Source organism: Oncorhynchus nerka, linkage group LG24 (genome assembly GCF_034236695.1).
Source record: "Oncorhynchus nerka isolate Pitt River linkage group LG24, Oner_Uvic_2.0, whole genome shotgun sequence".
Classification (NCBI taxonomy): Eukaryota; Metazoa; Chordata; class Actinopteri; order Salmoniformes; family Salmonidae; genus Oncorhynchus; species Oncorhynchus nerka.
The window spans coordinates 94,270,962-94,343,050 of NC_088419.1; the positions used below are offsets into that span (position 1 = coordinate 94,270,962).

Below are 72,089 nucleotides of genomic sequence, written 5' to 3' on the forward strand. Positions count from 1 at the left end.
GAAACACTTATCTCCCTCACTAGCTTTAAGCACCAACTGTCAGAGCATCTTACAGATTACTGCACCTGTACATAGCCCACCTATAATTTAGCCCAAACAACTACCTCTTTCCCAACTGTATTTAATTTATTTATTTATTTTGCTCCTTTGCACCCCATTATTTTTATTTCTACTTTGCACATTCTTCCATTGCAAAACTACCATTCCAGTGTTTTACTTGCTATATTGTATTTACTTTGCCACCATGGCCTTTTTGCCTTTACCTCCCTTCTCACCTAATTTGCTCACATTGTATATAGACTTGTTTTTTTTTTACTATATTATTGACTGTATGTTTGTTTTACTCCATGTGTAACTCTGTGTCGTTGTATGTGTCGAACTGCTTTGCTTTATCTTGGCCAGGTCGCAATTGTAAATGAGAACTTGTTCTCAACTTGCTTACCTGGTTAAATAAAGGTGAAATAAATAAATAAATAAATACTGTAAATATACCTCTGTATATACTGTAAATACAATCTACCTCTGTATATACTGTAAATACAATCTACCTCTGTATATACTATAAATACAATCTACCTCTATATACTATAAATACAATCTACCTCTATATAGTGTAAATACAATCTACCTCTGTGTATACTGTAAATACAATCTACCTCTATATACTGTAAATATACCTCTATATAGTGTAAATACAATCTACCTCTGTATATACTGTAAATACAATCTACCTCTGTTACATAGAAGGTCCTTTGGACGTTATGGAGTAACATCAGGCTCCTTTAAGAGCACATCTTGGACTAGGGTAAGCCTAACCCCATAGGGCCCTGGTCAAAAGCAGTGCACTACATATGGAACAAGGGTGCCATTTGGGGCTCGATCCCCTGTCTTCAGTGAAGCATGGGAGCGTGTGGCAGCATGTGTTCAGCTCAGCACAAAGGGAAGTGCTAGGCTGTGAAAGGTGGACCTTTGTTCCTTCTACCTGTCTTTCATGATCTTTTTAGGTCTCTGGGCCGTTATGACCCTCTCCCCTCCCTCCCTGGGCCACTATGACCATCTGTCCCTCCCTCCCTCCCTGGGCCACGATGACATTCTCCCCTCTTTACCTCCTTCCCTCCTATGACCCTCTGTCCCTCTCTCTCTCTCCCTCCCTCCCTCCCTGGGCCACGATGACCCTCCCTCCCTCCCTCCCTGGGCCACTATGTCCCTCCCTCCCTCCCTCCCTCCCTGGGCCACTATGACCCTCTGTCCCTACCTCCCTCCCTGGGCCACTATGTCCCTCCTCCCTCCCTCCCTCCCTGGGCCACTATGATCCTCTGTCCCTCTCTCTCTCCCTGCCTCCCTCCCTGGGCCACGATGACCCTCCTCCTCCCTTCCTCCCTCCCTCCCTCCCTACCTACCTACCTACCTACCTACCTACCTACCTACCTACCTACCTACCTACCTACCTACCTACCTACCTACCTACCTACCTACCTACCTCCTCCCTCCCTCCCTGGGCCACTATGTCCCTCCCTCCCTCCCTCCCTCCCTGGGCCACTATGACCCTCTGTCCCTACCTCCCTTCCTGGGCCACTATGACCCTCTGTCCCTCCCTCCGTCCCTTCCTGGGTCACTATGACCCTCTGTGCCTCCCTTCCTGGGCCACTATGACCCTCTGTCCCTCCCTTCCTGGGCCACTATGACCCTCTGTCCCTCCCTTCCTGGGCCACTATGACCCTCTGTCCCTCCCTCCCTGGGCCACTATGACCCTCTGTCCCTCCCTCACTGGGCCGCTATGACACCCTCCCCCTCCCTCCCTCTCTCAGCCCTGCCTGCTGGCCAGCTGGCTGCTCCCATGGTGTCACTTTCCCGTGGGCTCCTGGCTGGGAGGAAGCTTGGTGTGTGTGTGTGTGTGATCGAGTGTGCCTATGTGTGTATTCATGTGTGGCTGTATGTGTGTTTGTATGCGGCTGTGTGTGTGTGTGTTTCAGTGTGGCCTTTGTGTGTGTGTGTTTCAGTGTGGCCTTTGTGTGTGTGTGTGTGTGTGTGTGTGTGTGTGTGTGTGTGTGTGTGTGTGTGTGTGTGTGTGTGAGCAGGCTAAGTTGACATGATCAGGAGAGAACTCCAGCTCCAGCCTACCTTTGCACCACAGCCACCCAGCAGAGCCAGAAAGACACCCGACGACGGCGACAGAGAGAGACTACCGTAGGCCAGGCCACAGGGTCCAGCTCCAGCCTACCTTTGCACCACAGCCACCCAGCAGAGCCAGAAAGACACCCAACGACGGAGACAGAGAGAGACTACCGTAGGCCAGGCCACAGGGTCCAGCTCCAGCCTACCTTTGCACCACAGCCACCCAGCAGAGCCAGAAAGACACCCGACGACGGAGACAGAGAGAGACTACCGTAGGCCAGGCCACAGGGTCCAGGTCCAGGTCCATCTTATTTGTGTAACAGCCACCTGTCAGAGCCAGAAAGACACCCGACGACGGAGACAGAGAGAGACTACCGTAGGCCAGGCCACAGGGTCCAGCTCCAGCCTACCTTTGCACCACAGCCACCCAGCAGAGCCAGAAAGACACCCGACGACGGAGACAGAGAGAGACTACCGTAGGCCAGGCCACAGGGTCCAGGTCCATCTTATTTGTGTAACAGCCACCTGTCAGAGCCAGAAAGACACCCGACGACGGAGACAGACAGAGAGACTACCGTAGGCCAGGCAACAGGGTCCAGGTCCATCTTATTTGTGTAACAGCCACCTGTCAGAGCCAGAATAGGACTACCGTGGGCCAGCCATCAGCCAGGTGTGTATGTATGATGGTGCTGCACCGGGTGATCCAGGCAGCCCGTGCCGGCGATCTCTCAGCCCTGAGGAAGCTGTCCTCCTCTGGGTGCCTCACGGTCTCAGCCTCCATCACAGACGCCCAGGGGGCAGGCCCGGTGCACCACGCCGCTCGCTGCGGCCGCCTGGAATGCGTGCGCTACCTGGTGGTGGAGGTGGGGCTGGCGGCCGACGCCCGGGCCCTGAACAGAGCCACGCCCGCCCACGACGCTGCTGCTACAGGCCACGCCCGGGAACTGCAGTGGCTAGTGGACCAAGGGGGCTGCAATGTAGAGGTGAGGCTAAAATAACAAATCATTCCTCCTGTGTTACTGAGGGTAGACCAGAGAGTTACAACACAGTGGTGAGGCTGGTGTTACTGAGTGACCAAGGGTGGTGAGGCTGCAAATCATTCCTCCTGTGTTACTGAGGGTAGACCAGAGAGTTACAACACAGTGGTGAGGCTGAAATAACAAATCATTCCTCCTGTGTTACTGAGGGTAGACCAGAGAGTTACAACACAGTGGTGAGGCTGAAATAACAAATCATTCCTCCTGTGTTACTGAGGGTAGACTAGAGAGTTACAACACAGTGGTGAGGCTGAAATAACAAATCATTCCTCCTGTGTTACTGAGGGTAGACCAGAGAGTTACAACACAGTGGTGAGGCTGGTTGAGCCACTGATGGGGCTGGAGAGAGATGGAGATAAGTTGGTGTAGTTGTTGCCCTCATACGTGGTTGTTGACTCCTATGGCATTTAGCCAGCAGCCATGTATCAGGGCAAGAGCACTTGGTTTATACGGAGCAGCGTGAAGAGCACTTTAGAATGAGTTCATGGTATCTGGACTTCCCAGGGGTCTTGTCTCATTCACTGTACATGATGTGGTGTTTAACCATCAGACTGTATGTAAACACTATAACCCAAAGTCACCTGGCTTCTGACTCAATTCAGGGGGCTTTATTGGCATGGGAAACGTGTTAACATTGCCAAAGCAAGTGAGGTAGATAATAAACAAAAGTGAAATAAACAATACAAATTAACAGTAAACATTACACATACAGAAGTTTCAAAACAATAAAGACATTACAAATGTCATATTATATATATATACAGACTATTACGTGTATATATACAGACTATACGATATACAGACTATTATATACAGTCTCTCTCTCTCTCTTTCTCTCTCTCTCTCTCGATGTGTGCTTTATGAAAGGTGAAGTTGACAGATGAAGAGTCCCTAGCTGGTGTGTTGCCATTACTCGTGCCCATGTCTTTGTTGTCCTGTCGAATTCTATAATGACTAGGATAATGGGTTATCTTTCTCTCTCGCTCTCTCTCTTTCTCTCGCTCTCTCCCCCGTCTCTTTCTCTCGCTCTCTCCCCCGTCTCTCTCGCTCTCTCCCCGCTCGTCTCCCCCGTCTTCTTCTCTTCTCTCCCCGTCTCTTTCTCTCGCTCTCTCCCCGTCTCTTTCTCTCGCTCTCTCCCCGTCTCTTTCTCTCGCTCTCTCCCCGTCTCTTTCTCTCGCTCTCTCCCCTTGTCTCTTTCTTTCTCTCCCCCCGTTCTTTCTCGCTCTCCCAGTCTCTTTCTCTCGCTTCTCCTCCCCCGCTCTCTCCCCGTCTCCCGTCTCTCTCTCGCTCTCTCCTCTGTCTCTCCCCGTCTCTCTCGCTTCTCCCCCCGTCCCCTCGCGTCTCTTTCTCGCTCTCTCCCCGTCTCTTTCTCTCGCTCTCTCCCCCGTCTCTCGCTCTCTCCCCGTCTCTTTCTCTCGCTCTCTCCCCGTCTCTTTCTCTCGCTCTCTCCCCGTTTCCCGTTTCTTTCCTCTCTTTCTCCTCGCTCTCTCCCTCTCGTCTCTCTCTCTCGCTCTCTCCCCCGTCTCTCGCTCTCTCCCCGTCTCTTTCTCTCGCTCTCTCCCCCGTCTCTCGCTCTCTCCCTGTCTCTTTCTCTCGCTCTCTCCCCGTCTCTTTCTCTCGCTCTCTCCCCGTTTCTTTCTCTCGCTCTCTCCCCGTCTCTCGCTCCCTCCTAAAAAAAACTTGTTTGTTCACGTAGGTTGTAATTCAATTCTTTCTCACTCTAACTCAAACCGGCCCGTCTCTCAACTTCAACGACCCGTTGATCTCATTTAAATACAGCTGCTCCAAGTTAAAGACCAGGTTCAGAGTTTCTTGTTATCGTTCAGACCAGCGATAACATTTTTCTAAATTGGTGGTCTTTCCGACAGAGGGAACCTGTACGTGCTCCAGCTTATTGTGCTTCATAACGCAAGGGTGAAAAGGGCAATAAGAATATTTAAATCGTTAATTAACATTCCCTCACATGATTGTAAGATGTATTCATCCCATTGTCCTGTACTCAACTCCCAGGGGTGTGAGTAAGTGATCTGTCAGCTTCTTTTTTAGGTTTGATAGATGTTCATATGCCAATAGGGGTGTTCAGACAGTTGACCCATTAGGATTATGTTCTTGTAATAGGATGGGGTAATACGATTGCTTTCTCAGGTTGGATTTTCACAACATGTCTTGTGCTCTGTGTTGATACAGTAGTACCATTATGAATAGATCTCTGGGTCTGTTTTTTAATATAATATAATAATATATTATAATAATATAATTAATATATTATAATATATTATAGTATGTAAGCACATCTATGGTTGTATGCGTAGATGTACAAGTTAAAAGAACTTGGTAACACTGTATTTAAAGGTTTATCCTGCATTATAATGCCTTTTATAACACATTACACGACTGCCATGATAACGTATGTCTTTTAGTGGTCTAATACTGATCCTGATTTAATTCAAGCTATGGCTGTTTTGTAGGACCAGGATGCAGCCGGGGCGACAGCACTCCATCTCGCAGCTCGGTTCGGACGGGTGGAGGTCGTCCATTGGCTGCTGTTGGTTGGTAGCGTCGCCGAGGAGACGACGGACTGTGGGGCCGTCCCCGCCCATTACGCTGCTGCCAAGGGAGACCTCACCTGTCTGAAACTACTGGTCCACCATGCACCTGGGTAGGACCAAAGATGAACAACGTGTATGGACTGTTACCTTTACACCTCCATCCAGTCAGTATGTTGATGGTTGTCACTGCTTGTCTTACAGTGGAGAATAATGTCCTCATTGACTCAGGGGTCATAGTGGAGAATATAGTCCTCATTGACTCAGGGGTCATAGTGGAGAATATAGTCCTCATTGACTCAGGGGTCATAGTGGAGAATATAGTCCTCATTGACTCAGGGGTCATAGTGGAGAATATCGTCCTCATTGACTCAGTGGTCATAGTGGAGAATAATGTCCTCATTGACTCAGTGGTCATAGTGGAGAATATAGTCCTCATTGACTCAGGGGTCATAGTGGAGAATATAGTCCTCATTGACTCAGGGGTCATAGTGGAGAATATAGTCCTCATTGACTCAGGGGTCATAGTGGAGAATAATGTCCTCATTGACTCAGTGGTCATAGTGGAGAATATAGTCCTCATTGACTCAGGGGTCATAGTGGAGAATATAGTCCTCATTGACTCAGTGGTCATAGTGGAGAATATAGTCCTCATTGACTCAGGGGTCATAGTGGAGAATATAGTCCTCATTGACTCAGGGGTCATAGTGGAGAATAATGTCCTCATTCCTTACTAATATCTGTTCAGAGGTGATGGATGTTCATGCGTAGTTTATCCTTTTATTTTTATTTTTTTATTTCACCTTTATTAAACCAGGTAGGCTAGTTGAGAACAAGTTCTCATTTGCAACTGCGATCTGGCCAAGATAAAGCAAAGCAATTCGACACATATAACAACACAGAGTTACACATGGAATAAACAAACATTCAAACATTCAATCAATAATACAGTAGAAAAATCTATATACAGCATGTGCAAACGAGGTAAGATAAGGAAATAAATAGGCCATGGTGGCGAAGTAATTACAATATAGCAATTAAATATACTGGAATGGTAGGATGTGCAGAGGATGAATGTGCAGGTAGAGATACTGGGGTGCAAAGGAGCAAGATAAATAAATAAATACAGTATGGGGATGAGGTAGATAGATGGGCTGTTTACAGATGGGCTATGTACAGGTGCAGTGATCTGTAAGCTGCTCTGATAGCTGGTGCTTAAAGCTATTGAGGGAGATATGAGTCTCCAGCTTCAGTGATTTTTGCAGTTCGTTCCAGTCATTGGCAGCAGAGAACTGGAAGGAAAGGCGACCAAAGGAGGAATTGGCTTTGGGGGTGACCAGTGAGCTGAGATAAGGCGGGGCTTTACCTAACAGAGACTTGTAGATAAACTGTAGCCAGTGGGTTTGGCGACGAGTATGAAGCGAGGGCCAACCAACGACAGCGTACAGGTTGCAATGGTGGGTAGTGTATGGGGCTTTGGTGACAAAAAGGATGGCACTCTGATAGACTGCATCCAATTGGTTGAGTAGAGTGTTGGAGGCTATTTTATAGATGACATCGCCGAAGTCGAGGATCGGTAGGATGGTCAGTTTTACGAGGGTATGTTTGGCAGCATGAGTTACGGGTGCTTTGTTTGCGAAGTAGAAAGCTGATTCTAGATTTAATTTTGGATTGGAGATGCTTAATGTGAGTCTGGAAGGAGAGTTTACAGTCTAACCAGACACCTAAGTATTTGTGGTTGTCCACGTATTCTAAGTCAGAGCCGTCCAGAGTAGTGATGCTGGACGTGCAGGCAGTGAGCGATTGAATAGCATGCATTTAGTTTTACTTGCATTTAAGAGCAGTTGGAGGCCACGGAAGGAGAGTTGTATGGCATTGAAGCTCGTCTGGAGCTTGTTAACACAGTGTCCAAAGAAGGGCCAGAAGTATACAGAATGGTGTCGTCTGCGTAGAGGTGGATCAGAGACTCACCAGCAGCAAGAGCGACATCATTGATGTATACAGGGGAAAGAGTCGGCCCGAGGGGGAACCCTGTGGCACCCCCATAGAGACTGCCAGAGATCTGGACAACAGACCCTACGATTTGACACACTGAACTCTATCAGAGAAGTAGTTGGTAAACCAGGTGAGGCAATCATTTGAGAAACCAAGGCTGTCCAGTCTGCCAATAAGAATGTTGTGATTGAGTCGAAAGACTTGGCCAGGTCGATGAATACAGCTGCACAGTAATGTCTCTTATCGATGGAGGTTATGATGTCGTTTAGGACCTTGAGTGTGGCTGAAGTCAAATCAAATCTAATCAAATTTATTTGTCACATACACATGGTTAGCAGATGTTAATGCGAGTGTAGCGAAATGCTTGTGCTTCTAGTTCCGACAATGCAGTAATAACCAACAAGTAATCTAACTAACAATTCCAAAACTACTGTCTTATACACAGTGTAAGGGGATAAAGAATATGTACATAAAGATATATGAATGAGTGATGGTACAGCGCAGCATAGGCAAGATACAGTAGATGGTATCGAGTACAGTATATACTATAGAGATGAGTATGTAAACAAAGTGGCATAGTTAAAGTGGCTAGTGATACATGTATTACATAAGGATGCAGTAGATGATATAGAGTACAGTATATACATATTCATATGAGATGAATAATGTAGGGTATGTAAACATTATATTAGGTAGCATTGTTTAAAGTGGCTAGTGATATATTTTACATCATTTCCCATCAATTCACATTATTAAAGTGGCTGGAGTTGAGTCAGTGTGTTGGCAGCAGCCACTCAATGTTAGTGGTGGCTGTTTAACAGTCTGATGGCCTTGAGATAGAAGCTGTTTTTCAGTCTCTCGGTCCCAGCGTTGATGCACCTGTACTGACCTCGCCTTCTGGATGATAGCGGGTTGAACAGGCAGTGGCTCGGGTGGTTGTTGTCCTTGATGATCTTTATGGCCTTCCTGTAACATCGGGTGGTGTAGGTGTCCTGGAGGACAGGTAGTTTGCCCCCGGTGATGCGTTGTGCAGACCTCACTACCCTCTGGAGAGCCTTACGGTTGTGGGCGGAGCAGTTGCCGTACCAGGCGGTGATACAGCCCGCAAGGATGCTCTCGATTGTGCATCTGTAGAAGTTTGTGAATGCTTTTGGTGACAAGCCGAATTTCTTCAGCCTCCTGAGGTTGAAGAGGCGCTGCTGCGCCTTCTTCACGATGCTGTCTGTGTGAGTGGACCAATTCAGTTTGTCTGTGATGTGTATGCCGAGGAACTTAAAACTTACTACCCTCTCCACTACTGTTCCATCGATGTGGATAGGGGGGTGTTCCCTCTGCTGTTTCCTGAAGTCCACAATCATCTCCTTAGTTTTGTTGACGTTGAGTGTGAGGTTATTTTCCTGACACCACACTCTGAGGGCCCTCACCTCCTCCCTGTAGGCAGTCTCGTCGTTGTTGGTAATCAAGCCTACCACTGTTGTGTCGTCCGCAGACTTGATGATTGATTTGGAGGCGTGCATGGCCACGCAGTCGTGGGTGAACAGGGAGTACAGTAGAGGGATCAGAACGCACCCTTGTCGGGCCCCAGTGTTGAGGATCAGCGGGGTGGAGATGTTGTTGCCTACCCTCACCACCTGGGGGCGGCCCGTCAGGAAGTCCAGTACCCAGTTGCACAGGGCGGGGTCGAGACCCAGGGTCTCGAGCTTGATGACGAGCTTGGAGGGTACTATGGTGCACCCATGACCAGCTCTGAAACCAGATTGCATAGCGGAGAAGGTACGGTGGGATTCGAAATGGTCTGTAATCTGTTTGTTAACTTAGCTTTCGAAAACCTTAGAAAGACAGGGTAGGATAGATGTAGGTCTGTAGCAGTTTGGGTCTAGAGTGTCTACCCCCCTGATGGGTGTTCATGCTTAGGTTATCCTTTTCGAGCACACAGGTGATTGTTGACCCTTGGAGCTTCATGTACATTTCCAGCGTGTATTTGTTGATTGAACAGGAAGCAGTGGTGGTAAGACGTGATGAACCTGACCCAGAGAGATAACCCCTAACCTTAACCTGACCCAGAGAGGTAACCCTGACTCTAAAACCTTAACCTGACCCAGAGAGATAACCCTAACCTTAACCTGACCCAGAGAGATAACCCTAACCTTAACCTGACCCAGAGAGATAACCCTAACCTGACCCAGAGAGGTAACCTTAACCTGACACAGAGAGGTAACCTTAACCTAACCCAGAAAGGTAACCTTAACCTGACCCAGAGAGGTAACCCTAACCTTAACCTGACCCAGAGAGATAACCCTAACATTAACCTGACCCAGAGAGGTAAACCTAACCTTAACCTGACCCAGAGAGAGAACCCTGACCCTAACCTTAACCTGACCCAGAGATATAACCCTAACCTTAACCTGACCCAGAGAGAGAACCCTAACCTTAACCTGACCCAGAGAGAGAACCCTGACCCTAACCTTAACCTGACCCAGAGAGGTAACTCTAACCCTGATCTTAACCTGATCCAGAGAGGTAACCCTAACCCTGATCCTAACCTTAACCTGACCCTAAACTTAACCTGACCCAGAGAGGTAACCCTAACCTTAACCTGACTCAGAGAGGTAACCCTAACCTTAACCTGACCCAGAGAGGTAACCCTAACCCCCTGACCCTAATCTTAACCTGACCCAGAGAGGTAACCCCGACCCTAACCTTAACCTGACCCAGAGAGGTAACCCTGACCATAACCTGACCCAGAGAGGTAACCCTGACCCTAACCTTAACCTGACCCAGAGAGGTAACCGTATCCCTGACCCGACCCAGAGAGGTAACCCTGACCTTAACCTGACCCAGAGAGGTAACCCTAACCATGACTCTAACCTGCCTCTCCTGACCCAGAGAGGTAACCTTAACCCTGACCTTAACCTGACCCAGAGAGGTAACCCTAACCCTGACCCTACCCTTAACCTGACCCAGAGAGGAAAAACCCTAACCTTAACCTGACCCAAAGAGGTAACCCTGACCCTAACCGTAACCTGACCCAGAGAGGTAACCCTAACCTTAACCTGACCCAGAGAGGTAACCGTAACCCTGACCCGACCCAGAGAGGTAACCCTAACCGTGACTCTAACCTGCCTCTCCTGACCCAGAGAGGTAACCTTAACCCTGACCTTAACCTGACCCAGAGAGGTAACCCTAACCCTGACCCTACCCTTAACCTGACCCAGAGAGGAAAAACGCTAACCATAACCTGACCCAGAGAGGTAACCTTGACCCTAACCGTAACCTGACCCAGAGAGGTAACCCTGACCCTAACCCTGGCCCGACCCAGAGAGGTAACCCTAACCCTGACCCTACCCTTAACCTGACCCAGAGAGGAAAAACCTTAACCTGACCCAGAGAGGTAACACTGACCCTAACCGTAACCTGACCCAGAGAGGCCACCCTGACCTTAACCTTAACCTGACCCAGAGAGGTAACCCTGACCCTAATCTTAACCTGACCAAGAGAGGTAACCCCGACCCTAACCTTAACCAGAGAGATAACCCTGACCCTAACCTTAACCTGACCCAGAGAGGTAACCCTAACCCTGACTCTAACCTTCCTCTCCTGACCCAGAGAGGTAACCTTAACCCTGACCCTAACCTTAACCTGATCCAGAGAGGTAACCCTGACCCTACCCTTAACCTGACCCAGAGAGGTAACCTTAACCCTGACCCTAACCTTAACCTGACCCAGAGAGGTAACCCTGACCCTACCCTTAACCTGACCCAGAGAGGAAAAACCCTAACCATAACCTGACCCAGAGAGGTAACCTTGACCCTAACCGTAACCTGACCCAGAGAGGTAACCCTGACCCTAACCCTGACCCGACCCAGAGAGGTAACCCTAACCCTGACCCTACCCTTAACCTGACCCAGAGAGGAAAAACCTTAACCTGACCCAGAGAGGTAACACTGACCCTAACCGTAACCTGACCCAGAGAGGTCACCCTGACCTTAACCTTAACCTGACCCAGAGAGGTAACCCTGACCCTAATCTTAACCTGACCAAGAGAGGTAACCCCGACCCTAACCTTAACCAGAGAGATAACCCTGACCCTAACCTTAACCTGACCCAGAGAGGTAACCCTGACCCGACCCAGAGAGGTAACCCTAACCATGACTCTAACCTTCCTCTCCTGACCCAGAGAGGTAACCTTAACCCTGACCCTAACCTTAACCTGATCCAGAGAGGTAACCCTGACCCTAACCTGACCCAGATAGTTAACCCTGACCTTAACCTTAACCTGACCCAGAGAGGTAACCCTAAACCTGACCCTAACCTTAATCTGACCCAGAGAGGTAACCCTAACCCTGACCCTGCCTCTCCTGACCCAGAGAGGTAACCACAGGGTATCCCATGACTCCTCTCACTCTGCCCCGCTGACATGTGATCGCCAGGGCAACGGGACCTATCCAGGTCAGCCACCTGGAAACCCCACAGAGATTCACACACGATGGGTGATGGCACCATGACAATCATACCACTCTACTTTGTTTCATTCAGGGGGTGAGGTTAGGGCCAGGTTAGGTGGGTTTAGGGCCAGGTTAGGTGAGGTTAAGGCCAGGTTAGGTGAGGTTAGGGCCAGGTTGGGCGAGGTTAGGTCCAGGTTGGGTGAGGTTAGGGCCAGGTTGGGTGAAGTTAGGGCCAGGTGAGGTAAGTTTAGGGCCAGGTGAGGTTTGGGCGAGGTTAGGGCCAGGTTAGTTGAGTTTAGGGCCAGGTTAGGTAAGTTTAGGGCCAGGTGAGGTTAGGGCCAGGTAAGGTTAGGGCCTTACCTGAGGTTAGGGCCAGGTAAGGTTAGGGCCTGGTTAGGCGGGGTTAGTGCCAGTTTAGTTGAGGTTAGTGCCAGGTTAGGTGAGTTTAGGGCCAGGTTGGGTGAGGTTAGGGCCAGGTTGGGTGAGGTTAGGGCCAGGTTGGGTGAGGTTAGGGCCAGGTTAGGTGAGTTTAGGGCCAGGTTGGGTGAGGTTAGGGCCATGTTGGGTGAGGTTAAGGCCAGGTTGGGTGAGGTTAGGGACAGGTTGGGTGAGGTTAGTGCCAGTTTAGTTGAGGTTAGTGCCAGGTTAGGTGAGTTTAGGGCCAGGTTAGGTGAGGTTAAGGCCAGGTTGGGTGAGGTTAGGGCCAGGTTCGGTGAGATTAGGGCCAGGTTGGGTGAGGTTAGGGCCAGGTTAGGTAAGGTTAGCGACAGGTTGGGTTAAGGCCAGGTTTGGGCAGTTTATGGTAAACCTGTCCCTACCCTAACCTGGCCTTAACCTAACATTATCATTACTGTAGGACTGTAGCATACTGTATCATCTACCACTAACATTACTGTAGAACTGTAGCATACTGTATCATCTGCCACTAACTTTACTGTAGAACTGTAGCATACTGTAGTATCAGCCACTAACATTACTGTAGAACTGTAGCATACTGTATCATCTGCCACTAACATTACTGTAGAACTGTAGCATACTGTATCATCTGCCACTAACATTACTGTAGAACTGTAGCATACTGTATCATCTGCCACTAACATTACTGTAGAACTGTAGCATACTGTATCATCTGCCACTAACATTACTGTAGAACTGTAGCATACTGTATCATCTGCCACTAACATTACTGTAGAACTGTAGAATACTGTATCATCTGCCACTAACATTACTGTAGAACTGTAGCATACTGTATCATCTGCCACTAACATTACTGTAGAACTGTAGCATACTGTATCATCTGCCACTAACATTACTGTAGAACTGTAGAATACTGTATCATCAGCCACTAACATTACTGTAGAACTGTAGCACACTGTATCATCTGCCACTAACATTACTGTAGAACTGTAGCATACTGTATCATCTGCCACTAACATTACTGTAGAACTGTAGCATACTGTATCATCTGCCACTAACATTACTGTAGAACTGTAGCATACTGTATCATCTGCCACTAACATTACTGTAGAACTGTAGAATACTGTATCATCAGCCACTAACATTACTGTAGCATACTGTATCATCTGCCACTAACATTCCTGTAGAACTGTAGCATACTGGTTCATCTGCCACTAACATTACTGTAGAACTGTAGCATACTGTATCATCTGCCACTAACATTACTGTAGAACTGTATCATACTGATTCATCAGCCACTAACATTACTGTAGAACTGTAGCATACTGGTTCATCTGCCACTAACATTACTGTAGAACTGTAGAATACTGTATCATCAGCCACTAACATTACTGTGTAACTATAGTTGTATAATGTAGTATCAGCCACTAACATTACTGTGTAACTATAGTTGTATACTGTAGTATCAGCCACTAACATTACTGTGTAACTATAGTTGTATACTGTAGTATCAGCCACTAACATTACTGTGTAACTATAGTTGTATAATGTAGTATCAGCCACTAACATTACTGTGTAACTATAGTTGTATACTGTAGTATCAGCCACTAACATTACTTCTGTGTAACTATAGTTGTATAATGTAGTATCAGGTGTTGTCCTCTTTACGATGCCTCCGTGTTTGTTTCCACCAGGTGTGTGAACCGTCAGACTGGCATCGGTGCCACCCCTCTGTACCTGGCATGTCAGGAGGGTCACCTGCACGTAGTGGAGTACCTGGTGAAGGACTGCGGGTCAGACGTCCACCTCAGGGCCCATGATGGCATGACCGGCCTGCACGCTGCTGCACACATGGGGCACCATGCCCTGGTCATCTGGCTGGTAAGTGGACTGGATGCCAATATGTTGTAGAACCGTTGTTTCTTTAACCAGTTGCACTTATTTGATCTTTTCCAGCACACCTGGAAAATAGGGGCTGCAGGGTAAATTTGACACAAAATATATTTTGATTTGTTTAACCTTATATTGGTTACGACATGATTCAATATGTGTTATTTCATAGTTTTGATGTCTTCACTGTTATTCTACAATGTAGAAAATAGTACAAATTAAAGAAGAAAAAAAACTCATGTCTATCTCTGAATCCCATCCAGTTTCATTGATATTTTGCCATATATATATTTTTAACGGTGCTGTTTCACCAAATTTCTGAACCTATATACATTTTACGGACACAGTATATTTTTACATTAGTTATCTTGTTGTTGTTTTTTCCTACCCTTCAGATCCACCACAGATGGTATCAGTTTACTATCTTGAGTTATAAGTTGCTGCGACAGACAAGCTTCCCTTCCAGCGGTTGTTCTTGTTCAGACCAGAATGTTAAGGTGGCCTGCAAGGGACAAATGTAAGACCAGGATGTTAAGGTGGCCTGCAAGGGACAAATGTAAGACCAGGATGTTGACATTTGGCCTTGCAGGGACAACATTCTGGTCTTAATTTGTCAGACCAACATCCTGGTCTGTTGACATTTGCCTGCAGGGACAAATGTAAGACCTGGCTGTTGAATTTGGCCTGCAGGGACAATTGGTCTTACATTTGTCCAGAATTGCAGGTGACAAACATTCTGGTCTGGAAAAGGTTTCAACATAAGAAAGTCATCTTTCTGAGGCAGCTGACATTTGTCCCTTGCAGGCCACCTTAACATTCTGGTCTGTTGACATTTGTCCCTTGCAGGCCACCTTAACATCCTGGTCTTACATTTGTCCCTTGCAGGCCACCTTAACATTCTGGTCTGTTGACATTTGTCCCTTGCAGGCAACCTTAACATCCTGGTCTTACATTTGTCCCTTGCAGGCCACCTTAACATTCTGGTCTGTTGACATTTGTCCCTCGCAGGCCACCTTCACAGACCTTAGCCTGCAGTGCCAGGACAGGGAGGGAGCGACTGCTCTTCACTTTGCGGCCAGTGGAGGGCACCATCGCATCCTGGAGAGGCTGCTCCGCATGGGGGCAAAGGTCATCAGAGACGACTGGGGGGGAACCCCTCTTCATGATGCTGCTGAGAATGGAGAGCTGGAGGTGAGAGTTATGACAAGATCGTGGGGCTGTATTTTGTTTCAGAGAGGGAGTGGTGATCTAGGATCTGGTGCCCCTTTGTCCATGTGATCTTATTCACAGTAGTCTAAAAGGTCATGTGATCTTATTCACAGTAGTCTAAAAGGTCATGTGATCTTATTCACAGTAGTCTAAAAGGTCATGTGATCTTATTCACAGTAGTCTAAAAGGTCATGTGATCTTATTCACAGTCGTCTAAAAGGTCATGTGATCTTATTCACAGTAGTCTAAAAGGTCATGTGATCTTATTCACAGTAGTCTAAAAGGTCATGTGATCTTATTCACAGTAGTCTAAAAGGTCTTAAATCAGAACTCCTAAGTATCTACAGTATATTAAAGTCATGTTAAGTCATAGTAACAGAGGTTTTTTAATTCAGTCTGTTTGCTACCTGTTACCCCCCCCCCCCCTTTCTAGTGCTGCAGGATCCTGTTAGCCAATCAGGTGAGCCCATCGGAGCAGGACATAGATGGGTTCACAGCAGCAGACCTTGCGGAGTACAACGGACACTACGACTGTGCCGGCTACCTCCGAGCCGTGGAGACATGCGTAAGACCCAAAACCTCCGGCTACCTCCGAGCCATGGAGACATGCATGAGACCCAAAACCTCCGGCTACCTCATGAGTTGTCGTAACAACACATGCAGACAAAACCTGCTACCTCCGTAAGACCCAAAACCTCCGGCTACCTCCGAGCCGTGGAGACATGCATGAGACCCAAAACCTCCGGCTACCGAGCCGTGGAGACATGCATGAGTCCCAAAACCTCCGGCTACCGAGCCGTGGAGACATGCATGAGACCCAAAACCTCCGGCTACCGAGCCGTGGAGACATGCATGAGACCCAAAACCTCCGGCTACTGAGCCGTGGAGACATGCATGAGACCCAAAATCCTCCGGCTACCGAGCCGTGAAGACACGCATGAGACCCAAAACCTCTGGCTACTGAGCCGTGAAGACACGCATGAGACCCAAAACCTCCAGCTACTGAGCCGTGAAGACATGTGTAAGACCCAAAACCTCCGGCTACCGAGCCGTGGAGACACGCATGAGACCCAAAACCTCCGGCTACTGAGCCGTGGAGACATGCATGAGACCCAAAACCTCCGGCTACCAAGCCGTGGAGACACGCGTAAGACCCAAAACCTCCGGCTACCGAGCCGTGAAGACACGCATGAGACCCAAAACCTCCGGCTACTGAGCCGTGAAGACACGCATGAGACCCAAAACCTCCGGCTACTGAGCCGTGAAGACATGCGTAAGACCCAAAACCTCCGGCTACCGAGCCGTGGAGACATGCATGAGACCCAAAACCTCCGGCTACCGAGCCGTGAAGACACGCGTAAGACCCAAAACCTCCTGCTACCGAGCCGTGAAGACACGCATGAGACCCAAACCTTTTCACTTTACATCGTCTTTTCTTAGTTCAGATATGATATATTCTTGTTTGGTGGCCCTCTGTAACGTTCTATTGTTCCCAAGCATTTTTTGCATTATAATCCAAGTCAGACCAAAGGGGATTGGCCCAGCGTGGTCCGGGTTAGAGGAGGGGATTGGCCCAGCGTGGTCCGGGTTAGGGGAGGGGATTGGCCCAGCGTGGTCCGGGTTAGAGAAGGGGATTGGCCCAGCGTGGTCCGGGTTAGAGAAGGGGATTGGCCCAGCGTGGTCCGGGTTAGGGGAGGGGATTGGCCCAGCGTGGTCCGGGTTAGGGGAGGGGATTGGCCCAGCGTGGTCCGGGTTAGGGGAGGGGATTGGCCCAGCGTGGTCCAGGTTAGGGGGTGGATTGGCCCAGCGTGGTCCGGGTTAGGGGAGGGGATTGGCCCAGCGTGGTCCGGGTTAGGGGAGGGGATTGGCCCAGCGTGGTCCGGGGTAGGGGAGGGGATTGGCCCAGCGTGGTCCGGGTTAGGGGAGGGGATTGGCCCAGCGTGGTTAGGGGAGGGTCCATGGGCGTAGTGTTCAGACCTTAATGCTCCAATCAGTTTTGTTTTTCAAATCTATTTTTGGAATACTGACTGTCCAATCAACAAGTTACAAGTGACCAAATCACATGTGTGTTCAGACAGCAGTCATTAGCTGACACGGCTACACGAGTTGTCATAGTAACAACAGGTGTGTGTGAGCAGTGGTATAGGCTGATCGGTGGTGGTGCTCGTGCTTCCTGTCACTCTGAAATTATGTAGAAAGCTAAGGTGACAACCATGGCAACCATGACAACCATGGCAACCATGACAACCATGGACTTGTCCCAGTTGCTTTGAATGTTCCAAATCATTGTGTAAGAGCACTTTTTAAAGCCTCAAAATTAGTCCTTTTTTTGGGGTGTGGATGTGTGTATTGCTGTGTGGATGTGTGTATTACTGTGTGGATGTGTGTATTGCTGCGTGGATGTGTGTATTGCTGTGTGGATGTGTGTATTGCTGTGTGGATGTGTGTATTGCTGCGTGGATGTGTGTATTGCTGTGTGGATGTGTGTATTGCTGTGTGGATGTGTGTATTGCTGTGTGGATGTGTGTATTGCTGCGTGGATGTGTGTATTGCTGCGTGGATATGTGTATTGCTGCGTGGATGTGTGTATTGCTGTGTGGATGTGTGTATTGCTGTGTGGATGTGTGTATTGCTGTGTGTATTGCTGTGTGGATGTGTGTATTGCTGTGTGGATGTGTGTATTGCTGTGTGGATGTGTGTATTGCTGTGTGGATGTGTGTATTGCTGCGTGGATGTGTGTTTTGCTGTGTGTGTGTCTTGTGCGTGTTATGTGTATTGCTGCGTGGATGTGTGTATTGCTGCGTGGATGTGTGTATGCTGCCCATGGATGTGATGTATCCCCTACACAGTAACATCTGTGTGCCCATTGCTGTGTGGATGTGTGTATTACTGACAGTGGATGATGTGTATTGCTGCGTGGATGTGTAGTTACCCTGCGTGGATGTGTGTATTGCTGCGTGGATGTGTGTATTGCTGCGTGGATGTGTGTATTGCTGCTGGATGTGTGTATTGCAGCCCTGCGTGACCCAGTGATGTGTCCCTTCAGTGACATCCCATATGTGTCCCAGTGATGTGTCCCCTTCACAGTAACAGCAGCTCTACTGCGTGGACCCAGTGATGTGTTTCACAGTGCAGCTCTACCTGACAGATAGTGACCCAGTGATGTGTCCCCTGCACAGTAACAGCAGCTCTGCCTGACAGCCCATAGTGACCCAGTGGATGTGTCCCTTCACAGTAACAGCAGCTCTACCTGACAGCCCATAGTGACCCAGTGATGTGTCCCCTTCACAGTAACAGCAGCTCTACCTGACATGCCCCTTCACAGTAGTGTATGACATCCCCAATGATGTGTCCCCTGTGTGTATTGCACATTGTAACAGCATGCTCTACTGCTGACATCCCATGTGTGTGACCCTGTGATGTGTCCCCTGTCACAGTAACAGCAGCTCTACCTGACATCCCTGTAGTGACCCAGTGATGTGTCCCCTTCACAGTAACAGCAGCTCTACTGTGTGGATGTGTGTATCCCATGGATGTGACCCAGTGATGTGTCCCCTTGACAGTCTGTATTGACCCAGTGATGTGTCCCCTTCACAGTAATGCAGCTCTACCTGACATCCCATAGTGACCCAGTGATGTGTCCCCTTCACAGTAACAGCAGCTCTACCTGACAGCCCATAGTGACCCAGTGATGTGTCCCCTTCACAGTAACAGCAGCTCTACCTGACATCCCATAGTGACCCAGTGATGTGTCCCCTACACAGTAACAGCAGCTCTACCTGACATCCCATAGTGACCCAGTGATGTGTCCCTTCACAGTAACAGCAGCTCTACCTGACATCCCATAGTGACCCAGTGATGTGTCCCCTTCACAGTAACAGCAGCTCTACCTGACATCCCATAGTTTGATGTGTCCCCTTCACAGTAACAGCAGCTCTACCTGACATCCCATAGTGACCCAGTGATGTGTCCCCTTCACAGTAACAGCAGCTCTACCTGACATCCCATAGTGACCCAGTGATGTGTCCCCTTCACAGTAACAGCAGCTCTACCTGACATCCCATAGTGACCCAGTGATGTGTCCCCTTCACAGTAACAGCAGCTCTACCCCATAGTGATCCCATATGTGACCCAGTGATGTGTCCCCTGATGTGTCCCTTCACAGTAACAGCAGCTCTACCTGACATCCCATGAGTGTCCCCTTCACAGTAACAGCAGCTGATCCCATAGTGACCCCCCTTCACAGTAACAGCAGCTCTACCTGACAGCCCATAGTGACCCAGTGATGTGTCCCCTTCACAGTAACAGCAGCTCTACCTGACAGCCCATAGTGACCCAGTGATGTGTCCCCTTCACAGTAACAGCAGCTCTACCTGACATCCCATAGTGACCCAGTGATGTGTCCCCTTCACAGTAACAGCAGCTCTACCTGACATCCCATAGTGACCCAGTGATGTGTCCCCTTCACAGTAACAGCAGCTCTACCTGACATCCCATAGTGACCCAGTGATGTGTCCCCTACACAGTAACAGCAGCTCTACCTGACATCCCATAGTGACCCAGTGATGTGTCCCCTTCACAGTAACAGCAGCTCTACCTGACATCCCATAGTGACCCAGTGATGTGTCCCCTTCACAGTAACAGCAGCTCTACCTGACATCCCATAGTGACCCAGTGATGTGTCCCTACAGTAACAGCAGCTCTACCTGACATCCCATAGTGACCCAGTGATGTGTCCCTTGACATCCCATAGTGACAGTAACAGCAGCTCTACCTGACATCCCATAGTGACCCAGTGATGTGTCCCCTTCACAGTAACAGCAGCTCTACCTGACATCCCATAGTGACCCAGTGATGTGTCCCCTTCACAGTAACAGCAGCTCTACCTGACATCCCATAGTGACCCAGTGATGTGTCCCCTTCACAGTAACAGCAGCTCTACCTGACATCCCATAGTGACCCAGTGATGTGTCCCCTTCACAGTAACAGCAGCTCTACCTGACATCCCATAGTGACCCAGTGATGTGTCCCCTTCACAGTAACAGCAGCTCTACCTGACATCCCATAGTGACCCAGTGATGTGTCCCCTTCACAGTAACAGCAGCTCTACCTGACATCCCATAGTGACCCAGTGATGTGTCCCCTTCACAGTAACAGCAGCTCTACCTGACATCCCATAGTGACCCAGTGATGTGTCCCCTACACAGTAACAGCAGCAGCTCCCATACCTGACAGCCCATAGTGACCCAGTGATGTGTCCCCTTCACAGTAACAGCAGCTCTACCTGACCCTTCAGCCCATATTGACCCAGTGATGTGTCCCCTTCACAGTAACAGCAGCTCTACCTGACATCCCATAGTGACCCAGTGATGTGTCCCCTTCACAGTAACAGCAGCTCTACCTGACAGCCCATAGTGACCCAGTGATGTGTCCCCTTCACAGTAACAGCAGCTCTACCTGACATCCCATAGTGACCCAGTGATGTGTCCCCTTCACAGTAACAGCACCTGACATCCCATCTACAGTAACAGCAGCTCTCCTGACATCCCATAGTGACCCAGTGATGTGTCCCCTTCACAGTAACAGCAGCTCTACCTGACATCCCATAGTGACCCAGTGATGTGTCCCCTTCACAGTAACAGCAGCTCTACCTGACATCCCATAGTGACCCATGATGTGTCCCCTACACAGTAACAGCAGCTCTACCTGACATCCCATAGTGACCCAGTGATGTGTCCCCTTCACTCTAGACATAACATGTGTCCCCTTCAGTAACTCTACCTGACATCCCATAGTGACCCAGTGATGTGTCCCTTCACAGTAACAGCAGCTCTACCTGACATCCCATAGTGACCCAGTGATGTGTCCCCTTCACAGTAACAGCAGCTCTACCTGACATCCCATAGTGACCCAGTGACCCCTTCAGCAGCAGCTCTACCTGACATCCCATAGTGACCCAGTGATGTGTCCCCTTCACAGTAACAGCAGCTCTACCTGACATCCCATAGTGACCCAGTGATGTGTCCCCTTCACAGTAACAGCAGCTCTACCTGACATCCCATAGTGACCCAGTGATGTGTCCCCTACACAGTAACAGCAGCTCTACCTGACATCCCATAGTGACCCAGTGATGTGTCCCCTTCACAGTAACAGCAGCTCTACCTGACAGCCCATAGTGACCCAGTGATGTGTCCCCTACACAGTAACAGCAGCTCTACCTGACATCCCATAGTGACCCAGTGATGTGTCCCCTTCACAGTAACAACAGCAGCTCATAGAAACATGAATTAGTCACCAGAGGATCACAGTGGAGTCAGGATGAAGGGACGACAATGCTGACGGAGACGGCCAGGTGCTCTCCATATGGCAGACCAATTCCCTTAGAGTCCCAATAGTAGTGCACTAAATAGGGAATAGTGTGCCAGCCCCGGTCAATAGTAGTGCAGTAAATAGGGAATAGGGTGCCAGCCCCGGTCAATAGTAGTGCACTAAATAAGGAATAGGGTGCCAGCCCTGGTCAATAGTAGTGCACTAAATAGGGAATAGTGTGCCAGCTCCGGTCAATAGTAGTGCACTAAATAGGGAATAGGGTGCCAGCTCCGGTCAATAGTAGTGCACTAAATAGGGAATAGGATGCCAGCCCCGGACAGAGGTAGTGCACTAAATAGGAAATAGGGTGCCAGCCCCGGTCAATAGTTGTGCACTAAATAGGGAATAGGGTGCCAGCCCCGGTCAATAGTAGTGCACTAAATAGGGAATAGGGTGCCAGCCCTGGTCAGAAGTAGTGCACTATATGGAGAATAGGATGCCAGCCCTGGTCAGAAGTAGTGCACTAAATAGGGAATAGGGTGCCAGCCCCGTAGTCAAATAGGGAATAGGGTGCCACCCTGGTCAGAAATCGGGAATAGGATGGTGGTCAGAAGTAGTGCACTAAAAGGTCAATAGTAGTTTACTATATAGGGAATAGGGTGCCAATCCCGATGAATAGTAGTGCACTATATGGGGAATAGGATGCCAGCCCTGGTCAGAAGTAGTGCACTAAATAGGGAATAGGGTGCCAGCCCCGGTCAATAGTAGTGCACTATATAGGGAATAGGGTGCCAGCCCTGGTCAGAGGTAGTGCACTATATAGGGAATAGGGTGCCAGCCCTGGTCAGAGGTAGTGCACTATATAGGGAATAGAGTGCCATTTGGAGAGTACCCAGCGAGGCTTGGCTGACGGGGTTAGCTTCACCTCCCCCTTCACCTAAAATAACCCTCCTTCCTCTTGTTAACAATGGGACAGCTAATTAACTGTGGAGAATGCTGGCGCTGCAGTGTTGCAGCTGTGGATTGGAGCCGCCGTGAGCCCCTGGGACCTATCAGTTACCCCAGATAGGAAGCTCAGGTGGCGGGGAGAGGGCCTGGCCTAGGGGCCTGAGCCGGTTATGAGATCTGAGGGCTTCGGGTTTCATCGTTTTTACAGTGGTTGTGGAAGCCTGGAACCGAAAACTCTATCCCTCGGGAGCAGGATGTCATGTTGGCTTCAAACACACGTCGTCCTCGGTTTGATCGTGTGTCACGTTCTGTTTCCAGATCACACATTACACATAGCATATCATATTATGATACAATTTTTATTTAATTTTTTTAACTCCGCAGATTAGTTTAGATTAAAATAGGGCTTTGGTGAAATATTCTCAACAAAGACTCTAAAATCTTGTGTAAAAATGTAAACTCTCAAGGATAATGCTTGTACTTTTTAATCTATTTAATCCCATGAAATTGAAGGCATTGCGAACAGTAGTTCTGTGAAAAAAACCTTGCAGTATAAATCAACTACGTCATTTTTAATTACACGTCCCTTAGTGTCACGCGTTCACAGAGCACTGTGTAATTCACGGCGTTGTTTCTGTCCATTCTAAAGTGTCTGCCCGTCACTTGGTCTCGTTTCCTGATCGGCAGCTTTAACAGGCCTGTGAATTACAAAGTGCTCTGTGAACGCGTGACACTAAGGGACGTGTAATTAAAAATGACGTAGTGGATTTATACTGCAAGGTTTTTCACAGAACTACTGTTCGCAATGCCTTCAAAAGAGTGTTGCGTGCTAGGTATTTCCTGATGTTTGGTTTTTATCCTAAAGAGGTCACCTTCCCTCCTCCTTATTTAGCTAGCATTCTGCTACAGCCGTCCAGTCAATCAGTCAGCCAGCCAGCCATCCAGCTATCCAGTGAGTCAGCCAGCCAGCCAGCCATCCAGCTATCCAGTCAGCCAGCCATCCAGCTTTCCAGTCAGCCAGCCAGCCAGCCATCCAGTCAGCCAGCCAGCCAGCCATCCAGTCAGCCAGTCAGCCAGCCATCCAGCTATCCAGTCAGCCAGCCAGCCAGCCATCCAGCTATCCAGTCAGCCAGCCAGCCAGCCATCCAGCTATCCAGTCAGTCAGCTAGCCATCCAGCCAGCCAGCCATCCAGCTATCCAGTCAGTCAGCCAGCCATCCAGCTATCTAGTCAGTCAGCCAGCCAGCCAGACAGCCATCCAGCTATTCAGCCAGTCAGCCATCCAGCTATCCAGTCAGTCAGCCAGCCAGCAGCTCTGCTCACCTCTTACCGGCATTAGTGCCTCTCCTTCAGAAACAGCTGCAATCAAATAAACAACCTTGTGGTGTTGGGTTTATTTTAGAGGTCGACCGATTAATCGGAATGGCCGATTTCAATCGAAAATCTGTATTTTTGGACATCGATTTGGACAATTTTTTTAACATTTTTTTTTACACACCTTTATTTAAGCAAGTCAGTTAACAACACGTTCTTACTTTCAGTGACGGCCTAGGAATGGTGGGTTAACTGCCTCGTTCAGGGGCAGAACGACAGATTTTCACCTTGTCAGCTCGGGGGATTCAATTTTGCAACCTTACAGTTAACTAGTCCAACGCTCTAACACCTGATTACATTGCACTCCACGAGGAGCCTGCCTGTTACGCGAATGCAGTAAGCCTGGCAGAGTGGCCCTTGGGGCAGTGTGGAGGCTAGCTGTCTGTTCATGGGGGTGTCAAACACCTACCTGAATGACTGGCTGCCTGGTTATCTGGCAGGCTGGATGGCTGACTGACTGACTGACTGACTGAATGGCTAGCTGCCTGGTTACCTGGCAGGCTGGATGGCTGGCTGACTGACTGGGTAACTATCGGCAGATTCTGTCACATCTTCATCATTGAGGGCTGACTGACTGGATAACTAACTAACTGACTGACTGAAGGACTCACTCGGGTCTGAGCCGTAAGTTACTTATTGATTTTGTTGATTGCTATGTGGATTTATTTGATACAATGATCAGCTGGAACAGGGATAATAAACATCTGAAACAGAGATAATGATCAGCTGAAATAGGGATAATGATCAGCTGAAATAGGGATAATGATCAGTTGGAACGGGGATAATAAACATCTGAAACAGAGATAATGATCAGCTGAAATAGGGATAATGATCAGCTGAAATAGGGATAATGATCAGTTGGAACGGGGATAATGATCAGCTGAAATAGGGATAATGATCAGCTGAAATAGGGATAATGATCAGCTGAAATAGGGATAATGATCAGCTGGAACGGGGATAATGATCAGCTGAAATAGGGATAATGATCAGCTGGAACAGGGATAATGATCAGCTGAAATAGGGATAATGATCAGCTGAAATAGGGATAATGATCAGCTGAAATGGGGATAATGATCAGCTGGAACGGGGATAATAAACATCTGAAACAGAGATAATGATCAGCTGAAATAGGGATAATGATCATCTGAAACAGAGATAATGATCAGCTGAAATAGGGATAATGATCAGCTGAAATAGGGATAATGATCAGCTGAAATGGGGATAATGATCAGCTGGAACGGGGATAATGATCAGCTGGAACGGGGATAATGATCAGCCAAAATAGAGATAATGATCCGCTGGAACGGGGATAGTGATCAGCTGGAACGGGGATAATAAACATCTGAAACAGAGATAATGATCAGCTGGAACAGAGATAATGATCAGCTGGAACGGGGATAGTGATCAGTTGGAACGGGGATAGTGATCAGCTGGAACGGGGATAGTGATCAGCTGGAACGGGGATAGTGATCAGCTGGAACGGGGATAGTGATCAGCTGGAACAGGGATAGTGATCAGCTGGAACAGGGATAATGATCAGCTGGAACGGGGATAGTGATCAGCTGGAACAGGGATAATGATCAGCTGGAACGGGGATAGTGATCAGCTGGAACGGGGATAATGATCCGCTGAAACGGGGATAATGATCAGCTGAAACGGGGATAATGATCAGCTGAAACAGGGATAATGATCAGCTGAAACGGGGATAGTGATCAGCTGGAACGGGGATAGTGATCAGCTGGAACGGGGATAGTGATCAGCTGGAGCAGAGATAATGATCAGCTGGAGCAGAGATAATGATCAGCTGGAACGGGGATAGTGATCAGCTGGAACGGGGATAATAAACATCTGAAACAGAGATAATGATCAGCTGGAACAGGGATAGTGATCAGCTGGAACGGGGATAATGATCAGCTGAAACGGGGATAATGATCAGCTGGAGCGGGGATAGTGATCAGCTGGAACGGGGATAGTGATCAGTTGAAACATGTTTCCACTTCAAAATAACAGCACTTACAGCTGACCGAGGCAGAAATTTGTCGAACTGACTTGTTGGGAAGGTGGCATCCTATGGCTGTGCCACTTAGAAAGTCGCTGAGCTCTTCAGTAAGGCCATTCTACTGCCAATGTTTGTCTATGGAGATTGCATGGTTGTGTGCTCGATTTTATAAACCTGTCAGCAACGGGTGTGGCTGAAATAGCCGATCCACTTATTTGAATTCATGTCCAAATACATTTTCTGTATAAAATATTGATTTTCCAGCAGCTTTGACAGATATAGGTGTCGTACCAAATGACACCCTATTCCCTATATAGTGCACTACTTTAGACCAGGGTCCACGGGGCTCTGGTCAAAACTAGTGCACTATAAAAGAAATAGGATGCCATTGGGACAGTTCTCTTCCTTTGTTCGGTGCCACAGCAACATAGCTATTGGTTTGTCCTGCGTTAGGGACATTACCGGCCATCCCATCCTACACCTTAATAATTAACACCATTCTCCGATCAGTGTTATTGTTTATTGGCTGGCAGAGCGGCCCTCGGGGCAGTGTGGAGGCTAGCTGTCTGTTCATGGGGGTGTCAAACACCTACCTGAATGACTGGCTGCCTGGTTATCTGGCAGGCTGGATGGCTGACTGACTGACTGAATGGCTAGCTGCCTGGTTACCTGGCAGGCTGGATGGCTGGCTGACTGACTGGGTAACTATCGGCAGATTCTGTCACATCTTCATCATTGATGGCTGACTGACTGGATAACTAACTAACTAACTGACTGACTGAAGGACTCACTCGGGTCTGAACCGTAAGTTACTTATTGATTTTGTTGATTGCTATGTGGATTTATTTGATACAATACTTTTAAGTCAAACTCTTGTCAATAGTGTTGATTAACTAGGCCAGGGGGTAGGATACTATACTGACGCAACATGCAACAATTATGAACATTTTACTGAGTTACATTTCATATAAAGGAAATCAGTCAATTGAAATAAATAAATGAGGCACTAATCTATGGATTTCACATGACTGGGAATACAGATATGCATCTTGTTGGTCACAGAGACCTTAACAAAAAGTAGGGGCGTGGATCAGAAAACCAGTCAGTATCTGGTGTGACCAACATTTGCCTCATGCAGCGCGACACATCTCCTTCACATAGAGTTGATCAGGCTGTTGATTGTGACCGGTGGAATGTTGTTCCACTCCTCTTCAATGGATATGCGAAGTTGCTGGATATTAGTGGGAACTGGAGCGTGCTGTCATACACGACTATCCAGAGCATCCCAAACATGCTCAATTGGTGATATGTCTGGTGATTACATAGATCATTGAAGAACTGGGACATTTTTATCTTCCAGGAATTGTGTACAGATCCTTGCGACATGAGACTGTTAATTATCATGCTGAAACATGTAGTGATGGCGGTGGATAAATGACACGGCAATGGGCCTCAGGATCTCGTCAAGATATCTTTGTGCATTCAAATTGCCATGGATAAAATGCAATTGTGTTCGTTGTCCGTAGCTTATGCCTGCCCACACCATAACCCCACCTCAGAGCACTCTGTTCACACCATTGACATCAGCAAAACGCTCGCCCACACATCACCATAAATGTCTGCGGTTTTGAGACCGGTTAGATGTAATTCTCTAAAACGACATTGTTATTCATGGATGTCAAGGGAAGACTTCAACAAAAAATTTACCAAGATTTTTTTTTTTTCTAAAACATTAAATGTATCTTTCGTCTCTCTGTGTTTCATCATTTTCCTTAAATTCGCAAGGGGCTAAATGTACACGACGTGACCAAAAGTATGTGGACACTTACCATGGGCATTAATATGGAGTTGGTACCCCCTTTGCCTCCACTCTTCTGGGAAGGCTTTCCACTAAGATGTTGGAACATTGCTGCGGGGACTTGCTTCCATTCAGTCACAAGAACATTAGTGAGGTCGGGCACTGATGTTGGAAGATTAGGCTTGGCTCGCAGTCGGCGTTCCAATTCATCCCAAAGGTGTTCGGTGAGGTTTAGGTCAGGGCTCTGTGCAGGCCAGTCAAGTTCTTCCACACCGATCTTGACAAACCATTTTGTCTGGAACTCGTTATGTGAACGGGGGCATCAAGGCAAAGGGTGATTAATCTAAAATACATTTGGTCAGTATGTGTTAATTCAAATCAAATCAAATGTATTTGTCACATGCAGATGTTAATGCGAAATGCTTGTGCTTCTAGTTCCGACAATGCAGTAATAACCAACGACTAATCTAACCTAACAATTCCAAAACTACTACCTTATACACACAATTGTAAAGGGATAAAGAATATGTACATAAAGATATATGAATGAGTGATGGTACAGAACGGCATAGGCAAGATGCATGCAGTAGATGGTATAATGTAGGGTATGTAAACATTATATTAAGTAGCATTGTTTAAAGTGGCAGTATATACATAAAGATGCAGATGAGTAATGTAGGGTATGTAAACATTATATTAAGTAGCATTGTTTAAAGTGGCTAGTGATATATTTTACATCAATTTCCATCAATTCCCATTATTAAAGTGGCTAGAGATTTGAGTCAGTATGTTGGCAGCAGCTACTCAATGTTAGTGGTGGCTGTTTAACAGTCTGATGGCCTTGAGATAGAAGCTGTTTTTCAGTCTCTCGGTTCCAGCTTTGATGCACTTGTACTGACCTCGCCTTCTGGATGATAGTGGGGTGAACAGGCAGTGGCTCGGGTGGTTGTTGTCCTGGATGATCTTTATGGCCTTCCTGTGACATCGGGTGGTGTAGGTGTCCTGGAGGGCAGGTAGTTTGCCCCCGATGATGCGTTGTGCAGACCTCACTACCCTCTGGAGAGCCTTACGGTTGTGGGCGGAGCAGTTGCCGTACCAGGCGGTGATACAGCCCGACAGGATGCTCTCGATTGTGCATCTGTAGAAGTTTGTGAGTGCTTTTGGTGACAAGCCGAATTCAGTTTGTCCGTGATGTGTACACCGAGGAACTTAAAACTTACTACCCTCTCCACTACTGTCCCGTCGATGTGGATAGGGGGGTGCTCCCTCTGCTGTTTCCTGAAGTCCATAATCATCTCCTTTGTTTTGGTGACGTTGAGTGTGAGGTTATTTTCCTGACACCACACTCCGAGGGCCCTCACCTCCTCCCTGTAGGCCGCCTCGTCGTTGTTGTTGGTAATCAAGCCTACCACTGTACTTTTGATGTCTTCACTATTATTGTACAATGTTTAACATAAAGAAAAAACATTGAATGAGTAGGTGTGTCCAAATGCTTGGCTAGTACGGTAAATTGCTTGGCTACTACGGTAAATTAATGGTAAATCATGAATTGTTTCATTTTGAAGTCACTTTTATTGTGAATATATTTTTTACACACTTCTACATTAATGTGGATGCTACAATGATTATGGATAATCCTGAATGAATCTTGAATAATGATGAGTGAGTATGCTACAGACGCACAAATATCATACCCCCAAGACATGCTAACCTCTCACCATTACAATAACAGGGGAGGTTAGCATTTTATATCATACCTCCAAGACATGCTAACCTCTCACCATTACAATGACAGGGGAGGTTAGCATTTTATATCATACCCCCAAGACACGCTAACCTCTCACCATTACAATAACAGGGGAGGTTAGCATTTTATATCATACCTCCAAGACATGCTAACCTCTCACCATTACAATAACAGGGGAGGTTAGCATTTTATATCATACCTCCAAGACATGCTAACCTCTCACCATTACAATAACAGGGGAGGTTAGCATTTTATATCATACCCCAAGACATGCTAACCTCTCATTACAATAACAGGGGCGGTTAGCATTTTATATCATACCCCAAGACATGCTAACCTCTCTTTACAATAACAGGAGAGATTAGCATTTTATATCATACCCTAAGATATGCTAACCTCTCACCATTACAGTAACAGGGCAGGTTAGCATTGTATATTATACCCCAAGACATGCTAACCTCTCATTACAATAACAGGGGTGTTTAGCATTTTATGTCATACCCCAAGACATGCTAACCTCTCACCATTACAATAACAGGGAGAGTTAGCATTTTATATCATACCCCCAAGACATGCTAACTTCCCATTACAATCACAGGAGAGGTTAGCATTTTTTGGGGGAGGTATGATATTTGTGCGTCTGTAACTTTCTCACTCATCATTATTCACAATTCATTCAGGATTGTCCAACAGATTTGTAGAGTCACAACCTTGATATAGCCATTACGTGAAATGAATATGGGACCAAATACTTCACTTTTTATTACATTAATACACATAAGTGAATTTGTCCCAATGATTTTGGTCTCTTAAAATGGGGGGGGGGACTATGTACAAAAACTGCTGTACTTTATAAGTGCTTCACCCAATATGGATGAGAATACCTTCAATTTTATGCTGACAGTCTGCACTTTTACCTCACAGTCATTGAGTTTTGAGTTTATTTTTATTTTTACTGGGACAGTGCACATTGATCAACGTTTCAGTAAAAGTGCCGGTTTTAGCCGGCCGGCTAATTTTCAACCTCAGTCCCTGGGCAGGTTATTAAAAAATATTACAATATAGACAATCATTGAGCAGTGAGCGCACGCAGAGCAACGTAGGACAAGCAAGACGTAGCATACAGACAGAGCAACATAGAACAAAAAGCAACAAGACAAAATCCATAAAAGCAACACATTTCATTTTATATCCAAAGTGCTGGAGTACAGAGCCAAGAACAACAACAGATGTGTGACTGTTTGTCTCTTTTTTTTATGTCACGTTAGTCAATTAGGAGACGCTCTTTTCCTTAGCCTTGCTCAAGGGCACATCGAGCGGCTTTTTCACATAGTCTGCTTGGGGATTCAAAACAGCGACCTTTCAGTTACTGCCCCCCCTCAAAAAAATGTAAATACTACCAAAAAAAATCGCCCCAAAACATACATACAGTATGTACACTGACTATACAAAACATACCTGCTCTTTCGGTGACATGAACTGACCAGGTGAATCCAGGTTAAAGCTATGATCTTTTATTGATGTCAGCTGTTAAATCCACATCACCAATTGAGCATGATAAAGGGGAGGAGACAGGTTAAAGAAGGATTTTGAAACCTTGAGATATGGATTGTGCATGTGTGACATTCAGAGGATGAATGGGAAAGACAAAATATTGAATTGCCTCTGAACGAGGGTATGGTAGAAGGTTCCAGGTGCACCAGTTTGAGTGTGTCAAGAACTGCTATACTGCTGAGTTTTTCACGCTCAACCCAAAGGACATCCAGCCAAGTTGACACAACTGTGGGAAGCATTGGAGTCAACATGGGCCAGCATCCCTGTGGAAGGCTTTGGACACCTTGTAGAGTCCATGCCCAAACGAATTGAGGCTGTTCTGAGGGGAATAGGAGATGCTACTCAATATTAGGAAGAGGTTCCTAATGTTTTATACACTCAGTGTGTGTATGCAAAGGGTTGTATTCCATTTAAATTACTGCTTGTAAATACAACAAAATAGAAAAACGCCAAGGGGATGAATACTTTTGCAAGGCACTATATATATATATATATATATATATATATATATATATATAGGACACACCTACTCATTCAAGGGTTTTTCTTTATTTTTTACTATTTTCTATATTGTAGAATAATAGTGATGACATCATAACTATGAAATAACACATACGGAATCATGTAGTAACCAAAAGAGCGTTAAACAAATCAAAATAGATTTGAGATAATTCAAAGTAGCCACCCTTTGCCTTGATGACAGTATTGCAGACTCTAGACATTCTCTCAACCAGCATCATGAGGAATTATTTTCCAACAGACTTGAAGGCGTTCCCACATATGCTGAGCACTTGGCTGCTTTAACATCCCTCTGCGGTCCAACTCATCCCAAACATTTGGGTTGAGTTCAGGTGATTGTGGAGGCCAGGTAATCTGATGCAGCACTCCATCATTCTCCTTCATGGTCAAATATCCCTTACACAGCCTGGAGGTGTGTTTTGGGTCATTGTCCTGTTGAAAAACAAATGATAGTCCCACTAAGTACAAACCAGATGGGATGGCATATCGCTGCAGAATGCTGTGGTAGTCATGCTGGTTAAGTGTGCCTTGAATTCTAAATAAATCACTGACATTGTCACAAGCAGAGGACCATCACACCTCCTCCTCCATGCGCATGTGGGAACTCCTTCAAGACTGTTGGAAAAGCATTCCTCATGAAGCTGGTTGAGAGAATGCCAAATAGGACTATCTTCTGTATACCACCCCTACCTTGTCACAACACAACTGATTGGCTCAAAAGCATTAAGAAGGAAAGACATTCCACAAATGAACTTTTAACAAGGCACACCTGTTGATTCAAATGCATTCCAGGTGACTACCTCATGAAGCTGGTTGAGATAATGCCAAGAGTGTGCAAAGCTGTCATCAAGGCAACCGCTCAGGAAGGAAACGCGTTCTGTCTCCTAGAGATAAACGTACTTTGGTGCGAAAAGTGCAAATCAATCCCAGAATAACAGCAAAGGACCTTGTGAAGATGCTGGAGGAAACAGGTACAAAAGTATCTATATACACAGTAAAAATGACTCCTATATCGACGTAACCTGAAAGGCCGCACAGCAAGGAAGAAGCCATTTCTCCAAAACCGCCACAAAAAAAGCCACACTACGGTTTGCAACTCCACATGTGGACAAAGATTGTACTTTTTGAAGAAATGTCCTCTGGTCTGATGAAACAAAAATAGAACTGTTTGGCCTTAATGACAATATTTATGTTTGGAGGAAAAAGGGGGATGCTTGCAAGCCGAAGAACACCATCCCAACCATGAAGCACGGGGGTAACAACATCATGTTGTGGGGGTGCTTTGCTGCAGGAGGGACTGGTGCACTTCACAAAATAGATGGCATCATGAGGTAGGAAAATTATGTGGATATATTGAAGCAACATCTCAAGACATCAGTCAGGAAGTTAAAGCTTGGTCGCAAATGGGTCTTCCAAATGGACAATGACCGCAAGCATACTTCCAAAGTTGTGTCATAATGGCTTAAGGAAAACAAAGTCAAGGTATTGGAGTGGCCATCACAAAGCCCTGACCTAAATCTTATAGAACATGTGTGGGCAGGAGAGAGAGGTTATTTTCCTGGCACCACTTCGCCAGGGCCCTCACCTCCTCCCTGTCGGCTGTCTCATTGTTGTTTATAATCAGGCCTGCGATTTCAGTTTTGCGTAAATGCTGCAACCTATCCAGAAGGTTTTAGTTAGAATAATCCTCACACTGGGAACAACATCCTCTAAACCACTTCCTGATGAACTCTGTCACCGAGTCAGTGTATACGTCAATGTTATTCTCAGAGGCAACCCGGAACATATCCCAGTCCGCTTGATCAAGACAATCTTGAAGCATAGATTCTGATTGGTCAGAACAACATTGAACAGACATTACCACGGGAACTTCCTGTTTAAGTTTCTGCCTATAGGAAAGGAAGAGCAGAATGTGGAGGAGTGTTCTGATTGGCCAAAAGGGGGGCAGGTGAGGGCTTCTTAGCCGTCCCGGTAGGGGGAGTAGCAATGGTCAAGAGTTTCTTGATGAACAAGTAGTGCAAGCGATGTGTTGATCAAATTTTGGTAGCATTTTCCTCAGATTTGCTTTATTGGTCCCAAGCTACAATAAATGCGGCCTCAGGATATGCGGCTTTCCAGTTTGCACAAAGTCCAATGTAGTTCCTTGAGAGCCGTCGCAGTGTCAACTTGAGGGGGAATATACACGGCCGTGACAAGAGAATTCTCTCGGGAGAGACAAAAGATAAGTCTGCATTTTATATTGAGGTATTCCAGAATTGGGAGAATTGTTCCTGTACGTTAACACAATCACACCATGATAGTTAATCATGAAACATACACCTCTGTCTTTCTTCTTCCCGGAGAGTTCTATCTTTCTTCCTGTCCGCGTGATGTATGGAGAACCCCGCTTGCTGTATGGACGGGGACAGTATATCCGGAGAGAGCTATAATTCTGGAAACAGAATGTTTCAGTCCCTGATGTCTCCCTGGAAGGAGATCCTCGCTCAGAGCTCATCTACTTTATTGTCCATGGACTGAACATTAGCAAGTAATGCGTATGCGGTGAATAGTATGAACTCCCCCTGAGTCGGACTAAAAGCTCCTCTTCTTCGTAGGCGGTGTCTTGGAGCAGCCCCTGAGATGAGTGAAAATGCCTCTGGGGGTATGAACAAAGAATCCACTTCAGGAAAGTCACATTTTTGGTCGTTACGCTGGTGACAGCCAATCTAATAACCATAAGTTGTTTTCGGCTATAGGTAATAATGCAAGAAAACGTTCTGAGCAAATAATGTAAGAAATAACACAACAACAAAAATACTGCAAAGTCGGTTAGGAGCTAGGGACAGGGTGACCTTGTCTGTCCGCGCCATCTTGAAGTTAACTCCGCAGCGAGAGCAATGCCGCAATGTCACAGCGTACATCAAAGTGGCGTGAGTGTGGAAATGGCTGGGACCACTCCTTGGAGACAAAGCACAATAGTGTTCTGCAGCGTATCAGCCCTGCCTTTGATGTTTAGTGTGTTCCAAATGGCACCCTATTCCCTATACTGTACACTAGAGCCTTAGGGGCTCTGGTCAACAGTAGTGCACTATATAGGGAATAGGGTCCCGTTTGGAACACAGAGGTTGTGGGTTTTATTCCTGTCCTTTGAGAGCAGAATTTGATCTGCATTCTGCATGGCCTCCATTAGGACATCACAGGTTCATTAGGGGAGATCTAAACGCTTCCATATATCCTGCATCCTCCCCACAGGGGTTGAAATCCTGCCAATACATGCAAGGTTTGTTTCTTTCTACTCCACTCCCTAATCCTCTATTTCTTTATTTTCCTCTCCTCTCTACTCTCTTCTGAACTCATTGTGCCTCACCGATCTCAGCTTCTTTCTCTCTCTCTCTCTCTGTCCCCCTCCCAGCCCTTCTCAGCAGACCAGCCAATAGAAGAACTAGGTCCGGTAGAGGAGGATGTGAGGGGGAGACAGGCTGTGGCGTGGCAGCCCAGTAAAGAGGACTACTACCGTCGCCTTAGCGACCCCGGCCGGGACTACTTCCACAATAACAACAAAACAAATATGGAGAGCTTAAAGGTGATTGGCTGACATACTGACAGTATGATACCGAGCTGATGGTTGGCATCTGAGTCTGGTTCCTCTCTAGATTGGCTTCCCATCTGAGTCTGGATCCTCTCTAGATGGGCTTCCATCTGAGTCTGGATCCTCTCTAGATGGGCTTCCCATCTGAGTCTGGTTCCTCTCTAGATTGGCTTCCCATCTGAGTCTGGATCCTCTCTAGATGGGCTTCCCATCTGAGTCTGGATCCTCTCTAGATGGGCTTCCCATCTGAGTCTGGATCCTCTCTAGATGGGCTTCCCCTCTGAGTCTGGTTCCTCTCTAGGCTTCGTCCTCCCACTTCACAAGGTGGTGAATGTGCACGGTGATGAGCTTGATGCTCCTTTCCAATAAATATCGAGGGTCTTATTCTGGTGACATTTACATTTACATTTAATTCATTTAGCAGACGCTCTTATCCAGAGCGACTTACACATTGGTGCGTTCACCTTAAGACATCCAGTGGAACAGCCACTTTACAATAGTGCATCTAAATCTTTTAAGGGGGGGGGTGAGAAGGATTACTTTATCCTATCCTAGGTATTCCTGAAAGAGGTGGGGTTTCAGGTGTCTCCGGAAGGTGGTGATTGACTCCGCTGTCCTGGCGTCGTGAGGGAGTTTGTTCCACCATTGGGGGGCCAGAGCAGCGAACAGTTTTGACTGGGGTGCGCGGGAACTGTACTTCCTCAGTGGTAGGGAGGCGAGCAGGCCAGAGGTGGATGAACGCAGTGCCCTTGTTTGGGTGTAGGGCCTGATCAGAGCCTGGAGGTACTGAGGTGCCGTTCCCCTCACAGCTCCGTAGGCAAGCACCATGGTCTTGTAGCGGATGCGAGCTTCAACTGGAAGCCAGTGGAGAGAGCGGAGGAGCGGGGTGACGTGAGAGAACTTGGGAAGGTTGAACACCAGACGGGCTGCGGCGTTCTGGATGAGTTGTAGGGGTTTAATGGCACAGGCAGGAGCCCAGCCAACAGCGAGTTGCAGTAATCCAGACGGGAGATGACAAGTGCCTGGATTAGGACCTGCGCCGCTTCCTGTGTGAGGCAGGGTCGTACTCTGCGGATGTTGTAGAGCATGAACCTACAGGAACGGGCCACCGCCTTGATGTTAGTTGAGAACGACAGGGTGTTGTCCAGGATCACGCCAAGGTTCTTAGCGCTCTGGGAGGAGGACACAATGGAGTTGTCAACCGTGATGGCGAGATCATGGAACGGGCAGTCCTTCCCCGGGAGGAAGAGCAGCTCCGTCTTGCCGAGGTTCAGCTTGAGGTGGTGATCCGTCATCCACACTGATATGTCTGCCAGACATGCAGAGATGCGATTCGCCACCTGGTCATCAGAAGGGGGAAAGGAGAAGATTAATTGTGTGTCGTCTGCATAGCAATGATAGGAGAGACCATGTGAGGTTATGACAGAGCCAAGTGACTTGGTGTATAGCGAGAATAGGAGAGGGCCTAGAACAGAGCCCTGGGGGACGCCAGTGGTGAGAGCGCGTGGTGAGGAGACAGATTCTCGCCAGCCACCTGGTAGGAGCGACCTGTCAGGTAGGACGCAATCCAAGCGTGGGCCGCGCCGGAGATGCCCAACTCGGAGAGGGTGGAGAGGAGGATCTGATGGTTCACAGTATCGAAGGCAGCCGATAGGTCTAGAAGGATGAGAGCAGAGGAGAGAGAGTTAGCTTTAGCAGTGCGGAGCGCCTCCGTGATACAGAGAAGAGCAGTCTCAGTTGAATGACTAGTCTTGAAACCTGACTGATTTGGATCAAGAAGGTCATTCTGAGAGATAGCGGGAGAGCTGGCCAAGGGCGGCACGTTCAAGAGTTTTGGAGTGAAAAGAAAGAAGGGATACTGGTCTGTAGTTGTTGACATCGGAGGGATCGAGTGTAGGTTTTTTCAGAAGGGGTGCAACTCTCGCTCTCTTGAAGACGGAAGGGACGTAGCCAGCGGTCAGGGATGAGTTGATGAGCGAGGTGAGGTAAGGGAGAAGGTCTCCGGAAATGGTCTGGAGAAGAGAGGAGGGGATAGGGTCAAGCGGGCAGGTTGTTGGGCGGCCGGCCGTCACAAGACACGAGATTTCATCTGGAGAGAGAGGGGAGAAAGAGGTCAGAGCACAGGGTAGGGCAGTGTGAGCAGAACCAGCGGTGTCGTTTGACTTAGCAAACGAGGATCGGATGTCGTCGACCTTCTTTTCAAAATGGTTGACGAAGTCATCTGCAGAGAGGGGGGAGGGGGAGGAGGATTCAGGAGGGAGAAGGTGGCAAAGAGCTTCCTAGGGTTAGAGGCAGATGCTTGGAATTTAGAGTGGTAGAAAGTGGCTTTAGCAGCAGAGACAGAAGAGGAAAATGTAGAGAGGAGGGAGTGAAAGGATGCCAGGTCCGCAGGGAGGCGAGTTTTCCTCCATTTCCTCTCGGCTGCCCGGAGCCCTGTTCTGTGAGCTCGCAATGAGTCGTCGAGCCACGGAGCGGGAGGGGAGGACCGAGCCGGCCTGGAGGATAGGGGACATAGAGAGTCAAAGGATGCAGAAAGGGAGGAGAGGAGGGTTGAGGAGGCAGAATCAGGAGATAGGTTGGAGAAGGTTTGAGCAGAGGGAAGAGATGATAGGATGGAAGAGGAGAGAGTAGCGGGGGAGAGAGAGCGAAGGTTGGGACGGCACGATACCATCCGAGTAGGGGCAGTGTGGGAAGTGTTGGATGAGAGCGAGAGGGAAAAGGATACAATGTAGTGGTCGGAGACTTGGAGGGGAGTTGCAGTGAGGTTAGTGGAAGAACAGCATCTAGTAAAGATGAGGTCGGCGTATTGCCTGCCTTGTGAGTAGGGGGGAAGGTGAGAGGTGAGGTCAAAAGAGGAGAGGAGTGGAAAGAAGGAGGCAGAGAGGAATGAGTCAAAGGTAGACGTGGGGAGGTTAAAGTCGCCCAGAACTGTGAGAGGTGAGCCGTCCTCAGGAAAGGAGCTTATCAAGGCATCAAGCTCATTGATGAACTCTCCGAGGAACCTGGAGGGCGATAAATGATAAGGATGTTAAGCTTGAAAGGGCTGGTAACTGTGACAGCATGGAATTCAAAGGAGGCGATAGACAGATGGGTAAGGGAGAAAGAGAGAATGACCACTTGGGAGAGATGAGGATCCGGTGCCACCACCCCGCTGACCAGAAGCTCTCGGGGTGTGCGAGAACACGTGGGCGGACGAAGAGAGAGCAGTAGGAGTAGCAGTGTTATCTGTGGTGATCCATGTTTCCGTCAGTGCCAAGAAGTCGAGGGACTGGAGGGAAGCATAGGCTGAGATGAACTCTGCCTTGTTGGCCGCAGATCGGCAGTTCCAGAGGCTACCGGAGACCTGGAACTCCACGTGGGTCGTGCGCTGGGACCACCAGATTAGGGTGGCCGCGGCCACGCGGTGTGGAGCGTTTGTATGGTCTGTGCAGAGAGGAGAGAACAGGGATAGACAGACACATAGTTGACAGGCTACAGAAGAGGCTACGCTAATGCAAAGGAGATTGGAATGACAAGTGGACTACACGTCTCGAATGTTCAGAAAGTTAAACTTACGTAGCAAGAATCTTATTGACTAAAATGATTAAAATGATACAGTACTGCTGAAGTAGGCTAGCTGGCAGTGGCTGCGTTGTTGACTTTGTAGGCTAGCTGGCAGTGGCTGCGTTGTTGGCACTACACTAATCAAGTCGTTCCGTTGAGTGTGATAGTTTCAACAGTGCTGCTATTCGGGGGCTAGCTGGCTAGCTAGCAGTGTTGATTACGTTACGTTGCGTTAAAGAACGACAATAGCTGGCTAGCTAACCTAGAAAATCGCTCTAGACTACACAATTATCTTTGATACAAAGACGGCTATGTAGCTAGCTATGTAGCTAGCTACGATCAAACAAATCAAACCGTTGTACTGTAATGAAATGAAATGAAAATGTGATACTACCTGTGGAGCGAATGCGACCGGGTTGTTGAGTGAGGAAGTTCTATTCGGTAGACGTTGGCTAGCTGTTGGCTAGCTAGCAGTGTCTCCTACGTTAAGGACGACAAATAGCTGGCTAGCTAACCTCGGTAAATTAAGATAATCACTCTAAGACTACACACTCTAAACTACACAATTATCTTGGATACGAAGACAGCAAAGACAACTATGTAGCTAGCTAACACTACACTAATCAAGTCGTTCAGTTGAGTGTAATAGTTTTTTACAGTGCTGGTATTCGGAAGACGGTGGACGTTTGCTAGCTGGCTAGCTGGCTAGCTGGCTAGCTGCTGGGCAGATAGCAGTGTAGACTACGTTAGGACGACGAAATACGATAATTACGCAATTATCTTTGATACAAAGACGGCTATGTAGCTAGCTAAAAAGAAATTGCTAAAATTAGACAAATCAAACCGTTGTACTATAATGAAATGTAATGAAAAGTTATACTACCTGCAGACCGAAGCGCTCGGATGCGACCGCTCGCTCCAACCCGGAAGTAGAAGGGTGACATGATGATCGATGCTTGGCTGCCATTTGACAAATAAAAATAATATTCTCTTATCCATAATAATCTCATAATCCATAATAATCTCATAATGTAGCTAGCCTACCCGTACTGTGTCTGCCAGCTGTTGGCGAGAGCGCACGTACCAAGACCAGAGTGAGCACATTTGCTGTATAACAAAACTATCAGAGTTGAAAATGCGATGGAAACCAATTTCCTTTTATTTTTCATTCAGCACATGGGAATTTAACCGCAAACATTATCTTTATGTGCACTACGTCATCACACAGACTTTTACCAGCAAAACATCTGTTTGATGGAAACACATCTCTGGTGGGAAAATGTGAATATTATTTTATGCAAATTTGATGGAAACCTAGCTTCTAACATAGCTACTAAACTAGATTCTAACGTATCTACTAACGTATCTACTAACGTAACTACTAAACTAGCTTCTAACATAGCTACTAAACTAGCTTCTAACGTATCTACTAAACTAGCTTCTAAGGTATCTACTAACGTAGCTACTAAACTAGCTTCTAACATAGCTACTAAACTAGCTTCTAACATAGCTACCAAACTAGCTTCTAACGTATCTACTAACGTATCTACTAACCTAGCTTCTAACCTAGCTACTAACCTAGCTTCTAACCTAGCTACTAATCTAGCTTCTAACCTAGCTTCTAACCTAGTTACTGACCTAGCTTCTAACCTAGCTACTAACCTAGCTCTTCTAACCTAGCTACTAACCTAGCTTCTAACATAGCTTCTAACCTAGCTTCTAACCTAGCTTCGAAACTTAGCTACTAACTTATCTTCTAACCTACCTACTAACCAAATAAAATGTATTTAAATAGCCTTTCTTACATCAGCTGATATCCGAAAGTGCTGTACAGACACTCAGCCTAAAACTGAGAGAGAGAGAGAGAGAGAGAGAGAGAGAGAGAAAACTTAAATTCACACAGGACACTGGATAAGACAGGAGAAATACTCCAGATACAACAGACTAACCCTAGCTTCCCAACACATAAACTACTGCAGCATAAATACTGGAGGCTGAGACAGGAGGGGTCAGGAGACACTGTTGCCCCATCCGATGATAACCCCGGACAGGGCCAAACAGGCAGGATATAACCACACCCACTTTGCCAAAGCACAGCCCCCACACCACTAGAGGGATATCTTCAACCACCAACCTACCACCCTAAGACAAGGCCGAGTATAGCCCACAAAGATCTCCGCCACGGCACAACCCAAGGGGGGGCGCCAACCCAGACAGGAAGACCACGTCAGTGACTCAACCCACTCAAGTGATGCACCCCTCCTAGGGACGGAATGGAAGAGCACCAGTAAGCCAGTGACTCAGCCCCTGTAATAGGGTTAGAGGCAGAGAATCCCAGTGGAGAGAGGGGAACCGGCCAGGCAGAGACAGCAAGGGTGGTTCTTTGCTCCAGTGCCTTTCCATTCACCTTTACACTCCTGGGCCAGATACACTCAATCATATGACCCACTGAAGAGATGAGTCTTCAGTAAAGACTTAAAGGTTGAGACCGAGTTTGCGTCTCTCACATGGGTAGGCAGACCATTCCATATAAATGGAGCTCTATAGGAGAAAGCCCTGCCTCCAGCTGTTTTCTTAGAAATTCTAGGGACAATTAGGAGGCCTGCGTCTTGTGACCGTAGCGTACATGTAGGTATGTACGGCAGGACCAAATCGGAAAGATAGGTAGGAGCAAGCCCATGTAATGCTTTGTAGGTTATCAGTAAAGCCCTTGCCTTAACAGGAAATCAGTGTAGGGAGGCTAGCACTGGAGTAATATGATCAAATTTTGGGGTTCTAGTCAGGATTCTAGCAGCCAAATTTAGCACTAACTTAAGTTTATTTAGTGCTTTATCCGGGTAGCCGGAAAGTAGAGCATTGCAGTAGTCTAACCTAGAAGTGACAAAAGCATGGATTTATTTTTCTGCATCATTTCTGGACAGAAAATGTATGATTTTTATAATGTTAAGTAGATGGAAAAAAGCTGTCCTTTAATATGTGGACAAACCGTCCACAGAGACAAACATCCTTCCGACAGATAAGATCTAAACCAGGCCAGAACTCGTCCGTGTAGACCAATTTGGGTTTCCAATCTCTCCAAAAGAATGTAGTGATCGATGGTATCAAAAGCAGCACTAAGGTCTAGGAGCACGAGATCAGATGCAGAGCCTCGGTCTGACGCCATTAAAAGGTAATTTACCACCTTCACAAGTGCAGTCTCAGTGCTATGATGGTGTCTAAAACCAGACTGAAGCATTTCGTATACATTGTTTGTCTTCAGGAAGGCAGTGAGTTGCTGCGCAACAGCCTTTTCTAACATTTTTGAGAGGAATGGGAGATTCGATATAGGCCGATAGTTTTTTATATTTTCTGGGTCAAGGTTTGGCTTTTTCAAAGGAGGCTTTATTACTGCCACTTTTAGTGAGTTTGGTACACATCCGGTGGATAGAGAGACATTTATTATGTTCAACATAGGAGGGCCATGCACAGGAAGCAGCACATTCAGTAGTTTAGTAGGAATAGGGTTCAGTATGCAGTTTGAAGCTTTAGAGGCCATGATTACTTTCATCATTGTGTCAAGTGATGTATTACTAAAACACTTGAGTGTCTCTCTTGATCCTAGGTCCTGGCAGAGTTGTGCAGACTCAGGACAACTGAGCTTTGAAGGAATACGCAGATTTAAAGAGGAGTCCGTAATTTGCTTTCTAATAATCATGATCTTTTCCTCAAAGAAGTTCATGAAATTATTACTGCTGAAGTGAAAGCCATCCTCTCTCGGGGAATGCTGCTTTTTAGTTAGCTTTGCGACAGTATCAAAAATACATTTTGGATTGTTCTTATTTTCCTCAATTAAGTTGGAAAAGTAGGGTGATCGAGCAGCAGTGAGGGCTCTTCGATACTGCACGGTTCTGTCTTTCCAAGCTAGTCTGAAGACTAACCTAGCTACTAACCTATCTTATAACCTGGCAACTAACCTAGCTACTAACCTAGCTTCTAACATAGCTTCTAACCTATCTACTAACCTAGCTTCTAACCTAGCTTCTAACCTAGCTACTAACCTAGCTTCTAAGCTTGCTACTAACCTAGCTTCTAACCTAGCTACTAACCTAGCTTCTGACCTAACTTCTGACCTAGCTACTAACCTAGCTTCTGAACTAACTTATAACCTAGCTTCTAACCTAGCGTTTAACCTAGCTTCTAACCTATCTACTAACCTACCTTCTAACCTAGCTACCGTCATTGATTATTTGTCTCTATATATCACATAGCCTCAAGGTTTGAGAGGTGGGCCAGTACCCAGTGGGTTGCCAATTCAAATTCCAGGGCTGATGGGGAAATGTTGTATATCCCATGTAGGCATATCCTATATCCCAAAGATTCACCATCTCTTTGTTTTCCTGCCCAGCAACCAGAGACAGAGGAGTACCCTCAGGCTCAATACCCTGCTCCTCTGCCTGAACCCACCTCATCCTCCTCTCAACCACAACCATCTGCCATCTCCAGTGTACAACATGTTATAGTGGCATCAACAGGTGAGGGTTAACACCAGTTAGTGATGATACCAGTATCCCAATATTTTTTGACATGGCAAAAAAATTAAAACACAAAGCAGACCAAATACTTTTTAAACAAAATATTGTGTTCTATAGCTCGGGAAATAAATACATGTGATTCTGGATGACAACATAATATGTTTGTTTCCAACATTAGGGCTGTTTTCCTACAGAAGGAATACTAACGACTATCACAATACTGGCATCGTCCCGACCAGTTTAGTGTCATACCAGTATTGCGCTATATTTCTACTTCATTTATTTATTTAACAACGGTTTTAACTTAGCAAGTCACTACATGTAATAGTTGGTTTGGGAATTGATTTCACCATTGGTTCAGTTCAGTCATTGGTCAATCCATGATGTTTGGAATGTAAATGTAAATTTCACCATTGGTTCAGTTCAGTCATTGGTCAATCCATGATGCTTGGAATTGATTTCACCATTGGTTCAGTTCAGTCATTGGTCAATCCATGACGTTTGGAATTGATTTCACAATTGGTTCAGTTCAGTCATTGGTCAATCCATGATGTTTATGGATTTGATTTCACCATTGGTTCAGTTCAGGCATTGGTCAATCCATGACGTTTGGAATTGATTTCACCATTGGTTCAGTTCAGTCATTGGTCAATCCATGACGTTTGGAATTGATTTCACCATTGGTTCAGTTCAGTCATTGGTCAATCCATGATGCTTGGAATTGATTTCACCATTGGTTCAGTTCAGTCATTGGTCAATCCATGATGCTTGGAATTGATTTCACCATTGGTTCAGTTCAGTCATTGGTCAATCCATGATGCTTGGAATTGATTTCACCATTGGTTCAGTTCAATCATTGGTCAATCCATGACGTTTGGAATTGATTTCACCATTGGTTCAGTTCAATCATTGGTCAATCCATGTGTTAACACGAGTAGGACACTGCTCTCGTTAACAAACACATCTGTCACTGTTTTATTTCAGTTGTGAAAACTTTAACTCAAAGCAGCGAGGAGGTGAACACTGTCCATCTGACCAAGGTTTCAGACAAAAACCTCCTGGCTAGTACAATCAACGGCGTCAAAGGGCTCCTGACAGAAATGAAACCATCAGAGCTAGTATCAACACGAGCAGTAAGCATCACTTTACCAACCCCTTTGATATGTCTCTTCCTGTTTTTTTAGGATGATATACCAGGCTGTTATACTTATAACTAGTTGGTCTTCTTTGTCTTCTACAGAATAAGATAGTAGTGGAAGAGATGACTGTTGATCTCACCAAAGTTCAGCTGGGTGGAAAGAAGCTCCTTTGTGAATTGAAATCCTCACCAACTGCAGTAGTTAGTTCTTTCTCAGATATATATTTATTTTTTGTACAGATTTTGAACCGAACGCTTTTGTTTTGTTGTTCTTGAACTAATACAGAAACATGATGCTGATGAAAGCCATTGCATTGGATTTCCTCTTTGCTCTTCCTCAGATATGTGTTTTTTTTGTATTAATATTCCTTATAATTATAATTCATTATTAATCTGTTGTTATTATTGTGTCCGTATTAGGACATCCTGATAATGAAACAAGTCCTGCTGTGTCTGTGGTTGTCCTAATATGGACACCGTATGTGAATGATGAATGATATAGCTTTTGTCTTCAACAGAGTAAGATGGTGTCGTTTTCCACAGAAGAGGTCAAACCTTCTGAACAGTCTTCTGTTGATCCGACCCAAAATGTCCTTGGGATCGGTGGAAAAAAACTCCTCTGTGAAATCAAGTCTCCAGAAGCTTCAACAAATGCTGTAATCACTCTTCACTCTCTGATATCTTGTTTCTGTTCTTGGACTAATAGGTCTATTTGACCAAGTTTTTTTTTTAACTGATGTGCGGTATTGCCTTTGTCTTCAACAGAGTAAAATGGTGGTGAGACATACATTTTCGGCAGACGGAATCAGTCAGAACAAACCTTCTGAAGAAGTGATTACAGTTGATCTTGACCAATAACGTTACACTTGGTGTCAAAAAGCCCCTCACTGATATGAAGTCTTCAGCTGACGAGCAGTAAACACTGACATCAGATTTCCTCTGCTGTTGCCAAGCTGTCATAACGGAATGAATGTTAACTTTCTTTGTCTTAAACAGGGTAAGATACTGGTAAAGGCTGAGGTAAAAACTGTTGATCTGGCGAAGGCTTCTGACAAGAATCTCCTGGCTGGCAAAAACCTGCTCGGTGACAAAAAGTTCCTCGACAACATGAAATCCATCACATCTCTGAAACAGACAGAAATATCCACAGTAGCTGTAGCACAAGCAGTAAGCATCACATCACTTCTCTTTAAAAAATATATATATTTTCTCTACTTGGGCTAATACTTACTTACTTAGTCCTCTTTGTCTGGTGTGTGACATAAGGCAACACATCTTCTGCCACTGGAGTCTGTCTTTGGCCACAGTTTCTGCCCTGTCCCACGAGAGACCCATCTCATCCACTGGAGTCTGTCTATGGCCAGTTTCTGCCCTGTCCCACGAGAGACCCATCTCATCCACTGGAGTCTGTCTATGGCCAGTTTCTGCCCTGTCCCACGAGAGACCCATCTTGTCCACTGGAGTCTGTCTTTGGCCACAGTTTCTGCCCTGTCCCAAGAGAGACCCATCTCGTCCACTGGAGTCTGTCTATGGCCAGTTTCTGCCCTGTCCCAAGAGAGACCCATCTTGTCCACTGGAGTCTGTCTTTGGCCACAGTTTCTGCCCTGTCCCAAGAGAGACCCATCTCGTCCACTGGAGTCTGTCTTTGGCCAGTTTCTGCCCTGTCCCAAGAGAGACCCATCTTGTCCACTGAGTCTGTCTTTGGCCAGTTTCTGCCCTGTCCCAAGAGAGACCCATCTTGTCCACTGGAGTCTGTATATGGCCAGTTTCTGCCCTGTCCCAAGAGAGACCCATCTTGTCCACTGGAGTCTGTCTTTGGCCACAGTTTCTGCCCTGTCCCAAGAGAGACCCATCTCGTCCACTGGAGTCTGTCTTTGGCCAGTTTCTGCCCTGTCCCAAGAGAGACCCATCTTGTCCACTGGAGTCTGTCTTTGGCCAGTTTCTGCCCTGTCCCAAGAGAGACCCATCTTGTCCACTGGAGTCTGTATATGGCCAGTTTCTGCCCTGTCCCAAGAGAGACCCATCTTGTCCACTGGAGTCTGTCTTTGGCCACAGTTTCTGCCCTGTCCCAAGAGAGACCCATCTTGTCCACTGGAGTCTGTCTATGGCCAGTTTCTGCCCTGTCCCACGAGAGACCCATCTTGTCCACTGGAGTCTGTCTTTGGCCACAGTTTCTGCCCTGTCCCACGAGAGACCCATCTTGTCCACTGGAGTCTGTATATGGCCAGTTTCTGCCCTGTCCCACGAGAGACCCATCTTGTCCACTGGAGTCTGTATATGGCCAGTTTCTGCCCTGTCCCACGAGAGACCCATCTTGTCCACTGGAGTCTGTATATGGCCAGTTTCTGCCCTGTCCCAAGAGAGACCCATCTTGTCCACTGGAGTCTGTCTATGGCCAGTTTCTGCCCTGTCCCACGAGAGACCCATCTCGTCCAGCTCAGTCTCCATATTGGACTAATACAACAAGCTGTTATACTGATGGTAAATTGGTGTTGAAATTGTTTTGTTCGCCAACAGAACAGGATGGTAGTTCTGCCCACGGAAGAGGCCAACCTATCAGATATTGACTATCTGGTTCCCACCCATGACGAGCGGGGTCGGCCAATCGCTGAGTGGAAGAGACAGGTCATGGTGCGTCAGCTACAGGCCAGGCTATTGGACGAGGAGGACCAGAGGAGGAAGGTGAGGCACTCTGATTTCATATTCCAATACGGTCACAGCCCTGATTGGATATCTCATGATGCTGTATGGTCACATCAATAGAGCTGGCATGTTATTCGTAGTCATTACACCAATCAGGACATAAAGAGACGGATTCTCAGACCCAGATTAAATCTACTAATTTCTTGTGTTCCAAAAAACAAACTCATCCCTCATCGTGTGTATGTCAGTGATATGACTGTGTACTGTATATTTTTTTTAAAACTCTGTACTGTGTCTCCTCAACCTTTTGTAGGAGAATGGGAACTGCACTTCCAAAGCGGTGAACTGGAGGTACTCACAGGCCCACAATGCTATCCTGGGCCCGTTTGGAGAGCTGCTGACCGAGGACGACCTGATTTACCTGGAGAAGCAGATCCAGAGCGTGTCCAACCAGAAAAACTGTGAAGGCTATGAGACAGAGCTAGCTCGCCTGGCTGAGGAGCTCAGGACCATCCTGCCAGCTCCCATCGTCAACATCACAGCCAGCACTCAGTTCAGAAACCCAAACCAGGAGTCTCAGGTTTGAGTTTATTTGACAACAACAAAAAAATTAAACAGTGTATATACCACAGAGATCCTATTAAATTACATATGTAATTCTATTTTTACAAACATGAACAATGTTTTTAGAATCACACAATGAAGTCAATTACTTATTTCCATTGTAATCCCTTAATTAAGGTCCCTCTGCCCGTGTGGTGCAACCGCATCTCAGGCATCGTAAAGAGCATGTCACTGCTGATGGCCAACCTGGCAGACGGCCCGTACTCTAAGATGCCCAACACAGAGCTATCCACTGTGTTCTCCCAGAGCCCAGACAGACCCACCTCTACCCGAGGGCGCAGGGAGAAGATAGAGTCCGAGATCCAACAGTTTGGGGTGTCTGTCCGGAATCTGAAGTCCAACTTTGAAGGTCACGAACAAGAAACAGAAGAAGAGGTCCACACGATGTCAGCCACACAGGAGGAAGGCCTGGGGTCAGAGGTCAGAGGAACACAGGAACAGCCCAAAGAGATGAACCCAGCCCCCGAAGCTGACCGGAACAGTGACTCAGGCATAGCCTGCGATGACGACATGACCGACGTTAGGGAAACCACCAGTCTACGGAAGGAACGTATCGTGGTGCTGTTCCTGGGCCACTGGAAGAAGTCCGCCTACACGGTGACCCTGAAGACCAGAGAGGCCGAGAGGAGAGCCAGTGTGGAGGAGGTTGGTGGTAAACCTGGTGGGACAGATGGCAGGGGACCACAGAAGGGATCTCAGATGCCTCTGGGACATTTCTTCAAACAGAGGAGTGTCATCAACAAGATGATTGGTGATTGGAGGAGCATGATCTCCAGCGTTCCGTCTCGTCAGATCCGCCGTCTCCACCGGCAGCAGGCACCATACTCCCCTGAACAGTTCCTCCCCAAGGTCATTCTGCACTTTATACACACACACACAGACACTTTATACACACACACAGACACTTTATACACACACACAGACACTTTATACACACACACACACACTTTATACACACACACACACACACTTTATACACACACACACACACAGACACTTTATATACACACACACACACACAGACACTTTATACACACACACACACACAGACACTTTATACACACACACACAGACACTTTATACACACACACACACAGACACTTTATACACACACACACACACACACACAGACAGACACTTTATACACACACACACACACACACACAGACACTTTATACACACACACACACACACGCAGACACTTTATACACACAAACACACACACAGACACTTTATACACACACACAGACACTTTATACACACAAACACACACAGACACTTTATACACACACACACAGACACTTTATACACACACACACACTGATTGTGATTCTGAATCTGATTCTAATTCCTCCACAAGGTGGACGGGGCGATGGTGGACTATGACAGTCTGACCCTTGACCTCTTTATGCTGGGGTACTTCCACATCCTGGAACTCGAACTCCCCGCGGACGAGAGGAAGATGAGACACCTGCTGTGCTTTGAGGTGTTTGACCACGTTGGTCGTTTCACCTGGGAGAGCATCCGGGAGTTCCACAAGGCCGTCATGATGGACATCGAGGCCGGGAACCGTGAGTGGAAGGACGGCTTCGAGGACATTAAGGCCAAGTTCTTTGGGAACGTGTCAACGACTCAGTGTGAACTGCCAGAGGTAGAGAAACAACAGTTTCCACCAGAGGTCAGGCCTGTGCCCATAGTCATCCTCCAAACCCCGACACCAGATGAAGGGGCTCTGATTAAACAAGGAACAGACATATCCAGTTTCAGCAATGATGAGATTTGCAAATACATAGACAGGAGTTTCACTTTCTGGAAAGACAAGGAGGCAGAGATTTTTGATTTTGAGTAGTAGTTGTTTTCACTTTACCTTATTTTTAAAAATATTTTTTTAATTGGTAGTCTTCCGAAGTCAAGTTATAGTTATGTAGTCTGCTAATATCAAGTTATAGTAAGGGATGGGTGTACTGTAAGTGCATTTTATTTTGAGTGTGAATACCTTTGTGTTCTTTGTGAATAGTTGTAACAGCTCTTATTATTTAAAGAGAAAAGTAAGCCTACAGTAAACTTTCCAACCTTAGAAACAGGTCATCAGATGTATAGTACTATAACAATAAAGAAGCATAAAGGACTAGTGTCACGTGATTTCCTCTGAGAAGAGCCAGTCTTTTACACCTATTGATAACATGGGTTTTTCCTTCGTCACTCATCACGCTGACACGTATCAGTATCGATACTATTAGCATGATGTCACTTTGTACCATGATGTTACATAGTGTAAAAGGAAAACTTTGAGATTCTGGCAATGATGTGTAACTCCACCAAAGTCAGACTAACTTCCCGGACACTATTTTTATGTCTCCGTGTTCAGTATGAAGAAAGTTAAGAGGTAGTTCCGCAAGACAATGCTAACTAGCGTTAGCGCAATGACTGGAGGTCTTGGTATCTGCTACCATAGTCTTCCAGTCATTGCGCTAACAGTAGTTAGCAACTGCGCTAACGCTAGGTTAGCAACTTTCTTCAAACTGCATGCAGAGACATAAAAATGGTATCCACAAGTTCATCTGACTCTGAGGAAGTAGATAAAAGGGCCTCATTGCCAAAAATCCTTTTAAGCATTAAGTTTACTACAAGCTTCAGCTTGCCTATTTAAATAAAAGGTCAAATTTATAAAATAATAATTATAAATTCACTCCTTAGATCTATGTGCGTGTGGAGTGGGATTTTTGGCGCAGAAAACACCTTTTGGTGTCCTCGCCGGGAAACATTCGTTTTTGTTTTTTTGCCTTCTCATTTTGTGAAAGCAAGGAAGAGTCACCTACCCTTGCTAGTAGTTGCTAGCTGGCTTTAGCCTGGCTAAAAACATAGCCTTTTCAGCTTTCCATGTGAAATAATACAATTTATAATAACAAAAAATATGTCCTGGGAAATATTGTTAAACTTGCCTGTGTAACCTAAAACATAATCCCAGTTTAATATACTGCCTGTGTATTCACATCCCAGCTAATAATAGAACACCATATTTTGTTCATGTAGAAAAAAAGCACATGGTTAGCTAGCTGGCTACAGCAGGTTCTAGCATTTCACAATAGCCTGTAATCACTAGTTATTACTGCTAAACAACATTCCTTTTTGATGGATTCTTGTTGTTTGGTTTACCTTTTGAACAGTCACTGAGATTATATTTGGTTATCAAATGGGTTACTTTAAAATAGGTTACTTTGATGAATAGCCTATATAGGCTATAGGTCATATACAAGAACCAAGTGAAAACATTGGCCCCACGGCTGCGGAATGAATGACACGGCGTGTCTCAAAAAAAAGTACGAATGCCAGACCGTATTACAAGGTCCCTGTGTGAGGAAAACGCAGCGCTCCGAATCTTGTGTTTACATAGAGCTTGTAGTAAGCCTCTCACATCTCTCCCCCAAAAGGCAAGGGTATTACTGTATCTCCTCTCTGCTGCTGTTAGCGCTGACTCTCCTGCTGTTAGATCTGACTGACTCTACTGCTGTTAGCTCTGACTGACTCTACAGCTGTTAGCTCTGACTCTCCTGCTGTTAGCTCTGACTGACTCTACAGCTGTTAGCTCTGACTGACTCTACTGCTGTTAGCTCTGACTCTACAGCTGCTAGCTCTGACTGACTCTACAGCTGTTAGATCTGACTGACTCTCCTGCTGTTAGCTCTGACTGACTCTACAGCTGTTAGCTCTGACTGACTCTACTGCTGTTAGCTCTGACTCTACAGCTGCTAGCTCTGACTGACTCTACAGCTGCTTGCTCTGACTCTACTGCTGTTAGCTCTGACTCTACAGCTGCTAGCTCTGACTGACTCTACAGCTGCTAGCTCTGACTGACTCTACAGCTGCTTGCTCTGACTCTACTGCTGTTAGCTCTGACTCTACTGCTGCTAGCTCTGACTCTACTGCTGTTAGCTCTGACTCTACTGCTGCTAGCTCTGACTCTACTGCTGTTAGCTCCGACTACTGTTCCCACGTTAACAGATCATTGTGGTCTGCATTACAATTCAAGAGGTTACATGAGTGTCTTGGTCAAACAACAATGTTTGAGTTTGATGAAATCTTTTCATGTCAGCTCTCCTAGGATAGAAAAAAAAATGATTTTGTGAAATAACACAGCTTCCACTTTACACAATATCAAGTTTTCACAAATCTTTCACTGCGTCACTCTACATTTAAATTGTGCATGAGGCCTAGATGTTAAAGCTTACCAACTATCTTGTTTCATAAACGGTTCATTATTTCCAAATAACTTGTGATTACTTGGTGTTTTTCCCTTGTTTCCACATTATTTTCTCTGGTAGTCAGATTGGAACGTTGTAAAAACATCTATACAACAGTCGGAAATAAATTCTGTTCATTTATTATTAGAAAATCATTTTCTAAGTAACAACTTTTTATTATAATTATTATTCTATATATATATATATATATATATATATTTTTTTTTATATAGACCTTTATTTAACTAGACAAGTCAGCTAAGAACAAATTATTATTTACAATGACGGCCTACCCGGGCCAAACCTGGACGACGCTGGGCCAATTGTGCGCCGCCCTATGGGACTCCCAATCACGGCCGGATGTGATACAGCCTGGATTATAAATTAAAAACCTTTGGCAACCCCCTGTGGCCAAAACAGTAGTTGTTGTAAATGTTCTATAATATGATTCATATTGATACACGGCTCAACATGATTTGATTGTTGTTTATTTGAGGCGATTTGTTATGTTTTTGTTACTAACTGTATGGACTTGGATGATTTGGCAAAAACAATCTCTGGCCACTGCTATCACTCTGTAGGAATAATGGATGTTGTTCTGGAGATTACTGGATCCGTATTGCTGATCTAGGATCAGTTTTGCCTTTTAAATCATAACGAATCAGAGGGGGAACCTGATCCTAGATCAACGCTCCTACTCTGTGATTCTGTGTGAATGCAGGCCCCTGGAGATGCTGCGACTTGCCCTGCCACCAGGGCCGTCATGGCTCTCTGCGGCATCTACATTCACTCCATGTTCTTTGTGGAGGAACTGTCTGATTGATTGTCTGTAGTCTACGTACATGATGGAGGAACTTTGTCTGTAGACTACTGTCCAGGTGTAGACACCGGCCGTCCATGTTCTCTACTTTGTAGTCTACTTACATGTGGAGAGCATCGCTGTCTAGGTGTAGACACCGGGCCGTCCATGTTCTACGGGGACTTTGTGGAGACTCGCTGTCCAGGTGTAGACACCGGGTTCTACGTTTGTGGAGACCATGTTCTGTAGACACCGGGCCGTCCATGTTCTACGGGGACTTTGTGGAGAGCATCGCTGTCCAGGTGTAGACACCGGGCCGTCCATGTTCTACGGGGACTTTGTGGAGAGCATCGCTGTCCAGGTGTAGACACCGGGTCCATGTTCCACTGTTCTGTCCAGGTGTGAGACACCTGGGACTTTGTGGAGAGCATCGCTGTCCAGGTGTACACCGGGCCGTCCATGTTCACCTTTGTGGAACATCGCTGTCCAGGTGTTCCGTCCATGTTCTACGGGACTTTGTGGAGGCATCGCTGTCCAGGTGTAGTCCATGTTCTGATGGGGACTTTGTGGACATCGCTGTCCAGGTGTAGACACCGTCCATGTTCTACGGGGACTTTGTGGAGAGCATCGCTGTCCAGGTGTAGACACCTGGCCGTCCATGTTCCGTGGCATCGCTGTCCAGGTGTAGACACCCGGGACGTCCATGTTCTACGGGGACTTTGTGGAGAGCATCTGTCCAGGTGTAGACACCTGGCGTCCATGTTCTACGGGGACTTTGTGGAGAGCACTGTCCATGTTCTGTTCTACTGTACTGGACATTTGTGTTCTACGGAGAGGAACATCGGTCCTAGCCTCTCCCAGCTGCATGGAGGCAGTGCAGTCTTAGGAAAAAAAGGGGTCTCAAAAGGTTCTTCGGCTGTCCCCATGGGAGAACTCTTTTGGGTTCCATGTAGATCCCCATAAGGTTCTAACTGGAACCAAAAAGGGTTCTTCAAAGGGTTATCCTACGGGGACAGCTGAAGAACTCCTTTAGGAGCGGGTATACAGAGAGGTATGTGAATAAAAGCAAATAAAGCATCAATGTTTTAGTCTTTTATCGTTTATGGGCCTGCTTCCCAGCCACCGAAAAGCCTTGACTAAAAAGCGCTTTCAATGGAGGGTTCTCCGTTGAGTCTAAATTTCAGTCCAGGAGTAGGCTTAAACGAAAAATATCCACTCCGAAAATATATTTTGGCTGTTTTTTTATTTAATTTGTCCACTGTTGAAACAGTCCTAAAATGTTTTGTATCTCAGCAGTCAAGTTTTCAAGATATAGGATTTTCAAGAAGCAAAGTGTCACTTGTTATCATCATCAGGATTCTAACTTTAATCTGTGTCTGGGAAACCGGCCCTTAAGGTTTATCAGGAACATATTACCTGGCTCTAGTCTACTGTACATGATGGAGGAACATATTGTCTGTCTGTAGTCTACTGTACATGATGGAGGAACATATTGTCTGTCTGTAGTCTACTGTACATGATGGAGGAACATATTGTCTGTAGTCTACTGTACATGATGGAGGAACATGTCTGTCTGTAGTCTATTGTACATGATGGAGGAACATATTGTCTGTCTGTAGTCTACTGTACATGATGGAGGAACATATTGTCTGTAGTCTACTGTACATGATGGAGGAACATATTGTCTGTAGTCTACTGTACATGATGGAGGAACATATTGTCTGTCTGTAGTCTACTGTACATGATGGAGGAACATATTGTCTGTCTGTAGTCTACTGTACATATTGGAGGAACATATTGTCTGTCTGTAGTCTACTGTACATGATGGAGGAACATATTGTCTGTAGTCTACTGTACATGATGGAGGAACATATTGTCTGTCTGTAGTCTACTGTACATGATGGAGGAACATATTGTCTGTAGTCTACTGTACATGATGGAGGAACATATTGTCTGTCTGTAGTCTACTGTACATGATGGAGGAACATATTGTCTGTAGTCTACTGTACATGATGGAGGAACATATTGTCTGTCTGTAGTCTACTGTACATGATGGAGGAACATATTGTCTGTAGTCTACTGTACATGATGGAGGAACATATTGTCTGTAGTGTACTGTATATGGTGGAGGAACATGTTGTCTGTCTGTAGTCTACTGTACATGATTGAGGAACATATTGTCTGTAGTGTACTGTATATGGTGGAGGAACACCAAGGAAAGGAAGCCCAAGATGGCGTAGTAGTGCAGATGTTGTTTGTCGTTCTCCCGTTTAAATGCTGTTTTTTTTGTCTTTTTTGTATATATTTCATATATTTTTAATCCCTTTTTCCATTTTTCAATTAAATATAACTTCCGGCATCCCACCTCACCCAATGTGATACGGATATGCTATTTTTAGACCTTATAGCCAGAACTATAAAAAGATAGCACCAGTTAGCCTCTAGCCAGGCACATCTCCCGGCTAGCAAACAAAATTACTCCTGCTATATAATATCTCTTTTGCCAACTGGCCTGGACCTTTTTGTCCACACGGAGCCCCGCCTTTCCATCATGACTTGTCTGCCGAACGTAATTCCATCCGTTGCGCACTCAACCGGCCTTTGCCGGACGTCGGTGCAGACACTTCTACTAGCCCCGGCCTGCTAACTTTGTTTTAACGCCGTGTCTCCCGCTTGCTAATTACTACAACTACAATACCTCTTTCGCCACCTGGCTTGGATCCTTTGTCGACACGGCTCCCCACCGCACCACCACGACAGGTCTGCCGACGAATACTCCATCCGCTGTGCCTTCAAACGTCCCCCGTCGGATCAGAAGCTTCACCTAGCCCCGGGCTACTAACTTTAAACGCCACGTGCTAGCATAGTAACGAATACCCAGCTGCTTCCCTCTACTGCTGCCCCCTGGACCCTATGATCACTTGGCTACATAGCTGATGCCTGCTGGACTGTCCATTAATCACGGTACTCCATTTTATTAATCTGTTGGCCTCAGCCTCGAACTCAGGCCCTGTGTGTAGTTAACTGACCCTCTCTGCCCATTCATCGCCATTTTACCTGCTGTTGTCTTAGTTAGCTCTCCCAATCAACACCTGTCATTACTTTGTCTCTCTCAAATGTAAATATGCCTTGTATATTGTCGTTTAGGATAGGTATCATTGTTTTAGTTTTACTGCGGAGCCCCTAGTCCCACTCAACATGCCTCAGCTCTTTTCTCCCAAATCAAACAAATCAGTGATGCGTTGTGCAGACTTCACTACCCTCTGGAGAGCCTTACGGTTGAGGGCGGACCTCCCACACATTCGGTGACCTCACCCAACAAAACTAGTGCGTCCAGAGATGCAACCTCTCTTATCGTCACTCAATGCCTGGGTTTATCTCCACTGTTCCCGCACCCTACCATACATTATCCCCTGAATCTATCCTACCACACCCAGAGATCTGCTCCTTTTATTCTCTGTCCCCAACGAACTAGACAACCAGTTTTGCTAGCCTTTAGCCGTACCCTCCCCTCCTCGGGTGATAGAGGTTAACCCAAGACCTGTGTGTAATCAGGCACTCTCATTTGTTGACTTTGTAATCGAAAAAGCCTTGGTTTCATGCATGTTAATGAAATACTTCAGAGACCTTTCAGAGGGTTGTGTGAGATAGAAAGCAAGTGCATTAGAGTCACCATTAATATTAAGGGCATCAGGCCCAAAACTCTGATTCAGGCTCATTGATTGCAGAGGTCCAGTGATGCAAAAGATCCTGTCAAATGCCAGAGAGCCAACATTTCTTCTACTGGAACAAGCAACCTAGTTACCACAACACTGACATCCCTTTGAACGCATTCAAAACATTTGTCTGAAAAAACTTAATTAAATAGATAAAGACTAATGTGTATTAATACATTTTTATTTAAAACAATTGAAGTAGAGAAGTCCTGACAACACTTCCAGGTCACAGCACCTAGAAGACAGAAAGATTAGTAACAAGCATACATGAAAGCAAAGACAGGTGCCAAGGCTGCATTTACACAGGCAGCCAAATTCTAATCTTTTGACTAAGCCAATCGCAAAAAGATCAATGAACTGTCTATGTAAACCTAAACAGCCCAAATGGCATAAAAATACAGAGAAACTGAAATCTCACCTCAACTGGTGGCTACAGATCCCACTTCGTCATGTTCTGGACTCCCCTAAAGCTCTGGACTCAATTTAGGTTGTGCTAGGGCCTTTCTGCTTGGCAGATAGTGGTTTGGCTGTGGCTTGCTGACACTTGAAGAGCTGGGTTGAGTGGCTAGGGGAGGCACTACTCCTACCGAGTAAGGTCTTTGAGCCGGTGGATTGTAGATCCGCCGTACAATTCTGGGATGCTGTGCATGATGGTCAGGGCAAAGTGGCGAGGGTTGATCGAGCTGGCACTGCTGGTCCTGCTCTGGGTAGGGCCATAGCTGCTAGACAAGAGGCTCTGGGTGGGACGTCTGGCAGAGCTAGTGTTGGACTTCACTGCATTGAACAAATAGCGTTGACTGGGGACAGGTTTAGAGCCACTTGGCTTCTGGGCTGTGGCAGGAGCATTCTGGATAAATGTTGAACTGGCAGCCTGGGTAGAACTGAAGAGGCTGGAGACTGGCCCACTACTGGCAGCATAGCTGGGCCTGTAGCTTCCCCACTGAGCAGACATTTGTCTGTACTTCCCTTGGGCAGGTTTTGCAAGGAGATTCTGGCTGTATGTTGAACCCCTTCCACCTTGGTTAGAGGTAAACAGGCTTTGGCTTGGTGTTGCACCAAGGTCAGAGCCAGGCTTGTAGGCGCCATAGGAGTTTCCACTAGCTGTAGAGCTGGGGTGAAAAAGACTGGAGCGAGAGGCCAGGCTAGAAGTAGGCATGCCGCGACTTGAGGTAGAGGCTCCATCTATTCTCTGGCCAGAGGTTTGGGCATATTGATTGGAAGTTGAAACACTTCTACTGGAAGAGTTGCTCTGGTATTGCATGACATCTTGGGAGAAGCTAGGCTTGTAGCTTTTTGTTGCACTCCCACCTTCAGTAGAGCCAAAACTCAGAGGACCTGGTCTAAATGAAGTTTGTGAAGAACCACTTGAGGGAACTTCACGGTCAGGAGTGGAAATTGACCGGGCAGAGATCTCCATTGGTCCCTTGAAAGCCAGGGAAGGGAAGCTGCTCCCTTGCTTCAGGTCCTGGACATAGTGGGTGAGGGAGGTGGTGTGGGTGGCAGTTTGACCATAGAGGCTGGGGGCTCCTCTACTCCGAGTCTGGACAAGGCCTTGGTTGGGTTGTCTGGAGGTGGAGAACTTGAATTCACTCTGGGTAGAGCCATAGTTAGGAGTAGATGGTTTCAGGTTAGAGGCAGTTCTACTCTGGACATTAAACACAACATCAGGATTCTGGACTAGTCTAGAACTGCCGGAGTGAGGCTGTACAGTACGAAGAGTGTTGGCCTGGATTCTCTTTACCTCCCAACTTGAAACTGGCCTTAATGCACTGGGGTCAGTGACACTTTGACCATAGGTTCTGCTGGCCTTGGTTTGATGCTTGTTGTGGGTGACAGAGGATCCACTGGCTATAGAACCAGAGAGTCTAATGTCAGTATTCTTGGCACGGGTCCTCTTACCCTTTGTCTGGGCGGAGGTAAAGCTGCTGGGGATAGATCCAGATCCCCTCGGGGCTGGCTGGAGGGAGCTTGGAGCAAAGCCTCCGAGTGTGTTGTATCCAGTCCCGCGGTAAGTAGCTTCACTCTGGACCGAACCAGAAGTGTGAGAGGCTGGTCTGAATTGATCCTGGGGATAGCTGCCACCTGTTTGCCTCTGCTCAACTTCCATTCTGGAAGAGCCAGAAAACCCATAGCCTCTTACTCTCTGGGCATCTAAACAGAAGGGAAGTTATAGATACAGTGCCAAACTTGAAGGTTGGTCTGACAAAAGTGACAACGTTTTGTGTTCATGCCTTACCACGTGGAGCCCATGTAAAACTTGAGTGTTCTGCAAACAATGAGCAAAGGAACACAATCCTGTCAAGAAAAGAAGTTGCCATTACACATCAGCATTCCAAATACAAGCAGCAACCTTGCAGTTGACCTGAAACACATTGGTCAAAGAATCTTACCCCAAATTAATTCCAAAAGCCATATCAAAGCCTTAAACCACCAACAGCCCAGACAAAGCAATACTCCAATACTCTCAGTGCCTTACTGCCATGCTTAGTTGACATACCAGCGTGGTGTGTATTTATTGCCTGAACCTGCAGTTGCCATCCAATCACTGGCTTATTGATTGATCATTCTCAACTGTATGTCTTTGTGGAGCGGACAGATTTGAAAACAACCAAGGTGAGGACAGAGGACGCGAAGAGTTAAGGAAAGACTTTTGAAATTCACACAAAGAGGGCTAACGTTATGACACCACAATGACATGCAGATGAACATGATCAATCAATCAAACAGTGATGACAACTGGCTGTTCAGGCTATAAATATACACTCAGCTGATATATCAACAACTCAAGGTAGTAAGGCAGCGTTTACACAGGCAGCACAATTCTGATCTTGTTTTTCACTAATTAGTCTTTTGACAAATCAGATCTGCTCTGAAAAAGAGCTGATTTGAAAAGATCTGATGTGATTGGTCAAAAGACAAATGAGTAAAAAAAGGATCTGAATTGGTCTGCCTGTGTAAAAGCAGCCTAAGTTATTGAGCTGGCAGCTATTGCGTTGTCTCCTCTGTGGGTTCTGTAGTACTTCATTTAAATATAGCTTTTGGAATACATTTTGGTTACAATGTTTGGGGAAAAAGTGTTTCATATCTACTGAAAAGTTGCTGCTTGTGAAATATGTTGTGTAATTTCTCTCTTGGCTTTTACGTGATTTAACTTGTACAATTTATTCTCTTGACAGAATTTGTTTGTTTTGTTCATTGTTTGCAAAAATTCAAATCAAATGTTATTGGTCACATACACATTGTTAGCAGATGTTAATGCGAGCGTAGCGAAATGCTTGTGCTTCTAGTTCCGACTATGCAGTAATAACCAACGAGTAATCTAACCTAACAATTCCACAACTACTAGTAAAATCTAACTAACTAAGTCATCTAACAATTTCAACTACCTTATACACACAAATAAACACAAATGTAAAGGGATGAATAGAATATGTACATATAAAAATATGGATGAGCGATGGCCGTGCGGCATAGACAAGATGCAGTAGATGGTGTAGAATACAGTATATACATATGAGATGAGTAATGTAGTAAACATGATTAAAGCGTTATTTAAAGTGACTAGCGATACCTTTATTAAGTCAGTTTATTTAAGTGGCCAGAGATTTGAGTCTGTATGTTGGCAGCAGCCTCTCCATGTAAGTGAACACCCCCCTGAAATGGACAAAAATGAATGGGAAGTCATTGGCACCGTACGAAACATATACACGGTGTCCAATACCACTCAATTCGGCGTCGTTTCAATCAAAGTTGATTGCAAATGCCAAGTGTAACACTCCAAAAATCCTACAGATGGTGAGTGTGCTCCACTGTGATTTTTTATATTGCAAATGTAACACAAGTCAAGACCCAAGAGTAAAATTTTGAAAAATTGAACATTTTTTCAAAAACTTATCACCCCCCCAAAAAGTGCTTTCTGGACCGTTTTTCGAAATTCTTTGATTTTTGTGTCAATTACACATGTATAAGAACTGTATGAATAAACTTGTGTCAAATTTCATTATCATTTTTTTTACTTGTCCATAGGGCCATCCATTTTTTGTCCATTTGCAATATGATTTCATAGGAAGTCAAAAGTCACTCTTTTTTTTGTTTGCCAAATGCCATAAGAAATGTCCAAATGCAATATTAAAGATTTGAAAGTGGCAAATCAGGATGTTATGTCCATTTTCCATGTAAGATAAATGGAAGTCGGTTTACAAACCCAAAAGTCAGTGAACCATGTCCAAAAGGCATTTATACTGCCAAAATGATATATAGCACTATGTTAAGCCATGAATCAACCTAGATGGTCTATTTGTCATGTATGATGAGGGAGAAGTGGGACTGTTGGTTTTTAATAATTAAAAAAAAAACGTCCATCCTATTGGATGGGCATGGGTTGGGGGTGCTCCCTACCCAACCGTGGACCCCTTGCTACCCCGTAATGGCATTTAAAACCATTTAAAAAATGTGCTCCCTGGTAATCCGTTCCAATCACCAGGTGCACGGCTGTGCATTTGCAGTATGTTTCAATGTGCATTTACCATCACAAATTTGTGATGCCCATGTTTCAATGGGCATTTACCATCACAAATTTGTCATGCTCAAAAATACTGCAGGAATGCGAAATTGACTGGCCCGATGAACTCGGGATGGCCGGGCAGTGATTCTGGTTCCTCTCCATCACTCGTTGGTGTTGATTTCAGAATGTCATTTTGGTGATGGTACCTCACTGTTTAAACATATTGCAAATGGACAAAAGTCAGCTAGCAAGTCACCGTCCATCAGTCAATTAGATGTCATTCTGACACCAAACTGATACAAACTGACACCACACCCACTTTTTCCAACTCGTTTAGAAGCCAACTATCACATATTTCAGAGCAGGCCCAAAATTCACAGCGCCTTCTGTTCAAACCATAATAAAAACGTAAAACACATAGTTACGTTCTAGCTGCGGGTCCAGTTCTGACATTGTGTATAGGCCTAGTTGAGGCGTCCCCGAATCCCAAGTTTCGGCTCGATAGGTCATTCGGTGCCCGAGCAAGACCTTAATTGGTGCTGAAAATCCACTTTTTTTCCATGCCTTGCTACGGGGTCCTTGGATGAGCTATCGGACAGAAACGTTGGGGTCTGTCTCTATGGGCCGAGCCGGTTTCAATGGACCTAGTCTTGCGACTCTGGGACTTTTCTAAATGTCGTCATTTCCGTAATGGTCAAAATGAATTGAAGTCATTGCAAATGTACGAGGCTGTTTCTCGGTCAAGGAAAGTTCTAGAGCCACATAACTCACCACGCACTATCGACCTGAGCTGTAGAACAGGTTTCTAAAGTTTCAGAACTCTAGGTCTGACGGTTCTAACTTGTTATGGATAGGGGGCAGTATTTCCCCTTTGGATGAATTGCGTGCCCATAGTGAACTGCATCAACATCTGTCCTAAATTGCTAATATATGCATATTATTATTATTATTATTATTGGATAGATAACACTCTGAAGCTTCTAAAACCGTTTGAATTATGTCTGTGAGTATAACAGAACGCACAGGGCAGGCAATCTTCCAAACTAGCTTTGGAATCCTGAAAGTTGGGGCAACTTTGACTTCATCGCCCCCTCCCTTCCCAACAAGTTATGGATCTGGAAACATTTCCTATGTCTACCACCAGATGTCCTCATTCAGTAGAAAGTACAATGGAGCATTTGCTGTCAACTTTGACCTAATGGGAAGGAAATTACTACAGTGTCGCAAAAGATTCATGTGCTTGAAAGCGCACATGCGTTTGGAGTGCTTCGTCTGTTCCAATCAGCCCGAGATGAACTAGGATTGCCCGGTTGGAATGCCATTAGTTTTGTACGTTTATAACATCCTGAAGATTGATTCTGCACTTAGTTTGACCAGTTTCGTCGACCTGTAATATGTAATTCGGAAGTTTTGATTCAAAATTATCCTGGACCAGGAGTCATTTTTTGGGCATTTGAGCTGAAAGTTGTAGCAGATGCTGCTACATGGACACTAGAATTGAACATTATGAAACAAAACGATTTATTGTTGAAGTAGGACTCCTTGCACCACATTCTGATCGAAGACCATCAAAGGTAAGAGAATATTTATGTTGTAATTTTGTATTTCTGTTGACTCCAACATAGCGGAGAAATATTGTTACGTCTGAGCGCCGTCTCAGATTATTGCATGGTAGGCTTTTTCCGTAACGTTAAAAAAAAAGTTTATGATGAGTATTTCTGTTATCTGGCGTAGGTTTCTATAATTCCTCCTGACATTTTTGAGAATTTTCTGAACATGGCGTCAATGTAAACCGAGATTTATGGATATAAAATGCATATTATCGAACAAAACATAAATGTACTGTGTAACATGTCATATGACTATCATCTGATGAAGATTTTCAAGAGGTTAGTGAATTTTTTTTTTTTATCCTGCTTTTTGTCATTTTATCTTTTGTGGTACAAAATGGCTGCCTTTTGTCTTTGTTTTGGTGGTGGTCTAACATAAATATGTTATGTGTGTTCGCCGTAAAACATTTAAAGAATCTGACACGCTGGGTAGATGAACAAGGTGTTTATCTTTCATTTGAGGTATTGGACTTGTTAATGTGTGGAGGTTAAATATTTCTAAGAATATTTTTGCATTCCCTGTGCCACCGTTTCAGCTGAACGGAGGGGGGGTGGTGGAGTTCCCTGAGGGGAACGCCTCGCCACAACAGGAGTCTCTCCGTCCAAGCTGTGTGTGTGTGTGTGAGTTTTCTTGGAAATTTTATGGGAGACATGACTGATTTACAGTTCATGAGGGTTGCCTAATCACACATATGAAGTTTTGGAAAGATCTGACTTTTTTAACCCTTTGAAACAGCCCCTATGACACCAATTATGGCACTTCCGGTTGGCACAGGAAGCTGATCGTAAACACATATCCTCATTGGGTTATGTTGTTACAGAATCCTGAGTTTTAAGTCTTTACGTTAAGAACTGACTGATTTACACAGGGTTGAATGCACAATTTCTATCAAACATCAGGTTAGGTATGGAAAAATATTTTAGGGTGATTTTAACCACTTCCTGTTTCTTGAGGAAGCTTAGAATCGACACAGGTAGACCTCATAGTGGCCTGATGGATTGTCATGGAAGACAGGTTCATAAGGCATTCATAATCCACATGGGCTTCAGGTTGAATTTAGTGGTGCAGGCAATGTATTACTATGGGGAGAGAAGTCATTGAAAACTGTTTGATGTAAACACCTTCTTTTAACTTTTAAGGGTTAATGCCACATGGTCAAGTTTAGGCTTGCACCGATCGGGAGGACCTCAATGTTCCCGCGGTAGAATTGTGCTTCTAACCCTAACTGTTCTCCCGCTGTCACCCAAAAGCCCCTGCAATTTAGGGCCAGGCTTCATTATGAGCTCAGACCGAGCAAGCTACGGTCTAGCGGGGCTTCTCGTTGAACTCGGCACAGCCTAGAGATTATGGTAATGCCATTGCAGGCTCTGAGTGTCTTTAACAAAAGGCTAAGCTTGAGAATAAATATATTTATTTAATTTAATTTGCGATTTTCATGAACAGTTAACATTGCGTTATGGTAATGAGCTTGAGGCTATAAATAGGATCCCGGATACGGGATTGCTCGTCGCAACAGGTTAAAGACAAACAGAGCCTGCGATGGCATTTCCATATTCTCAAGGCCGTGCAGAGTTCAACGAGATGCCTCGCTTGACCGTAGGCCCAAAATTAAGCCTGGCCCTAAATTTCATTTGCTTTTGGGTGACAGTGGGAGAACCGTTAGGGTGAGAAGCACAATTCGACTGCATTCAACCCTGTGTCAATCAGTCAATTCTAAACATAAATATTTAAAAGGATTCTGTAAGAGCATACCCCAATGAGGATATGTGTTTACTTTCAGCTTCCTGTGCCAACCGGAAGTGCCTTAAAATGGTGTCATAGGTCCTGTTTTGAAGGGTTAAAAAGGTCAGATCTTTTTAAAACTTCATTTGTATGATTAAGCATCCCTCATGAACTGTAAATCAGTCATTTTTCCAAACAGATGTCAAAGAAAAGCTCTCTCTCTCTCACACACACACACACACACACACACAGCAAGGATGGAGTGACAAAGTGCGGTGCTTAAAGAGATAGGGGGCGCTCTGTTAATTTTTGGATAAAAAACGTTCCCGTTTTAAACAAGATATCTTGTCACGAAAAGATGCTCGACTATGCATGTAATTGACAGCTTTGGAAAGAAAAAACTCTTGACGTTTCCAAAACTGCAAAGATATTATCTGTGAGTGCCCCAGAACTAATGCTACAAGCGAAACCAAGATGAAATTTCATACAGGAAATGGTCCAGATTTTGAATGCCCTGTGTTCCAATGTCTCCTTATATGGCTGTGAATGCGCCAGGAATGAGCCTGCACTTTCTGTTGTTTCCCTAAGGTGTCTGCAGCATTGTGACGTATTTGTAGGCATATCATTGGAAGATTGACCATAAGAGACTACATTTACCAGGTGTCCGCCCGGTGTCCTCCGTTGAAATTATTGCGTAACATCCAGCTCCAGATTTTATTTGAATGCTTTTCTGTTTTTTGTGAAAATGTTGCCTGCTGAATGCTAACGCTAAATGCTATGCTAAATGCTACGCTAGTTATCAATACTGTTACACAAATGCTTGTTTTGCTATGGTTGAGAAGCATATTTTGAAAATCTGAGATGACAGTGTTGTTAACAAAAGGCTAAGCTTGAGAGCTATTATATTGATTTCATTTCATTTGCGATTTTCATGAATAGTTAACGTTGCGTTATGGTAATGGGCTTGAGCCTGTAGTCACGATCCCGGATCCGGGATGGCTCGACGCAAGAAGTTAAAGACACACAGAGCCTGAGATGGCATTTCCATATTCTCAATGCCGTGCAGAGTTCAACGAGATGCCCCGCTTGACTGTAGGCCCAAAATTAAGCTTGGCCTAAATTTCATTTGCTTTTGGGGGACAGTGAGAGAACCGTTAGGGTGCGAAGCACAATTCGACCTCAGGTACGTTCCTGAGGTCCTCCCGATCTGTGCAAGCCTAACCTTGACCGTGTGGCATTAACCTTTAACAATTAATCAGGGTTTCTTGATCTCACAGATTACAATGACATCTCTCCTTATAGGAATACATTGCCTGCTCCCCTAAATTCGACTTAGAGCCTATATGGGTTAATATGGCCTTATGAACCTGTCTTCGATGTCAATCTATCAGGCCACTATGAGGTCTACCTGTGTCGATTCTAAGCTTCCTCAAGAAACAGGAAGTGGTTAAAAAAAGTGTTTTTCCATTCCTAACCTGATGTTTGATAGAAATTGTGCATTCAACCCTGTGTAAATCAGTCAGTTCTTAACGTAAAGACTTAAAACTCAGGATTCTGTAACAACATAACCCAATGAGGATATGTGTTTACGTTCAGCTTCCTGTGCCAACCGGAAGTGCCATAATTGGTGTCATAGGGGCTGTTTCAAAGGGTTAAAAAGTCAGATCTTTCCAAAACTTCATATGTGTGATTAGGCAACCCTCATGAACTGTAAATCAGTCATGTCTCCCATAAAATTTCCAAGAAAAACTCACACACACACACAGCTTGGACGGAGGGACACAGTGTGGTGTGTAGAGACAGACAGAGCCTGCAATAGTTAACTTTGTTCGAACTATTAAAGAACCGTCAGACCTAGAGTTCTGAAACTTTAGAAACCTGTTCTACAGCTCAGGTCGATAGTCGTGGTGAGTTATGTGGCTCTAGAAGTTTCCTTGACCGAGAAACAGCCTCGTACATTTGCAATGACTTCAATTAATTTTGACCATTACGGAAATGACAACATTTAGAAAAGTCCCAGAGTCGCAAGACCCATAGAGACAGACCCCAACGTTTCTGTCCGATAGCTCATCCAAGGACCCCATAGCAAGGCATGGAAAAAAAGTGGATTTTCAGCACCAATTAAGGTCTTGCTCGGGCACCGAATGACCTATCGAGCCGAAACTTGGGATTCGGGGACGCCTCAACTAGGCCTATACACAATGTCAGAACTGGACCCGCAGCTAGAACGTAACTATGTGTTTTACGTTTTTATTATGGTTTGAACAGAAGGCGCTGTGAATTTTGGGCCTGCTCTGAAATATGTGATAGTTGGCTTCTAAACGAGTTGGAAAAAGTGGGTGTGGTGTCAGTTTGTATCAGTTGGGTGTCAGAATGACATCTAATTGACTGATGGACGGTGACTTGCTGACTGACTTTTGTCCATTTGCAATATGTTTAAACAGTGAGGTACCATCACCAAAATGACATTCTGAAATTAACACCAACGAGCGATGGAGAGGAACCAGAATCACTGCCCGGCCATCCCGAGTTCATCGGGCCAGTCAATTTTGCATTTCTGCAGTATTTTTGAGCATGACAAAGTCGTGATGGTAAATGCCGATTGAAACATGGGCATCACACATTTGTGATGGTAAATGCACATTGAAACATACTGCAAATGCACAGCCGTGCACCTGGTGATTGGAACGGGTTACCAGAAGCACATTTTTTAAATGGTTTTAAATGCCATTATGGGGTAGCAAGGGGTCCACGGTTGGGTAGGGAGCACCCCCAACCCATGCCCATCCAATAGGATGGACATTTTTCAAAAAAGTATTAAAAAACAACAGTCCCACTTCTCCCTCATCATACATGACAAATAGACCATCTAGGTTGATTCATGGCTTAACTTCTTGCGTCGAGCCATCCCGGATCCGGGATCATGAATACAGCCTCAAATCAAATCAAATCAAAATCCAATTTTATTTGTCACATATACATGGTTAGCAGATGTTAATGCGAGTGTAGCGAAATGCTTGTGCTTCTAGTTCCGACAATGCAGTAATAACCAACAAGTAATCTAACTAACAATTCCAAAACTACTGTCTTATACACAGTGTAAGGGGATAAAGAATATGTACATAAGGATATATGAATGGTACAGAGCAGCATAGGCAAGATACAGTAGATGGTATTGAGTACAGTATATACATATGAGATGAGTATGTAAACAAAGTGGCATATTTAAAGTGGCTAGTGATACATGTATTACATAAGGATGCAGTCGATGATATAGAGTACAGTATATACGTATGCATATGAGATGGCGTCCAGGCCTCAACGGGATTAAAGGTCAAAAATGAAAATAGAGCAATAATTTCTCCGCTTCACGTCAAAGTAAATGAACCTACGGTGTCAATAAAAAAAGAACCAGCCATTTATCCAGCCAGAAATCTTTTTTTTTAAAGTTACAGATCCAGTTGCAGCTTATTCAGACGAATCTTTTTGAATTGTGTTTCCGAGCTATGCGAGATTTCTGTGATTTTCTGAAATAACACACACTCATTCAACCCTCTGTAAATAAGTCAGTTCTTAACATAAAGACTTAAAACTCAATATTCTATAAGTGCCTACCCCAAGGAGGATATTTATTTACTTTCAGCTTCCTGTGTAAACCGGAAGTGCCTTAAAATGGTGTCATAAATCAAATCAAATCAAATTGTATTTGTCACATACACATGGTTAGCAGATGTTAGTGCGAGTGTAGCGAAATGCTTGTGCTTCTAGTTCCGACAATGCAGTAATAACCAACAAGTAATCTAACTAACAATTCCAAAACTACTGTCTTATACACAGTGTAAGGGGATAAAGAATATGTACATAAGGATATATGAATGAGTGATGGTACAGGGCAGCATACAGTAGATGGTATCGAGTACAGTATATACATATGAGATGAGTATGTAGACAAAGTAAACAAAGTGGCATAGTTAAAGTGGCTAGTGATACATGTATTACATAAGGATGCAGTCGATGATATAGAGTACAGTATATACGTATGCATATGAGATGAATAATGTAGGGTAAGTAACATTATATAAGGTAGCATTGTTTAAAGTGGCTAGTGATATATTTACATCATTTCCCATCAATTCCCATTATTAAAGTGGCTGGAGTTGAGTCAGTGTCAGTGTCAGTGTGTTGGCAGCAGCCACTCAATGTTAGTGGTGGCTGTTTAACAGTCTGATGGCCTTGAGATAGAAGCTGTTTTTCAGTCTCTCGGTCCCAGCTTTGATGCACCTGTACTGACCTCGCCTTCTGGATGATAGCGGGGTGAACAGGCAGTGGCTCGGGTGGTTGATGTCCTTGATGATCTTTATGGCCTTCCTATAACATCGGGTGGTGTAGGTGTCCTGGAGGGCAGGTAGTTTGCCCCCGGTGATGCGTTGTGCAGACCTTACTACCCTCTGGAGAGCCTTACGGTTGAGGGCGGAGCAGTTGCCGTACCAGGCGGTGATACAGCCCACCAGGATGCTCTCGATTGTGCATCTGTAGAAGTTTGTGAGTGCTTTTGGTGACAAGCCGAATTTCTGCTGCGCCTTCTTCACGATGCTGTCGGTGTGAGTGTACCAATTCAGTTTGTCTGTGATGTGTATGCCGAGGAACTTAAAACTTGCTACCCTCTCCACTACTGTTCCATCGATGTGGATAGGGGGGTGTTCCCTCTGCTGTTTCCTGAAGTCCACAATCATCTCCTTAGTTTTGTTGACGTTGAGTGTGAGGTTATTTTCCTGACACCACACTCCGAGGGCCCTCACCTCCTCCCTGTAGGCCGTTTCGTCGTCGTTGGTAATCAAGCCTACCACTGTTGTGTCGTCCGCAAACTTGATGATTGAGTTGGAGGCGTGCGTGGCCACGCAGTCGTGGGTGAACAGGGAGTACAGGAGAGGGCTCAGAACGCACCCTTGTGGGGCCCCAGTGTTGAGGATCAGCGGGGTGGAGAATTTGTTGCCTACCCTCACCACCTGGGGGCGGCCCGTGAGGAAGTCCAGTACCCAGTTGCAAAGGGTTGGGTCGAGACCCAGGGTCTCGAGCTTGATGACGAGCTTGGAGGGTACTATTAACATAACGCAACGTTAACTATTCATGAAAATCGCAAATGAAATGAAATAAATATGCTAGCTCTCAAGCTTAGCCTTTTGTTAACAACACTGTCGTCTCAGATTTTCAAAAATATGCTTCTCAACCATAGCAAAACAACCATTTGTGTAGCAGCATTTAGTGTTAGCATAGCATTTAGCGTTAGTATTCAGGAGGCAACATTTTCACAAAAACCAGAAAACCATTCAAATAAAATCATTTACCTTTGAAGAACTTCGGATGTTTTCAATGAGGAGACTCTCAGTTAGATAGCAAATGTTCCGTTTTTCCTGAAAGATTATTTGGTTAGGAGAAATCGTTCCATTTTGTGCGTCACGTTTAGCTACAAAAAAAAACTGTATCCAGGATTGTGTAAACCTATCCGCAAGCTCATTAGCATAACACAACGTTAACTATTCATGAAAATCGCAAATGAAATGAAATCAATATGCTAGCTCTCAAGCTTAGCCTTTTGTTAACAACACTGTCATCTCAGATTTTAAAAAATATGCTTCTCAACCATAGCAAAACTAGCATTTGTGTAACAGTATTGATAGCTATTGATAGCTAGCATTAGCATTTAGCGTTAGCATCAGCAGGCAACATTTTCACAAAAACCAGAAAAACATTCAAATAAATAATTTGCCTTTGAAGAACTTCGGATGTTTTCAATGAGGAGACTCTCAGTTAGATAGCAAATGTTCAGTTTTCCTGAAAGATTATTTGTGCAGGAGAAATCCGTCCGTTTTCTGCGTCATGTTTGGCTACCAAAAACCCCCCAAAAATTCAGTTATAAAAACGCCTCAAGGTGTTTTTCTACATATCTCTTCAATGATGTATCGTTCCTGGAAGTGTGCTTCTCCCTCTGTATCGCATGGTAAAATGAGTGCTACTGAGAATTGCGCACCAATTTAGACAAAGGACACCAGGCGGACACCTGGCAAATGTAGTCTCTTATGGCCAATCTTCCAATGATATGCCTACAAATACGTCACAATGCTGCAGACATCTTGGACGAACGGCAGAGAGCATAAGCTCGTTCACAGCACATTCACAGCCATATAAGGAGACGATAGTAAAACAGAGCTTCAAAAATTCAGCTCATTTCCTGTTTGATGTTTCATCTTGGTTTCGCCTGTACCATCAGTTCTGGGGCACTCACAGATAATATCTTTGCAGTTTTGAAAACGTCAGAGTGTTTTCTTTCCAAAGCTGCCAATTATATGCATAGTCGAGCATCTTTTCGTGACAAAATATTGCGCTTAAAACGGGCACGTTTTTTTATCCAATAATGACATAACGCCCCCATAGGTTGAAGAGGTTAACGTATAGACGTAAAAGTCAGGATTCTATAACAACATACCCCAATGAGGATATGTGTTTACTTTTAGCTTCCTGTGCCAACCGGAAGTGCCATAATTGGTGTCATAGGGGCTGTTTCAAAGTGTTAAAAAAGTCAGATCTTTCCAAAACTTCATATGTGTGATTAGGCAACCCTCATGAACTGTAAATCAGTCATGTCTCCCATAAAATTTCCAAGAAAACTCACACACACACACACAGCTTGGACGGAGAGACTCCTGTTGCGGCGAGGCGTTCCCCTCAGGGAACTCCACCACCCCCCGTTCAGCTGAAACGGTGGCGCAGGGAATGCAAAAATATTCTTAGAAATATTTAACCTCCACACATTAACAAGTCCAATACCTCAAATGAAAGATAAACACCTTGTTCATCTACCCACAGAACATATTTATGTTAGACCACCACCAAAACAAAGACAAAAGGCAGCCATTTTGTACCACAAAAGATAAAATGACAAAAAGCAGGATAAAAAAATAATAATTCACTAACCTCTTGAAAATCTTCATCTGATGATAGTCATAAGACATGTTACACAGTACATTTATGTTTTGCATTTTATATCCATAAATCTCGGTTTACATTGACGCCATGTTCAGAAAATTCTCAAAAATGTCCGGAGGAATTATAGAAACCTACGTCAGATAACAGAAATACTCATCATAAACTTTGACTAAAGATACATGTTCTACATATAATTAAAAAGATACACTGGTTCTTAACCTCTTGCCTCTAGTTGGGACGCTTGCGTCCCAACCAGAGCTCTGGAAATGCAAATGTGCTACGCTAAATGCTAATAGTATTAGTTAAAACTCAAAAGTTCATTAAAATACACATGCAGGGTATCAAATTAAAGCTACACTCGTTGTGAATCCAGGCAACAAGTCAGATTTTTAAAATGCTTTTCGGCGACAGCATGAGAAGCTATTATCTGATAGCATGCACCAATACACTACAACAGAAAAGCACAGCAGGGGACGTAAACAAAATAATTAGCATTTCGGCGTTACACAAACCGCACAATAAAATAGAAAACAGTCATTACCTTTCACCATCTTCTTTGTTGGCACTCCTAGATGTCCCATAAA

At 45.5% G+C, this 72,089-nt stretch overlaps 2 protein-coding genes across 2 annotated transcripts; one reads left to right on the forward strand and one right to left on the reverse strand.

The window, feature by feature from the left end:
• Positions 1–2,428: 2,428 nt before the first annotated feature.
• On the forward strand, positions 2,429–50,056 carry espnla (espin like a). Its single transcript, XM_065009348.1, has 16 exons — positions 2,429–3,098; positions 5,621–5,811; positions 14,250–14,436; positions 15,454–15,636; positions 16,088–16,219; positions 35,293–35,463; positions 43,397–43,523; positions 44,508–44,656; positions 44,764–44,862; positions 45,180–45,317; positions 45,427–45,492; positions 45,658–45,828; positions 47,179–47,343; positions 47,618–47,884; positions 48,046–48,777; positions 49,289–50,056. The coding sequence occupies exons 1-16, from the start codon at positions 2,796–2,798 to the stop codon at positions 49,775–49,777; spliced, it is 3,570 nt and encodes a 1,189-aa protein (XP_064865420.1). The 5' UTR covers positions 2,429–2,795; the 3' UTR covers positions 49,778–50,056.
• A 6,806-nt stretch (positions 50,057–56,862) lies between these two features.
• Positions 56,863–59,181, reverse strand: LOC135564413 (uncharacterized). The gene is made up of 4 exons (XM_065009449.1): positions 59,075–59,181; positions 58,921–58,979; positions 57,103–58,835; positions 56,863–56,919 (listed from the first exon to the last, which is right to left on the reverse strand). The coding sequence occupies exons 1-3, from the start codon at positions 59,095–59,097 to the stop codon at positions 57,268–57,270; spliced, it is 1,650 nt and encodes a 549-aa protein (XP_064865521.1). The 5' UTR covers positions 59,098–59,181; the 3' UTR covers positions 56,863–56,919; positions 57,103–57,267.
• Positions 59,182–72,089: the final 12,908 nt, after the last annotated feature.

Bases quoted from the DNA above. Each gene is read 5' to 3' on its own strand.
- espnla (XM_065009348.1), top strand. From the start codon at position 2,796: ATGATGGTGCTGCACCGGGTGATCCAGGCAGCCCGTGCCGGCGATCTC. The intron at 14,437-15,453 runs GTAAGTGGACTG...TGTCCCTCGCAG, and splicing joins ATGCCCTGGTCATCTGGCTG to GCCACCTTCACAGACCTTAG. The intron at 45,493-45,657 runs GTGATTACAGTT...TGTCTTAAACAG, and splicing joins AGAACAAACCTTCTGAAGAA to GGTAAGATACTGGTAAAGGC.
- LOC135564413 (XM_065009449.1), bottom strand. From the start codon at position 59,097: ATGGCTTTTGGAATTAATTTGGG. The intron at 58,980-59,074 runs GTAAGATTCTTT...TTTTCTTGACAG, and splicing joins GCTTTTGGAATTAATTTGGG to GATTGTGTTCCTTTGCTCAT. The intron at 58,836-58,920 runs GTAAGGCATGAA...CCTTCTGTTTAG, and splicing joins TTTTACATGGGCTCCACGTG to ATGCCCAGAGAGTAAGAGGC.